The 72,089-nt window shown below is 44.2% G+C and overlaps 1 protein-coding gene across 1 annotated transcript; it reads left to right on the top strand.

The window, feature by feature from the left end:
• The first annotated feature begins 19,462 nt into the window (after positions 1-19,462).
• Positions 19,463-58,946, top strand: ZFP64 (ZFP64 zinc finger protein). Its single transcript, XM_069750895.1, has 6 exons — positions 19,463-19,649; positions 26,107-26,340; positions 46,497-46,646; positions 47,311-47,373; positions 49,800-50,051; positions 57,088-58,946. The coding sequence occupies exons 1-6, from the start codon at positions 19,607-19,609 to the stop codon at positions 58,323-58,325; spliced, it is 1,980 nt and encodes a 659-aa protein (XP_069606996.1). The 5' UTR covers positions 19,463-19,606; the 3' UTR covers positions 58,326-58,946.
• The last annotated feature ends 13,143 nt before the right edge of the window (positions 58,947-72,089 follow it).

Genomic DNA, 72,089 nt, shown 5'->3' with positions numbered 1-72,089 from the left:
TGCATGGCTGTGATATATAATACGTAGCTGTGCTATATACTACGTGCCTGTGCTATATACTACGTGGCTGTGCAATATACTACGTGGCTGTGCTATATACTATGTGGCTGTGTTATATACTGCGTGGGCTGTGCTATATACTATATGCCTGTGCTATATACTACGTGGCTGTGCATATACTACGTGGCTTCTATATACTATGTGGCTGCTATATACTACGTGGCTGTGCTATATACTATGTGGCTGTGCTATATGCTACGTGGGCTGTGTTATATGCTACGTGGGCTGTGAGACTCTTTCTCCCGGGTCCTCAAAAACCTGTAGCTGGCCCTGGCTTCACAAATTGGCACGGGATTTGAACCACGCTTCGCTAATTGGTCGCGCCCGGCCGGCCGAATCCTGTGTATTCATTGCATTATTCTCAAATCTTCATAAATAAACTACATACATATTCTAGAATACCCGATGCGTTAGAATCGGGCCATCATCTAGTAATTCCATATGATTGCATACATATTGCAATGTGAACAATAATAATGTGAAGAAAATAGAATCATTTTCCTTTCAAAATCCATGCTTCCTTATTTCAATGGAGGAAAAAGGGGGACACTTCCAACATAAAGTTGGCCCAACCAGATCTTTCTCAAATCCATGCATCATGATGTTCATGTAGTACTTTGTCAAATAAAAAAACTAAAGAATAATATATAATAAAATAAAAGTTAGTATAAATGAGGACAAACAAAGACACACAAAAAAACACTAAAATAAAAATTAATAATTAAGTCCGGACACATCTTACAAAAAAGAACTGAATCTTAAGTGGAGATTTTCCAAGAGTGGGCGGTGGGACTGTGGAGCGTTTGAGAGGCGTAGTCGGAGCTGGGGTGAAGCATGGGTAGAGTCTCAAGGAAGCCTGAAAATGTTGCCAGTAAGGTGACCTGAAATTCCCGGTGGCAGCCTTAACCCCTTCAAGACCTTGCTCTTTTCCGTTTTTGCGTTCTCGTTTTTCGCTCCCCTCCTTCCCAGAGCCATAACTTTTTTATTTTTCTGTCAATATGGCCATGTGAGGGCTTGTTTTTTGCGGGACAAGTTGCACTTTTGAACGACATCATTGGTTTTAGCATGTCATGTTCTAGAAAACGGGAAAAAAATTCCAAGTGCCGTGAAATTGCAAAAAAAGTGCAATCCCACACGTTTTTTGTTTGGCTTTTTTGTTTGGTTCACTAAATGCTAAAACTGACCTGCCATTATGATTCTCCAGGTCATTACAAGTTCATAGATACCAAACATGTCTAGGTTACGTTTTATGTAAGTGGTAAAAAAAAATCCAAACTTTGCTAAAAAAAAAACAAAAATTGCGCATTTTTCCAATACCCGTAGGGTCTCCATTTTTCGTGATCTCGGATTGGGTGAGGGCTTATTTTTTGCGTACCGAGCTGATGTTTTTAATTATAGCACTGGTGCAGATATGTTCTTTTGATCGCCCATTTTTGGATTTTTATGCAATGTCGCGGCGACCAAAAAAACGTAATTCTGGCGTTTCAATTTTTTTTCTCACTACGCTGTTTAGCGATCAGGTTAATGCGTTTATTTATTGATAGATCGGGCGATTCTGAACGTGGCGATACCAAATATGTGCAGGCTTGATTTTTTTTTTATTGTTTTATTTTGAATGGGGCTAAAGGGGGGTGATTTAAACTGTTATATTTTTTTTATTTTTTTCATATTTTTTTAAACTTTTTTTTTTTAACTTTTGCCATGCTTCAATAGCCTCCATGGGTGGCTAGAAGCTGGCATAGCCTGATTGGCTCTGCTACATAGCAGATCGCTCCTATGTAGCTGAATTGCAGGCTTGCTATGAGCGCCGACCACAGGGTGGCGCTCACAGCAAGCTGGCCTCAGCAACCATAGAGATCTCAAGGAGACCTCTGGTTACTATGCCGACGCATCGCTGACCCCCGATCATGTGACGGGATCGGCGATGCAAGCATTTCCAGCCCGATGGCTGGAAGCGCTGGTTAAATGCCACTGTCAGCATTTGACAGCGGCATTTAACTAGATAACAGCGGCAGGTGAATCGCGATTTCGCCCGCACAAAACAGCTGACATGTCTCGGATTTGATGCTGGCTCACCCAGGAGCCCACATCAAAGCAGGGGATCCGACCTCCGCAGTAATAGTACGGCGGAGGTCGGTAAGGGGTTAAGCATGAATATTGTAGTGCTTGCCCAAGTGCTGTGACTCATTCTAACAGCACATGATGAGTATAAGATGGAGTAAAGAAATATTAGATCATTTTCACTCATCCAATATTCTCATAGTGTTCTATCTATGTATATAATCGTCTAAGGGGTACCTCCGTCTGTTTGTCTGCCTGTCTTTCTGTCAGTTTGTCTGTAACGGAAATCCCGTGTCGCTGACAAATCTGTGTCAGGCTTAGTCCGGCTGCAAATTGGCCCCTCCCTACTCTCCTCAAGTCAGTGCCCCCTCCCTACTCCCCTCCAGTCAGTGCCAGTGTGTCGCCCCATCCCGGACCAACATTTTACTATTGATGCTGCCTATGCAGCATCAATAGTAAAAAGATATAATGTTAAAAATAATTTAAAAAAATAAAAAATTGTGCTATTCTCACCTTTCGAAGTCCACCGATGCGCGCGATGCTGCTGCCAGCTTCCGTTCCCAGTGATGCATTGCGAAATTACCCAGATGACTTAGCGGTCTCGTGGGCAGTGTTATATACTGCATGGGCTGTGTTATATACTACGTGGGCTGTGTTATATACTACGTGGGCTGTGCTATATATTACGTGGGCTGTGTTATATACTGCCTGGCTGCTATATACTACGTGGTGAGACAGCTGCAGCTTAGGATAACCAAGCTGTTGCACAACTCTTAGGGCAAGTAATAGATCACAGCTGGAAGAGTTTAACCCAGTAAAATAAAACGTAACTTTTACTGATAATATTAAAACATGGACAAAACAATACAAAACAGAAAACAGTGTTCACGCCGAAAACTGTGCTCTAATAAAAAATTGGTTTGATCTCACCAATTATGGACGCAGGGTACCCATGCCAGTGATGAGGGGTCCCAGGGAGATATGGGGAATACTTCTATTGCAGGTACGTGTCACCATTGGGCGCCCTGGGCTTAGCGTTCCACAGTTGGAGCGCATTATACTGCCGGCGCACCGGAGGTGACACATTCAATATGGCGCTGGCACTTCCTGTGTCGCCGCCACGAGCGGTCAGCAGCCCGGGGAGATGGGGAGAATCTGGCATGCGTTCCACTGGAACGCAGCATGGACCCGACCCGGCCAATCCCGGTATTACAGGTTGGTGGGGGTGGGCATGAGTGTCTTCGGGGGGAGTGGTTCCTCCTTTATAAGGGGGTAGCAGGCGCCATATCGAGCCGACTCACCTTCCGTGGCAGACGTCACACAGGACTGCCTATGCTGGGGATTCTATACAGCCACTGCGTATTTCCCCAATCTATGGACAATTTATGAACATTTGAGTGGACCTCATTTATGGACTTTTGAGCTTATATTTGGGCCTTCCAGCCATTGAAAACTCCCCTGATGAATCTCCGCGATTGGAGAAGAAACGCGTAGGGAGGCGCTTACTACATTACATACGGTGGGGGGTGTCCATAGTAGGGCTCATTTGGGCCTGTCCTTGTGAGGACAGGAGTCATTGCTGGGGCACGACAGGGGTTTAGAATAAAGGTCCCCCGTCCCCTCTGTCTTACCCTACAACTATTGGACCCTCCCTGGGACCCCTCATCACTGGCATGGGTACCCTGCGTCCATAATTGGTGAGATCAAACCAATTTTTTATTAGAGCACAGTTTTCGGCGTGAACACTATTTTCTGTTTTGTATTGTTTTGTCGATGTTTTAATATTATCAGTAAAAGTTACGTTTTATTTTACTGGCCTATACTCTTCCAGCTGTGATCTATATACTACATGGGCAGTGTTATATACTGCGTGAGCTGTGTTATACACTGTGTGACCTGTGTTATATACTACGTGGGCTGTGTTATATACTACGTGGGCTATGCTATATATTACGTGGGCTGTGTTATATACTGCCTGGCTGCTATATACTATGTGGGCAGTGTTATATGCTGCGTGGGCTGTGTTATATACTACGTGGCATGTGTTATATACTGTGTGGGCTGTCCTATATATTACGTGGGCTGTGTTATATACTACGTGGCTGCTACATACTACGTGGCTGCTATATACTATGTGGCTGTCTGTGTTACGTGAGCTGTGCTATGTGCTATGTGGCTGCTATATACTATGTGGCTGCTATACACTACGTGGCTATCCTATATACTATGTGGCTGTGCTATATACTACGTGGCTGTGCTATATACTATGTGGCTGTCTGTGTTATATACTACGTGGCTGTGTTATATACTATGTGGCTGTGCTATTATACTATGTGGCTGTGCTATATACTATGTGGCTGTCTGTGCTACATGGCTGTCTGTGTTATATACTACGTGGCTGTGTTATATACTACGTGGCTGTGTTATATACTGCGTGGCTGGCTGTGCTATATACTACGTGGCTGTCTGTGTTATATACTACGTGGCTGTGCTATATACTACGTGGCTGTGCTAAGCGTGACGTATATACATACATACATACATATTCTAGAATACCCGATGCGTTAGAATCGGGCCACCATCTAGTATATATATAATTGTCTAAGGTCCACTTCCGTCTGTTTGTCTGTCTGTTTCTCTGTCATGGAAATCGCACGTCGCTGATTGGTCGTGGACGACTGAGCGCGACCAATCAACGACAGGCACAGTCCGGCCGTGAATTGGCCCCTTCTTACTCCCCTCCAGTCAGTGCCCCCTCCATACTCCCCTCCAGTCAGCGCCCACAGAGTGTTTTAGCAGTCCGTTAAACGGACTGCGTTACACCTCAGTATAATGTGGTGTAATGCAGTCCATTAACGCTGCCATTACCCCTGTAAGTGTGACCAACTTTTTACTATTGATGTCGCTGTGCTATATACTACATGGGCTGTGCTATATACTACGAGGCTGTGCAATATACTACGCAGCTGTGCAATATACTACGTGGCTGTGCTATATACTACGTGGCTGTGTTGTATACCATGCAGCTGTGCTTTATACTACGTGGCTGTGCTATATACTACGTGGCTGTGCTATATACTATGTGGGCTGTGTTATTGTTATTATTATTATTTATTGTTATAGCGCCATTTATTCCATGGCGCTTTACATGTGAGGAGGGGTATACATAATAAAAACAAGTACAATAATCTTAAACAATACAAGTCATAACTGGTACAGGAGGAATGAGGACCCTGTCCGCGAAGGCTCACAATCTACAAGGGATGGGTGAGAATACAGTAGGTGAGTGTTATATGCTACGTGGGCTGAGACTCTTTCGCCCGGGGCCTTCAAAAACCTGGAGCCGACCATGGCTTCACTGAATGATCGTGCCCGGCCGGCCGCAAACAATCAGCGACAGACACAGTCCGCCCGCGAATTGGCGCTGGATTTGAACCACGCTTTGCTAATTGGTTGTGCTCAGCCGGCCAAATCCTGTGTATTCATTGCATTATTCTGAAATCTTCATAAATAAACTACATACATATTCTAGAATACCTGATGCATTAGAATCGGACCACCATCTAGTCCATTATAAACAGGTACTCATTATAGTCTATGGGCATGCTCACATGTCCAGCTTTTTTATAGATAAATTGATGCTGTCCATGTGGCATCATAATGCTGTCCACTTTTCACTGTCAAATAGGTAGAAGTTGGAAAATGTTGATCTTTTTTAATCCTTTCAAACAAAAAACACACTTATGGTAAAAATGTACATCGTGACCAAAAAATGACAAAAATCGTTTAAAAATCATTGACCAAAATGTATCCATATAAGGTGATAGATATGATTTCTCATTGCAGTTCTTGAAGAGAAACACATCTTTTGAGCCCAGATTCCTACATGAACCAGACACCTAAATAAACTCTAGAAGAAAAGCTATAATATCTGGCGGCATCACAAAATGTGTCAACTGAAGGAAACTAAATTTTAAAACACATTCCTCTTAATATATTGCAATCATCATATTATACGGCACTGCATACTTACAATTGCTAATTTTTCCCTTTTGCCTTTCATTTTTCCCTTCTTCCTAGTTAATTATTTTCTTTTCTATTAGGTCTATGACATCAAGTGAGTAAAAACAGACTAGCTGAATCCTTCTAAGCTCTATGTAGAAAAAGGAAGCCTCACTTCCCTGCATGAGTCATCATTAGAACTACAATTCTACATCAAATGATATAGAGCTAAAGGAAAAGAGAATAATTAGCTGGGTAGAAAAGCAAAATGAGCAATTGTAAGTACACAGTGATATACAATATGATGATTGCAATATACTGTATTAAGAGGAAACAAACTTTCAACAAGGTTTCCTGAATAAATGAAATTCCGTGCTGTCAACGTAGCATTTTTCGGTGCCATCAGGACACTATGTAGGTCTGTTACTGTTTTACAAATTGCATTTCTTGCATCAATGAAGTAACTCTGGATGGGTGCTATATGTACCTGATTTAAATTCATGGAGTAATTCAATTCCCCTGTGTTACACCCTTCCCAATTTGCTGTCTAGGAAGGAGGCGCTAATGCCTCTTGCCAACAACCTGCAGTAGCACAGACACAACAGTCAGCAACCACGTCCAGCCAGCGTTCAATTGTCCCTTGTCAGCATATATGTCTGTTCACAAATTGTTAGATAGGGCATATACAGTATATTGGTTAGCACTTTACATTGTCCGATGCAGGACAAAGACCATTGCTGGCTTTTAGAGGCTCCTGAAGGAGACTTGTGTCTCTTTATTAAACTGTCACTTCCCTTACACTTTCTAAATTTTGGTCGAAAGTTTCTGTACATTTTAAGCAGCTCTAAGTCTGGGTTAGCCACTAGAGGGGGGCATTATACCACACTGAGATAGGAACAGTAACAAGTAACTTAGGAGGGGGAACTGTCGGTAAGATAGGAGGATTTCCTGGTTTTGGGCCAGTCAGGCTAGGGAGCCCAGGCAGGTCAGCTGGGCCTGGGGTCCCCCAGCTAAGCAGTGGGCCACGTAACGTTAAGTGCGAAGCCCAGTCATCCAGGACAGCAGAAGTGAGAGCAGCAGGACAGCAGAAGTGAGAGCAGCAGAAACAGCAGAAGTGAGAGTAAAGGTGATAGCAAAAGTCACCACAGAACAGAAACGCAGGTCACTCCAAAATGTAGCAGCTTTCTACTTGGGCAGATGCCCTTATGTCTGGGGTAAAACAGACAAGGGAACACCTGAACATATCAAAGCTGGACAGGAAGGACGCTGCAGTACTGGTCGAGACGGGACAAACCAGGTACAACCTAAAGGACATAGGGAAGAGCACAGGGAAAGAGAAGGATGTGAACTGTGCAGAACTCTATGTTGATGCTGTAACTGATGTGGACGTGCTGTGATTGGAAACAAGCAAAGTTCTACTTTTTAAGTTGGAATTGGTCTTTGTCTCTTTATGTGAAGAAGTGTCCCTGCATCTAAGGGAGGCCTCTGAGAACCAGGCAATTGAGACAGTGGGACTGTATATATGTGATGCATGTGGTCAGGGCACACTAAAGCAGACACCTATATGAGCCATGACTACGGCCCTGGCTGCTGCTCACAATACAGCGCTTATTCATATCCGTGGATTGTCAGTAACTGCACGGTATAACAGCCGTCCGGAGGCAAGAGCAAGAGATATAACAACACTGACCATGAGGATCACAGGCAAAGGACACCCCTTTATTCCTTAGTATTCTTCAAGATACCATATCAAAATGCTTTGTTTTGTTGTTTTTTTTGCATTTTTTTTCTTAGCTGGACAATCTCATAATTTAGACCACAAATTCTCTCCCATTGGCAGCAGACTTGTCTCTCATCTCCTGTTTCACAATCAGTGAAATTACCCTCTAAGGTAAGACTACGTTTCTACGATGAGTATTTGATTTTGACTCTGTAGATTTCCTGCAGAATTTCATTCTTCAACTTGCCAGACTAGGTTATTTGTGTTTCTTCGTTGCCTTTTGAGTGTTTTTTACATGTTTTTATTGCATTGTTTCAGTTTCGCTCTTGCTTCTTTTTCCATATAATTTTTTAATTAAAATTACTTTGTTTTGTAAACTTCCTGTTTGCTGAGAGCTTTGATAATGCTTTATTGATAATGTTATGTGTGCATGTGGATTACATCCAATTTTTTGCTGCTGAAATGTCATAAAAACCAATATGCATTTTTTATGCGCGAATATTCAGCATCTCATTAAAGTGTATGGGGAAATCCAGCAAATAAAACACATATAATTCGCAAGATTTCAAAAATTCAACACACCTCAATTTTTGTAGTATTAAAAAAGTAAAGAACGGTAAAGGATCCAGCTTTCAGAATATACGGTAATTTTTTAATTTAATCCATTAAAAAAGTGAAAAAATATACAAATTTGCAAAAGGTTGAAGTGAACATTTTCTAAAAGAACCAACACATTTTAACTACGTACTTAATCCTGGTTCGAAATGCATCATTTTTTATCAAGGGTATTCAGAAAGTGAAATCTCTGTTCCTCTGTTCTTTACACACTCTCCCCTGCACCAGGGCTGAATCTCTGGTGCCACCCATGATGTAGGGTTTGTGGAACTCCTAAAATGAACCCGGGGGACCACGACAACGAACCTCCCAAGGGTGAGCTGGCCTGGTAAACCACCCCCTATTCAGGGAGCGTCGGGGCAGGCCCAAAGGAGATTATTGCCGCGGACGCTGAACCCCGGGGACAGGACGTAGGAGAAGCACGAGAGGCAGGCCAGGAAAACAAGAAGCGGAGGCAGGAGATAACAGGAGGGACTGATACGGAACAGACAGAGGAAGACCGATGGAGGACACTCAGGAGAGACTGGAAAACGGGACAGACAAGGAGAAGACAGGGACAGACGGAAGGCACAAAGAGAGCACTCTGAGAGGTAACAAGGCAGGGGAGCACAGGATAAGAGACAGCGCAAAATACTGAACTGACTGGCAGAAAAACAGGAAAGCTCAGAGAAGTGAGGGACCTGAATCTAGCGTGAAGCACAATAGACAATCAGGCAAAGAACAGGGGGAGAGGCTACCTGATAAAGGAAGAGTACTTCAGAACATCCGGGTCAGGAAAGATCATGAAAAGGAGGAACGGAGTGAATAAAAACCAACATGTGGGAGTGCGCGTGCGCCACTGGAGCCGGAAAGTGGAGTGCGCACGCACCGCTGCCGAGAATCAGGAGCCAGCGAGGAGACAGGAAGTGAGGAGGTCAGGTGGCATGCAAACACACCAGGAGCGCGCAGGGTCGGACAAGCACATCGGGAGCCGGAGGAAGCCTCAGCAGAAATGGCAGCACTGGCAGAAGCATGCCGGGATAGGTAAGTATGTCGAGAGCCAAGGGGAGGTGTGACACATGGAATCTGTTATTGTCTGCAGCGCTGACTTCACATTGACAGTGCTGCAGATTATAATTGAGCTCAGCAGCTTATGATGTCAACTCAAGCAGAGTCACTGAGCTAAGTTACTGACTGCAGCGCTGTCATCGATGTAATGATGAAGTCAGTAAGGATTTACAGCACTTTTACATGGCGATATTTTGCATCAGTATTTATTAACAGACTCCAGGTGTGGATCCAAAACACAGAAGAGGTGAAAGTGACTCAGTTATTTTTCTCAGTGTTTGCTCCTGTCTGTTTTTTTAGCTGACAAATACTGATGTAAAATACTGGCCAAAATACTCACTGTGTGAATGAAGCGAGAAAGCTGCTTGTAATCCTGCTGTAATATACCGTATATACTCGAGTATAAGCCGAGATTTTTAGCCCATTTTTTTGGGCTGAAAGTCCCCCTCTCGGCTTATACTCGAGTCATATACCGGGAGGTCAGCAGGGGAGGGGGAGCGGGGGCTGTGTAGTTATACTTACCTGCTGCGACACGGTCCCTGCAGTCCCTGGCTTCCCCGGCGCTGCAGATTCTTCCTGTACTGAGTGGTCACATGGCACCGCTCATTACAGAAATGAATAGGCGGCTCCACCTCCCATAGAGGAGGAGCCGCATATTCATTGCTGTAAATGATCGGTAACTGTGACCGCTCAATTACAGGAAGAAGCTGCAGCGCCAGGGAAGCCAGGGACTGCAGGGACCGCGCTGGGAGCAGGTAAGTATACGGGGAGCGCAGCGCTGCGCTATATTTACCTGCTCCTCGCTCCGGTGCGGCTCCGTCTCCAGCGTCCTCTAGCAGTGACGCTCAGGTTAGAGGGCGCTGTGACGTAGTCAGTGCGCGCCCTCTGCTGAGGGTCAGTGCTGGAGACGGAGCCGCACGAGGAGCAGGTAAATATTGAAAACGCTGGCATCCTGAGCAAGAGAGGTGAGTATGTGATTTTTTTTTTTTTATTGCAGCACCAGCAGCATTCTATATGGCACAGCTTGATAAGGAGCATCTATGGGGCCATAATCAACGGTGCAGAGCATATATATATATATATATATGGGGCACAGCTTTATAAGGAGCATCTATGGGGCCATAATCAAAGGTGCAGAGCATATATATATATATGGGGCACAGCTTTATAAGGAGCATCTATGGGGCCATAATCAAAGGTGCAGAGCATATATATATGGGGCACAGCTTGATAAGGAGCACCTATGGGGCCATAATCAACGGTGCAGAGCATATATATATATGGGGCACAGCTTTATAAGGAGCATCTATGGGGCCATAATCAACGGTGCAGAGCAATATATATGGGGCACAGCTTTATAAGGCTCCGCCTACTGCAAAGGATTCTGGGTAAACCTGCTATTCTTTGTATTATGCTGCTTGCAAGTACTTTTCGTTTCAGGAAAGCATCCACTAAGCTTTATAAGGAGCATCTATGGGGCCATAATCAAAGGTGCAGAGCATATATGGCACGGCTTTATAAGGAGAATCTATGGGGCCATAATGAACGGTGCAGAGCAATATATATATGGCACAGCTTTCTATGGAGCATCTATGGGGCCATAATGAACGGTGCAGAGCATTCCATATGGCACAGCTTTATGTGGAGCATCTATGGGGCCATAATGAACGGTGCAGAGTATTGTATATAGCACAGTTGTATATGGAGCATCTATGGGGCAATAATGAACGGTATGGAGCATCTATTTTTATTTTTGAAATTTACCAGTAGCTGCTGCATTTCCTACCCTAGGCTTATACTCGAGTCAATAAGTTTTCCCAGTTTTTTGTGGCAAAATTAGGGGGGTCGGCTTATACTCGGGTCGGCTTATACTCGAGTATATACGGTAAGTCCTTATTCCAATGATGAGTGCACACTTGCTTGTCTTCTCTGATCCATGATATTCAGCAGAGCAGGAGCAACACCTGGGGCAAAACTGTGGCCGGCAGATGTCTGGCCCTCTGGCACAGTGGCATGTGATGGACCCCGACTCCCAAACAAAATGAATCACACAGGCGCGCACAAAATGAATACACTAAACATTGCAATTAGGTGTCAATTTTATTTACATTCACATGACACCAAAAATGGCACAACCCCCAACTCACGAAGTGTCACCCTCCAGCACTCAGGAGAAGAAAAAACCCCTGTGGTGGAAACCTCTAGGAAAACCATGGCTGGAGGATCGCCCTTCCCTTGGGCTTAGAGAGTTAGTGCCGATATATAACAGATGTAATGAGTTTTAACATTTGTACATTTTACCAGATTTACAGAGAACGACATAACAAATATAGACTATAAATGTGATAACAGGATGTGGGAGAGATCTGGCTGCGATATCGGTCACCACATTGGTTGTTAGACCCAATTTAGTTGATCTGATTGCCCAGATGGATGAACCATTTCTTCCTTACTGATCCAGGTCCACCTCTCATAAATTTAGACTTTTGGATACAGGGATTGTTCATAATGGATAACCCCTAATGGGAGAAATATCCCCTCCCCCTTCTCCCATCCCAATTTCTCACCCATTAAAAGAAGGTAACCTTCGGCACTCAGCATGGGGGCTTCGCTTACCTTATGGCTTGTAGTTCTTACTGGATTACTTTGGTTTTTCTACAGCTATTATTCTTTCCTCAGTTTAGTTTACATACAGCACGCTGAACTTTTACAGGTACTACGTTATTTTTTTAGTGCTTTATTATGACGGGTCTCTCATTTTTTGTAAATATGGGCAGATATTTACAGACAGTATTTTCTATACACATGTTTTCACCTGTATATATCTTTATAGTCCACGTCTTGTTTCTGGTGTTTTACTTACATATACTTCGGTCCTGACTGCATTTGGTTGTTTATTCATATCTGGTTCTTCCTTTTAGTATTCTGTTCTCATTCATTTTGTTTTTCTTTCTTGAAGATCTTTTAAACCTTTTTTTCCCCACACATCCCCTTTGTTTGGTCCGTTGGGCATCTATCCTTCTTATTGCTCAATAAAAAGATTATTGTCTTTTATTACTACATAGTGTTTTCTGTTCACATGGTGTTTCCAGTCTCTTCTTTCTTATTTAATATCTTTTTCTTTGTCATTTTTTTCCTCTGCTGTGATTTATTCAGCCTTATATCGTGACATACGGTTTCTTATTTGTATTTATTTCAGTAATAAGAATGTATTTTTCTTTTGTCCTATTATCATAGACTACCTTGATAAAGGCATTTTATGCCGAAACGTTGGAGTTTTGATGTCTGTCTTCTTGTTGGCTGGTTATGAATAAATCATCTTTTCTACTGAGAGTAAAATATTTGTGGACTTGTTGAGTGCCGAAGGTTACCTTCTCTACATATTATTATTTTCCTTTGAGCACCGCATCATTTGAAGAGTGCACCACTTTTGACCTCATTATCACCCATTAAAGTCATAGGTGCTTCCATGGACTCCCAAAGGAGAGCAGCTCTTTGTAGAGGGTAACAGAAAGGGATCCTGTCCTGGGGACCCCCCTTGGTTACCTTCCCATGCCTTAGGGGTGTCTAAAGCAGACAAACCCTTTCCCTGCTAGAACCTCCAAATTTCACCATGGTCGGCACATTACGTGGGGTGGTCAAGCTCAACGTCCTCAGGCGCATCAGTAATGGCACTGATCGTGGCATCGCGGCCTTCTATTATGGAATCTTCTTTATCACACTTGTTTATGACCTCATAACAGTTGTCATGGTTACTGCAGGGGCTATTACTGATGCAGGACCCAAGTATAAACCCTTTCATCATTGGTAATTCACTTCATTATAGAGGCAAATAACTGCACTTGTTACCAAGCAGGCGCCTATCATTATGGCTTCCCTTAGGCACCATAAGAAATACAGATTAAACGTGCAAGTGTTTCAGGAAGGTTTGGCACTTTTTAAATACAGAGATTGGATTTATAGCTAGCACTTTACACAGAAAAAATAAGGGGAAATTACTTGTAAAATAGTATTCTAGGGAATTACATTTCAAACATTTTACTAATGTACAGTTCACATAATTACATAGGTTGAAAAAAGACCTAGGACCATCAAGTTCAACCGATCTTCAAAGTTATGTATTTTCTATTGCTAGATTATTTATAACTCACAATGTCATGTTTTGTTAAAAAAGCATCCAGACCTTTTTTAACCCCTTTACCCCCAAGGTTGGTTTGCACGTCAATGACCAGGCCAATTTTTACAATTCTGACCACTGTCCCTTTATGAGGTTATAACTCTGTAACGCTTCAACGGATCCCAGTAATTCTGACATTTTTTTCTCATGACATACTCTACTTCATGATAGTGGTAAAATTTCTTTAATATTACCAGCGTTTATTTGTGAAAAAAAAAACGGAAATTTGGTGAAAATTTTGAAAATTTCGCAATTTTCCAACTTTGAATTTTTATGCAATTAAATCACAGAGATATGTCACACAAAATACTTAATAAATAACATTTCCCACATGTCTACTTTACATCAGCACAATTTTGGAACCAAATTTTTTTTTTGTTAGGGAGTTATAAGGGTTAAAAGTTGACCATCAATTTTTCATTTTTACAACACCATTTTTTTTAGGGACCACATCTCATTTGAAGTCATTTTGAGGGGTCTATATGATAGAAAATACCCAAGTGTGACACCATTCTAAAAACTGCACCCCTCAAGGTGCTCAAAACCACATTCAAGAAGTTTATTAACCCTTCAGGTGTTTCACAGGAATTTTTGGAATGTTTAAATAAAAATGAACATTTAACTTTTTTTCACAAAAATTTTTTACTTCAGCTCCAATTTGTTTTATTTTACCTAGGGTAACAGGAGAAAATGGACCACAAAAATTGTTGTACAATTTGTCCTGAGTACGCCGATACCCCATATGTGGGGGTAAACCACTGTTTTGGCAAATGACAGAGCTCGGAAGTGAAGGAGGGCAATTTGACTTTTCAATGCAAAATTGACAGGAATTGAGATGGGACACCATGTTGCGTTTGGAGAGCCCCTGATGTGCCTAAACATTGAAACCCCCCACAAGTGACACCATTTTGGAAAGTAGACCCCCTAAGGAACTTATCTAGAGGTGTGGTGAACACTTTGACCCACCAAGTGCTTCACTCACAGAAGTTTATAATGCAGAACCGTAAAAATAAAAAATCATATTTTTTCACAAAAATTATCTTTTCGCCCCCAATTTTTTATTTTCCCAAGGCTAAGAGAAGAAATTGGACCCCAAAAGTTGTTGTACAATTTGTCCTGAGTAAGCTGATACCCCATATGTGGGGGTAAACCACTGTTTGGGCGCATAGGAGAGCTCGGAAGGGATGGAGCGCCGTTTGACTTTTCAATGCAAAATTTATAGGAATTGAGATGGGACGCCATGTTGCGTTTGGAGAGCCACTGATGTGCCTAAACATTGAAACCCCCCACAAGTGACACCATTTTGGAAAGTAAACCCCTAAGGAACTTATTTGCATGTGTGGTGAGCACTTTGACCCACCAAGGGCTTCACAGAAGTTTATAATGCAGAGTCGTAAAAATGAAACAAAAATTTTTCCCCACATAAATTATTTTTTAGCCCCCAGTTTTGTATTTCCCTGAGGGTAACAGGAAAAATTGGACCCCAAAAGTTGTTGTCCAATTTGTCCTGAGTACGCTGATACCCCATATTTGGGGGGGAACCACCGTTTGGGCGCATGGGAGGGCTCAGAAGGGAAGGAGCGCCATTTGGAATGCAGACTTAGCTGGAATGGTCTGCAGGCATCACATTGCATTTGCAGAGCCCCTAATGTACCTAAACAGTAGAAACCCCCCACAAGTGACACCAATTTGGAAAGTAGACCCCCTAAGAAACTTATCTGGATGTGTGGTGAGCATTTTGACCCACCAAGGGCTTCACAGAAGTTTATAATGCAGAGCCGTAAAAATAAAACAAACATTTTTTCCCACAAAAAATATTTTTTAGCCCCCAGTTTTGTATTTTCCCGAGGGTAACAGGAGAAATTGGACCACAAAAGTTGTTGACCAGTTTATCCTGAGTACGCTGATACCCCATATGTGGGGGGGAACCACCGTTTGGGCGCATGGGAGGGCTTGGAAGGGAAGGAGCGCCATTTGGAATGCAGACTTAGATGGAATGGTCTGAAGGCGTCACATTGCGTTTGCAGAGCCCCTAATGTACCTGAACAGTAGAAACCCCCAAGTGACACCATTTTGGAAAGTAGACCCCTAAGGAACTCATCTAGATGTGTTGTGAGAGCTTTGAACCCCCAAGTGTTTCACTACAGTTTATAACGCAGAGCCGTGCAAATAAAAAATATTTTTTTTCCACAAAAATTATTTTTTAGCCCCCAGTTTTGTATTTTTCCAAGGGTAAAAGGTGAAATTGGACCCTAAATATTGTTGTCCAATTTGTCCTGAGTACGCTGATACCCGATATGTGGGGGGGAACCACCGTTTGAGCGCATGGCAGAGCTCGGAAGGGAAGGAGCATCATTTGGAATGCAGACTTAGATAGATTGGTCTGCAGGCGTCACATTGCGTTTGCAAAGCCCCTAATGTACCTAAACAGTAGAAACCCCCCACAAGTGACCCCATATTGGAAACTAGACCCCCCAAGGAACTTATCTAGATGTGTTGTGAGAACTTTGAACCCCCAAGAGTTTCACTACAGTTTATAACGCAGAACCGTGAAAATAAAAAATCTTTTTTTTCCTACAAAAATTATTTTTTAGCCCCCAGTTTTGTATTTTCCCAAGGGTAACAGGAGAAATTGGACCCCAAAAGTTGTTGTCCAATTTGTCCTGAGTACGCTGATACCCCATATGTTGGGGTAAACCCCTGATTGGCCACAAGGGAGAGCTCGGAAGGGAAGACGCACTGGTTTACTTTTTCAACGCACAATTGGCTGGAATTGAGATCGGACGCCATTCGCGTTTGGAGAGCCCCTGATGTGCCTAAACAGTGGAAACCCCCAATTATAACTGAATCCCTAATCCAAACACATCCCTAACCCTAATCCCAACTGTAACCCTAACCACACCCCTAACCCTGACACACCCCTAGCCCTAATCCCAACCCTATTCCCAAACGTAAATGTGATCCAAACCCTAACTTTAGCCCCAACCCTAACTGTAGCCTTAACCCTAGCCCTAACCCTAGCCTTAACCCTAGCCCACACCCTAGCCCTAACCCTAGTCCTAACCCTAACCCTAATTGGAAAATGGAAATAAATACATTTTTTTAATTTTTCCCTAACTAAGGGGGTGATGAAGGGGGGTTTGATTTACTTTGATAGCGGGTTATTTAGCGGATTTTTATGATTGGCAGCTGTCACACACTGAAAGACGCTTTTTATTGCAAAAAATATTTTTCACGTTACCACATTTTGAGAGCTATAATTTTTCCATATTTGAGTCCACAGAGTCATGTGAGGTCTTGTTTTTTGCAGGATGAGTTGTCGTTTTTATTGGTAACATGTTCGGGCATGTGACACTTTTTTGATCGCTTTTTATTCCGATTTTTGTGAGGCAGAATGACCAAAAACAAGCTATTCATGAATTTCTTTTGGGGGAGGCGATTATACCGTTCCGCGTTTGGTAAAATTGATAAAGCAGTTTTATTCTTCGGGTCAGTACGATTACAGCGACACCTCATTTATATCTTTTTTTATGTTTTGGCGCTTTTATATGATAAAAACTATTTTATAGAAAAAATAATTATTTTTGCATCACTTTATTCTGAGGACTATAACTTTTTTATTTTTTCGCTGATGATGCTGTATGGCGGCTCGTTTTTTGCGGGACAAGATTACATTTTCAGCGGTACCATGGTTATTTATATCCATCTTTTTGATCGCATGTTATTCCACTTTTTGTTTGGCGGTATGAGAATAAAGCGTTGTTTTTTGCCTGTTTTTTTTTTTTTTTTTACGGTGTTCACTGAAGGGGTTAACTAGTGATATCGTTTTATAGGTGGGGTCGTTACGGACGCGACGATACTAAATATGTGTACTTCTATTGTTTTTTTTATTATTTAGATAAAGAAATGTATTTATGGGAATATTTTTTTTTCTTTATTCAGGAATTTTTTTATTTTTTTTACACATGTGGAAATTTTTTTTTTACTTTTTTACTTTGTCCCGGGGGGGGGGGACATCACAGATCGCTGATCTGACAGTTTGCACAGCACTCTGACTTACAGCACTGCAGGCTTACCAAGCGCCTGCTCTGAGCAGGCACTTGGTAAGCCACCTCCCTCCCTGCAGGACCTGGATGCCGTGGCCATTTTGGATCCGGGCCTGCTGCAGGGAGGAGAGGTAAGAGACCCTCGCAGCAACGCGATCAAATCTCGTTGCTGCGGGGGTCTCAGGGAAGCTCGCAGGGAGCCCCTTCCCTGCGCGATGCTTCCCTATACCGCCGGCACACCGCGATGTTTGCGGTCCGTGACCGCTCCTGGCACATAGTGCCGGATGTCAGCTGCGATAGGCAGCTGACACCCGGCCGCGATCGGCCTCGCTCCCCCTGTGAGCGCGGCCGATCACTATGACGTACTATCTCGTGGCTGGTCAGATAGGCCCAGGTCACCTCGACGGGATAGTACGTCAAAGGTCAGAAAGGGGTTAAATGTTGTAATAGTAACTGGCTCTTGTGGTCAGCATTCCAGTCTGATTGCTCTTACTGTAAATAACCCTTTCCTATTTAGCTGCCATAATTTTCTTTCCTCCACGTGTAACAAACAGGCTCGGACTGGCACACAGGGTAACAGGGGAATCCCCCTGGTGGGCCCCGTGTAGATCTGGGCCCCCAACAGGATTAGTAAATCTGCCATCTCTTGTAAGGGCACACAGCTCCGCCTCGTGCAGTCTCACATGCTGCTTTGCTACACATGGATTTCACTAGGACAAGTTTTTTTTAGTAGTTTTTGGTGAGTTCTCCAAAATCCTCAACAAGTCAAAACTCCTCATAAACTTGGAGCTTCTGCTCAGTGTCTACGTGCACTGCACATGGAGTTTTTCAAGGAGGTTTAGGAGCAGAATTCTGAGAGGAAACTCTTCAAATCCTCAACAAGTCAAAACTCCTCAACAAAGTTGGAGCTTCCCCTATGTCTATGTGCACACAGGGAGGTTTGGGGGTAGAAACTGAGAAGAAGCTCTTCAAATTCCCCTCAAAAATTGAAAAATCCTTAAAAAATTTGGAGGTTCCAGTGTTTATATGCACATGGAGTTTTCTGGGGAAGTTTTGGAGCAGAAAGAGTGGAAACTCTTCAAATTATCCTCAAAAATGCAAAACTCCTCAAAAACTTGCAGGTTAAACTCAAGTGTTCATATGCACATAGAATTTTTCTGGGAGACTTTGGAGCAGAAACTGAGAGGAACAGCTGCTAATCCTCCTGAAAAATGAAAAACTCCTGAAAAACCTTGGTGGTTCCTTCCACAGTGGAGTTTTTAGGGGGACGTTTCGAAGCAGAAACCGAAACGCTTGAAATCCTCCTCAAAAGTGCAAAACTCGCCTTAATCTTGGTGCTCTATGCACATGGAAGTTTCTAGGAGGTTTAGGAGTGGGAACTGGGAAGAAACTCTTCAAATCATCCTCAAAAATGCAAAATGCCTCAAAAGCTTGGAGCTTCCCATCAGTGTCTATGTGCAGGGAGGTTTTGGAGCAAAAACTGAGAGGAAACTTCAAATTCTCCTCAAAAATGCAAAACGCTTCAGAAACCTGAAGGTTCCTCTCAGTGTCTATGTGCACACTGAGATTTTTGGAGTAGGAATTGAAAGGAAACGCTTGAAATCCGCTATGAAAAGGCTCGGTGTGAACACAGCTGGTTCCTGCTCCAAAAACTCAGCATTACCAGACTGACACCTCACAAACACATGTATCAGCAGCTGCTGCCCCGGAGCCCTCCCACCCATGTGACGGATCACATGAGCCTGACATCACTGCAGGTCCTTCACGCTGCTCGGATCTAGCATCTAGCATTAATAACAGCTATGTGTGGCCTTCCAGTCCCCTGACACTCTCCTATAACGCCCCACAGTACACAGCAGCGAGTCCAGGGGTGCAGCCATGAACCCCGGTGCAGCCGCAGAGGGATTTCCCACTGTTCAGTGTGAGTATTGGGTGAGCGTGCAGGTTCCAGGGCGCCGCTCTGGGCACAAAGTGTTAAGTGGTTAACCCTGGAACATGGCTGCTGTTATAAGGGAGAACTGCTCCAGACTGATAAAATGTAACAAGGCAGCTCCCAGGGTGCTGTGTGGGGCGTCTGTGCAGCAGGGCGGGTAATGGGGGGATACAAAGTATCTGTGTGTTACTGAAGTGTACACATCGAATTCTTAATGTAAAAAAGTCAGGGTCTTATTATTTCTTTTTTTTATTTTTTTTTGTCTTGTATTGGCTGGTTTTGCACCAAATTTTTCAAAACAGGGCATGTGGTTCACAAAATTTGTCAGTCATAAAATGCCCCTTATTTACCTTTTTTGATACTTTTTTTACGTTTCGCAAAATGGTGCAAAAATTACACCAAAATGAATGGGGGGGGGAGGGGGGGATTTACCTCAAAATTTAGCAACTTCTCGAAAAGTCAGAATTGATGAATCAGCAGAAAATATCCGGATACCCAAACGTTTATCTACAGTAACGGATATACAAAAGGACAGGCGAACATAAACCGGATGTAAAAATGGAGTAAATGAAAAGCTGAATAAGGCGGAGATGCGGTAATTGCACCCTTTGTGTTTTTACCTTTATTGCACTTCTTTAGAGCAAAACTGGTGCATCAGCCTATAAAATATTCTTGCTTTAAAAATAAAGTTCCATTCGGAGTCGATGCAACTTTGCTTTCGCACCTTTTAGGGTATGTGCACACGCTGCGGATTTTGCAGCGGATCCGCAGCAGTTTTCCCTAAGTTTACAGTACCATGTAAACCTATGGGGGGAAAAAAAACGCTGTGCACATGTTGTGGAAAAATCCGCGTGGAAAACGCTGCGGATTATTTTCCGCAGCATGTTTATTCTTTGTGCGGATTCCGCAGCGGTTTTACAACTGCACCAATAGGAAACTGCAGTTGAAAATCCGCAGAAGAAACCGCAATAAAATCCGCAGTGAAAACCGCAGTGGTTTTGCACTGCGGATTTTCAAAATCCGCAGCAAAATACGCAGCCTGGGCACATACCCTTATTGTCTTGATATGTGCCTCTTTTTATGTGTTGTTCACCTGTTTTGTTTTTCTTTTGACATGCAAATGTTTTCGCCTGGTTCACTTGTGATGTCCCAGGATAGGACAATGTAAAAAAGTAAGAAAAATAAAAAATAAAAATCCCCAAAATAAAGAAAAAAATAAGACACAATTATTTATCCAATAAATACATTTATTTATGTAAATAGAAAAATAAACAATAAAAGTACACATATTTCGTATTGCCGCATCTCTGCCCACTCTATAAAACTGTAACACTAGTTAACCCCTTCAGTGAACATCGTTAAAAAAGGCAAAAAAACAATGCTTTATTATCATACCAATAAAATGCGATCAAAAAGACAAATGTAAATAAAAATGGTGCCGCTGAACAAGTAATCTGGTCCCACAATAAACAAGCTGCCAAACAGCTCCATCGATGGAAAAATAAAAAAAAAGTTAGCTCTCAGAATAAAGCGGTGCAAAAATAATTGTTTTTTATAGAACAGTTTCTATTGTGCAAAAGCGCCAAGACATAAAAAAAACTATATAAATTTTGTATTGCTGTAATCGTACTGAACCAAAGAATAAAGTTGTCTTACCAATGTTATCACACGCGGAAAAAAATAAAAAAAGCAGTTTCTGAATTGCTATTTATTGTTCATTCTTACGCCTAAAAATCAGAATAGAAAGCGATAAAAAATGGTAGCCAAAAATGGTAGCAATAAAATTGTAAACTTGTCCCTCAAAAAACAAGCTGTCACATGACTCTGCCACCCGAAATATGGAAAAATGGTAGCTCTCAACAAAATATGGTGATGCAAAAACTATTTTTTGCAATAAAAAGTATCTTTTAGTGTGTGACAGCAGCCAAATATAGAAAACTGATAAAATCTGGTATCGCTGTAATCGCACCGACCCGAAGAATAAAGTCGCCTAATCACTTATACTGCACAATGAATGGCGTAAAAAATAAATAAAGCCAATTCTTCACTTGCTGTTTGATGTTTTTCATTCTGCCTCCCAAAGATCGCAGGCTCACATTTATCCAGCGCTCTGCTTTGAGCGCTTACACCGGGGTTTCCGTGTAAATCTCTGAGATACGTGATTCAGACAGAACCTCTCGCAGAAGATTCCCTATAATGAGGCAGATGGAAGCACTGTGGACGCCGTCTGACCTGTGATCATGTGGTGTCCGTCTTTTTAGGATTGCATAAAAGTACAGTCGGCCACAGTTTTGTGCACTTCTGAAAAGGACACAGCTGAACAGAGGTCAGACGGAGCCCAGAGTAACTCTGCTGCCTCATTATAGTGAATGGATCCCTCGGGGGTTTCATCTGAATCACGTCACTCAGAGATTTAGATGGAAACGCCAAAGTAAGTGCTCAGCGTAGAGCTCCGGATAAATGTGATCCAAAACGTTACGTAAAATGTTTGCAATAAAAGCTTCAAGTCAATCCACAAAACAATACAAGCCCTCACTCAGGTCTGTCATCTGTTAACAGCAATACAGGGGGCTTCCAAGTTACCGGTAACACAAAGGCTCTGGAAAAGCGAAATGGCTCCTCACCCGCCAAAAGAAATTCAGCAAATTCTGTGCTCCCAAAGCCAAATGCCCCACTCCCTTCTGAGCCCCAGTGTGCCTAAACCGCATTTAGCATCCATGTGTTTGGCATTTCTGTAGTGATGACAGCCCGTCTAATTTACAGGTGCGTGTCTCCAGAAGCATGAGCTGGGCATAATGTACTGGTGACTGCAACGTACTGGTCACTACTGCGTACTGGTCACTACAATGGCGGTTTGCAATTTTTACTTAGCAACAATGACTACTGCCTGTTTCTGGAAAACACCCATGAAGTCAAAATTGTCACTACATCTGTAGATAAATTCCCAAAGGGGATTCTGCTTTTCTAGCACTTATGGGCTCTGTATATGGAGTCCGCAAACTACTCTAGGAAAATCTGTGCTCCAGGAGTTAAATAACGCTCCATTCCTCCCGAGTCTCTCCGTATGGCTTAGGCTTCTTTCACACTTCCGTCTTCCAAATCTGCACAGGATCCGTCAAGACGTTGAAATGACGGATCCTGTGCAGATTGTGGAAAACGTGTGCACTGGGCCCGTCTTTCTGACGGACCATCGAGCCTATGTGCACCTGTTGTGTATGCATCTTCGCAGCAGTTTTCCGCTGCGTAAACGCATACACAACACAAACCAGATTAAAAAAAATAAAAAATCGCAGTATTCTCACCTACCGGCGTTCCCGCGCAGCAATGCTCCCGGCAGCTAGCGTTCCTAGTAATACATTGCGAAATCTTGCAAGAAGTCGCAGTCTTGCTGCCGGGAACATCGGTGACGCTGCGCAGGAATACCAGTAGGTGAGAATATTGCGATTTTTTTTAAAATTATTTTTCACATTCCATCTTGTTACTATTGATGCTGCATAGACAGCATCAATAATAAAAAGGGAAAGCGAGCAAGAGAGAATTTCCCTGACGGGAAATTCTTCCACGCATGCTCTCTTTGAAAAGGCGGGACCTGTCTCTGGATTCCTGCTTTTCACAGTCAGCGACGCATCCTGCGCCCATAGGCTACTATTGTTGCCAGTGACGGGCAGCGCAGGATGCGTCGCTGACCGATTTTCAGACATGCAGAAAAAACGTTTTCTCTGTTTGACGGACCGTTTTTTTATGCAGGATCCAGTGAAAGATGGATGAAACAGATGGCCATCCGTCACAATCTGTCGCTAATACAAGTCTATGAGAAAATGCAGGATCCTGCAATTTTTTTTGCAGGATCCTGCATTCTCAAAAAACGACGGACTGTGACAGAAGCTGAAAGTCGGAAGTGTGAAAGAGGCCTAAGCAGTACTGTACAGCCACATGTGGAGTATATCTACATTCAGCAGAAATTGTGGGACAAATTGTGGTGCCATTTTTACTGTTTTCCCAGTATGAAAATGTAAACTTTCGGGCTAACACAATTGTTTGTGGTAAAAATTTAAATAATTTTTTTTCATGGTATAAAAGTCTGTGACACACCTGTGGTGTCAAGATGATCACTGCACCCCTAGATGAATTCATTGAGAGGTTTAATTGGTAAAATGGGGTCACTTAAGGGGGTTTCTACTGTTCTGGCACCTCAGGGGCTCTGCCAATGTGACATGACACCCTCAAACCAGTGCAGCAAAATCTGCACTTTAATATGGCGCTACTTCCCTTCTGAGCCTCAAAAGTAGTTTTCAACCACATATGGGGTATCGGTGAACTCAGGATAAAAAATTGCACAACAAACTTTGGGGTCCATTTTCTCCTATTACCCTTGTGAAAAATACAAAATTTGGAGCTAAAAAAGATTTTGGCGGGGAAAACGTGACATAGTATCCGCTAGTTATTTGTTGTGAATTCAGCTTTTGGGCTCCCTCCGGTGGTTGTAGAGGGTAATGCAGTTGTGCCTGGACTGCAGGATTGGACAGGTGTATCTACTAATTGCAAAACTGACTGGGGTATATAGCTTTGCAGGACTCTTTAGTCCCTGCCAGTTGTCCATTGTTTTTGGAGGATTCACTTCCCTGCTGGTCTCTCCAGTTTGCTGTGCTTTTCTACAAAGATAAGTCCTGGCTTTGTTTTTGCTGTTCACCTGCTGTGGACCTTATAGTTCTGTGCATATTCATGTTTTTGTCTTGTCCAGCTTTGTCTGTGAAGGATTTTTTTGCAGCCAAGCTGTGTCTCTGGAGATGCAGATATACCCCCCATGTCTTTAGTCAGATTTGGTGATTAGTATTTTCTGTGGTGGATACTAGTGTTTTAATACTGACCGCATAGTACTCTGTTCTATTCTTTCTTTTTAGCTAGTGTGGCCTCCTATGCTAAAATCTGATTTCATATCTGCGTATGTTATTTCCCTCTCCTCTCACCGTCAATATTTGTGGGGGGCTATCTATCCTTTGGGGATTTTCTCTGAGGCAAGATAGGTTTCCTGTTTCTGTCTTGAGGGGAAGTTAGTTCTGAGGCTGTGCCGAGGGGTCTAGGGAGTGTTAGGTACCCCCACGGCTACTTCTAGTTGCGCTGCTAGGTTCAGGGTTTGCGGTCAGTACAGGGACTACCTTCTCCAGAGTCCGTCTCATGCTGCTCCTAGGCCACCAGATCATAACAGTTATTCCAGTAAATTTTACATTAAAAAAAATCAAATGGCGCTCCTTCCCTTCGTCCTCTACGTTATAAACTTCTGTGAAGCACCTGTGGGTTTAAGGTGCTCAATACACTTCTAGATAAGTTCCCTGAGGGGTCTTGTTTCCAAAATGGTGTTACTTGTTGGGAGTTTCCACTGTTTAAGCACATCAGGGGCTCTCCAAACATGACATGGCATCCGCTAATTATGCCAGCAAATTTTACATTCAAACAGTGAAATGGCGCTCCTTCCCTTCCGAGCCCTGCTGTGCACCCAAACACTAGAATTCCCTAGATTTCCCCCACATATGGGGTACCGGCATGCTCAGGAGAAATTGTACAACAAATTATATGGTCTATTTTCTCTTTTTACCCTTGCAAAGGTAAAAAAAAGTAGGTCTAAGGGTATGTGCACACGTTCAGGTTTTTTCACGTTTTTTTCACGATAAAAACACCATAAAACCGCATTAGAAACTGCAGACATATGCATCCTATCATTTAGAATGCATTCTGCAATTTGTGTGCACATGATGCGTTTTTTCCGCGAAAAAATGCATCGCGGTAAAAAAAAAAAAGCAGCATGTTCATTAATTTTGCGTTTTTTTGCGTTTTTCCCGCTATTCTATGCATTTGGAAAAAACGTATCAAAAACACGCAAAAAACGCATCAAAAACGTGTAAAAAACACATGCGGATTTCTGGCAGAAATGTCACGTTTTTGTCAGGAAAATTTCTGCCAGAAATCCTTACGTGTGCACATAGCCTAAAGGAACATTTTTGTGAAAGTAAATGTTTATTTTTTCCTTCCACATTCCAAAATATTCCTGTGAAGCACCTAAAGGGTTAATAAACTTCTTGAATGTGGTTTTGATTACGGTACCTTAAGGGGTGCAGTTTTTAGAATGGTGTCATTTTTGGGTATCTTCTATCTTAAAAGCCCCTCAAAGTCACTTCAAATGTGAGGTGGACCCTAAAAAAATAGTTTTGCAAATTTTGTTGTAAAAATGAGAAATCAATTTTTAGCCCTTATAACACTTATAAACACTGCATTTTATTAGCGGAGAAAAATGCAGCAAAAATGCAACGTGTGAACAGGCACTTAATGAGTATATTGAGCTATAGTGGTAAAAGCAATAATGATAATTGGGATTCTAGATTTCACCATGTGCAGCAGTCAGGTCACGTCTGGTTAGGAGATGTACTAATTGCCTTTCTATCATATTTAGTTTCAGGAGGGGCCACAGTGCTGGTGGAGCTGACGGCTGACATACACATCTGTGGTCTCTGCAAGAACCAGTTCAATAACTTGGACGCTTTTGTGGCACATAAGCAGAGTGGCTGCCACCTGACCAGCACCACCACCGGAGGAGCGAGCTCCGTACAGTTTGTATCAGCGGAAACAGTGACTCCATCTCAGACATCGGCACGGACCATCACTTCAGAGACTCAGACCATCACCGGTGAGCAAATCCACCCAGGGAAGGGTTTCTCTGATAGTGGGGAGAGGGGAAAAGAAGTATGAGGTGCGGACATATCATTGGTGCAACCTGGGCAGCCGAACAGGCCCAAGAGGTAAGGGGACCACTACCACCTCCAAAGCAGGTGGAATTGTGCAGTATGATGACCTAGTGGACGGAAAAAAAAAACATATGCTGTTCTTGCACAGGGGCCCTATTCTGTCTGTGTCCACCAGGAATGTTGTAATCCACTTTGGTGTTTGCTGTCAGCAAATATAATTTTTTTTTTGTTCATACAGAACAGTCCAAAAGTTTGGACACGCCTTCTCATTTAAAGATTTTTCTGTATTTTCATGACTATGAAAATTGTGCATTCACACTGAAGGCATCAAAACTATGAATTAACACATGTGGAATTATATACTTAACAAAAAAGTGTGAAACAACTGAAAATATGTCTTATATTCTAGGTTCTTCAAAGTAGCCACCTTTTGCTTTGATGACTGCTTTGCACACTCTTGGCATTCTCTTGGTGAGCTTCAAGAGGTAGTCACCGGGAATGGTTTTCACTTCACAGGTGTGCCCTGTGAGGTTTAATAAGTGGGATTTCTTGCCTTATAAATGGGGTTGGGACCAGTTGTGTTGTGCAAAAGTCTGGTGGATACACAGCTGATAGTCCTTCTGAATAGACTTTGTATTTCGGCAAGAAAAAAGCAGCTAAGTAAAGAAAAACTAGTGGCCATCATTACTTTAAGAAATGAAGGTCAAGTAGTCCGAAAAATTGGGAAAACTTTGAAAGTGTCCCCAAGTGCAGTGGCAAAAACCATCAAGCGCTACAAAGAAACTGGCTCACATGAGGACCACCCCAGGAAAAGAAGACCAAGAGTCACCTCTGCTTCTGAGGATAAGTTTATCCAAGTCACCAGCTTCAGAAATTGCAGGTTAACAGCAGCTTAGATTAGAGAGCAGGTCACACAGAGTTCTAGCAGCAGACACATCTCTACAACAACTGTTAAGAGGAGACTTTGTGCAGCAGGCCTTCATGGTGAAATAGCTGCTAGGAAACCACTGCTAACGACAGGCAACAAGCAGAAGAGACTTGTTTGGGCTAAAGAACACAAGGAATGGACATTACAAAAGTGGAAATCTGTGCTTTGGTCTGATGGGTCCAAATTTGAGACCGTTGGTTCCAACCACCGTGTCTTTGTGCGACGCAGAAAAGGTGAACGGATGGACTCTACATGCCTGGTTTCCGCCGTGAAGCATGGAGGAGGAGGTGTGATGGTATGGGGGCGTTTTGCTGGTGACACTGTTGGGGATTTATTAAAAATTGAAGGCATACTGAACCAGCATGGCTACCACAGCATCTTGCAGCGGCATGCTATTCCATCTGGTTTGCGTTTAGTTGGACCATCATTTATTTTTCAACAGGACAATGACCCCAAACACACCTCCAGGCTGTGTAAGGGCTATTTGACCAAGAAGGAGAGTGATGGGGTGCTACACCAGATGACCTGGCCTCCACAGTCACCAGACCTGAACCCCATCGAGATGGTTTGGGGTGAGCTGGACCGTAGAGTGAAGGCAAAAGGGCCAATAAGTGCCAGCGATGTCTTCACTGGTAACCAGGGTAAACATCGAGTTACTAAGCGCAGCGCCGCGCTTAGTAACCCGATGTTTACCCTGGTTACCATCGTAAAAGTAAAAAAAACAAACACTACATACTTACCTTCCGCTGTCTGTCCCCGATGCTGTACTTCTCTGCACTGGCTGTGAGCGCCGGCCAGCCGGAAAGCACAGCGGTGACGTCACCGCTCTGGTTTCCGGCCGCTGTGCTCACAGTCAGTGCAGGAAAGCACAGCGCCGGGGACAGACAGCGGAAGGTAAGTATGTAGTGTTTGTTTTTTTTACTTTTACGATGGTAACCAGGGTAAACATCGGATTACTAAGCGCGGCCCTGCGCTTAGTTACCCGATGTTTACCCTGGTTACCGGCATCGTTGGTCGATGGAGAGCTGTCTGTGTGACAGCTCTCCAGCGACCAAACAGCGACGCTGCAGCGATCGGCATCATTGTCGGTATCGCTGCAGCATCTGTTGTGAATTCTGTTGTCAGGCTCCCTCCTGTGGTCATGAATGGTACTTCGGCTGGTTCTGTCCATGGATTTTCTCTGGTGCCTGTGGGTGTTTCTGAGTTTCCTTCCACAGGTGACGAGGCTAATTCGTTAGTGGGCTGCTCTATTTAACTCCTTAGATCTTTGCCCCAGGCCAGCTGTCAATGTTGTACTATGGCTCTAGTTCGCTCCTGGATCGTTCTGAGTTCCTGTTGCTCCAGCAGAAGCTAAGTTCCTCTGTGCTATTTTGCTTGTTTGCTATTTTTTCTGTCCAGCTTGCTTTTGTCAATATTGCCTTGCTTGCTGGAAGCTCTGGGATGCAGAGGGGCGCCTCCCGCACCGTGAGTCGGTGCGGAAGGTATTTTTCCCTGCACTCTCTGCGTGGTCTTTTGTAGGTTTTTGTGCTGACCGCAAAGTAACCTTTACTATCCTCGGTCTGTTCAGTAAGTCGGGCCTCACTTTGCTAAATCTATTTCATCTCTGTGTTTGTATTTTCATCTTTACTCACAGTCATTATATGTGGGGGGCTGCCTTTTCCTTTGGGGAATTTCTCTCAGGCAAGGTAGGCTTTATTTTTCTATCTTCAGGGCTAGCTAGTTTCTTAGGCTGTGCCGAGTTGCATAGGGAGCGTTAGGCGCAATCCACGGCTATTTCTAGTGTGTTTTGATAGGTTTAGGGATTGCGGTCAGCAGAGTTCCCACGTCCCAGAGCTCGTCCATTATTTGTCCCAGCCACCGGATCATAACAGTACAGCTGGCCAAAAGTATTGATGCATCTCAATAGAGGGATAAGTGAAGCTCTGAGACCATTTTTTTTTTTCTTTGCAGCGTGTTCTGTCTCACTTTTCCCCTTTACCTCTGGGTGGTTCAGAACACGGGTGTAGACATGGACATTCAAGGTCTGTCCTCTTGGATGGATAATCTCACTACAAGGGTACAAAACATTCAAGATTTTGTGGTTCAGAATCCGATGTCAGAGCCTAGGATTCCAATTCCTGATTTATTTTTTGGTGATAGATCTAAGTTCTTGAATTTCAAAAATAATTGTGAATTGTTTCTGGCTTTGAAACCTCGCTCCTCAGGTGATCCTGTTCAACAAGTAAGGATCATTATTTCCTTGTTACATGGCGACCCTCAAGACTGGGCATTTTCCCTTGCGCCAGGAGATCCGGCATTGCGTGATATAGATGCGTTTTTCCTGGCGCTCGGATTGCTTTATGACGAACCTAATTCAGTGGATCAGGCAGAGAAAATCTTGCTGGCTCTATGTCAGGGTCAGGATGAAGCAGAGATATATTGTCAGAAGTTTAGAAAGTGGTCTGTGCTCACTCAGTGGAATGAATGTGCCCTGGCAGCAATCTTCAGAAAGGGTCTCTCTGAAGCCCTTAAGGATGTCATGGTGGGATTTCCCATGCCTGCTGGTCTGAATGAGTCTATGTCTTTGGCCATTCAGATCGATCGGCGCTTGCGTGAGCGTAAAACTGTGCACCATTTGGCGGTACTATCTGAGCATGGGCCTGAGCCTATGCAGTGTGATAGGACTTTGACCAGAGCTGAACGGCAAGAACACAGACTTCGGAATGGGCTATGTTTTTACTGTGGTGACTCCACTCATGCTATCTCCGATTGTCCTAAGCGCACTAAGCGGTTCGCTAAGTCTGCCACCATTGGTACGGTACAGTCTAAATTTCTTTTGTCCGTTACTCTAATTTGCTCTTTGTCGTCCTATTCTATTATGGCATTTGTGGATTCAGGCGCTGCCCTGAATTTGATGGACTTGGAGTATGCTAGGCGCTGTGGTTTTTTCTTGGAGCCCTTGCAGCATCCTATTCCATTGAGAGGAATTGATGCTACGCCTTTGGCCAAGAATAAGCCTCAGTACTGGACCCAATTGGCCATGTGCATGGCTTCTGCACATCAGGAGGATATCCGTTTTTTGGTGTTACATAATCTGCATGATGTGGTCGTTTTAGGGTTACCATGGCTACAGGTCCATAATCCAATATTGGACTGGAAATCTATGTCTGTGTCCAGCTGGGGTTGCCAGGGGGTACATGGTGATGTTCCATTTTTGTCAATTTCGTCTTCTACTCCTTCTGAAGTTCCGGAGTTTTTGTCGGATTATCAGGATGTATTTGATGAGCCCAAAGCCAGTGCCCTACCTCCTCATAGGGATTGCAATTGTGCAATTACCGTATATACTCGAGTATAAGCCGACCCCCCTAATTTTGCCACAAAAAACTGGGAAAACTTATTGACTCGAGTATAAGCCTAGGGTAGAAAATGCAGCAGCTACCGGTGAATTTCAAAAATAAAAATAGATTATTATTATTATTATTATTTATTATTATAGCGCCATTTATTCCATGGCGCTTTACATGTGAGGAGGGGTATACATAATAAAACAAGTACAATAATCTTGAAAAATACAAGTCACAACTGGTACAGGAGGAGAGAGGACCCTGCCCGCGAGGGCTCACAATCTACAAGGGATGGGTGAGGATACAGTAGGTGAGGGTAGAGCTGGCCATGCAGCGGTTTGGTCAATCGGTGGTTACTGCAGGTTGTAGGCTTGTCGGAAGAGGTGGGTCTTCAGGTTCTTTTTGAAGGTTTCGATGGTAGGCGAGAGTCTGATATGTTGTGGTAGAGCATTCCAGAGTAGGGGGGATGCACAAGAGAAATCTTGTATGCGATTGTGGGAAGAGGAGATAATAGGGGAGTAGAGAAGGAGATCTTGTGAGGATCGGAGGTTGCGTGCAGGAAAGTACCGGGAGACGAGGTCACAGATGTATGGAAGAGACAGGTTGTGGATGGCTTTATATGTCATGGTTAGGCTTTTGTACTGGAGTCTCTGGGTGATGGGGAGCCAGTGCAGGGATTGACAGAGGGGAGAGGCCGGGGAATAGCGGGGGGACAGGTGGATTAGTCGGGCAGCAGAGTTTAGAATAGATTGGAGGGGTGCAAGAGTGTTAGAGGGGAGGCCACAGAGCAGGAGGTTACAGTAGTCAAGGCGGGAGATGATGAGGGCATGGACTAGGGTTTTTGCAGATTCTTGGTTTAGGAATGTGCGGATCCGTGAAATATTTTTGAGTTGGAGGCGGCAGGAAGTGGAAAGGGTTTGGATATGTGGTTTAAAGGAGAGATCAGTGTCAAGGATTACCCCAAGACAGCGGGCTTGTGGGACTGGGGAGAGTGGGCAGCCGTTTACTGTAATGGATAGGTTCGTTGGGGAGATCGCGTGAGATGGGGGAAAGATGATGAATTCTGTTTTGTCCATGTTAAGTTTTAGAAATCTAGTGGAGAAGAAGGATGAAATAGCAGACAGACATTGAGGGATTCTGGTTAGTAGGGAGGTGATATCTGGTCCAGAGATGTAGATCTGTGTGTCGTCAGCATAGAGATGATACTGAAAGCCGTGAGATTCTATGAGCTGTCCCAGGCCAAAGGTGTAGATGGAGAAGAGCAGGGGTCCTAGAACTGAACCTTGCGGGACTCCGACAGATAGGGGGCGAGGTGAGGAGGTGGTGTGTGAGTGGGAGACGCTGAATGTACGGTCAGTTAGGTATGATGAGATCCAGGATAGGGCCAATTCTGTGATGCTAAGGGATGAGAGGGTCTGCAGCAGCAGGGAATGGTCCACTGTGTCAAAGGCAGAGGACAGGTCCAGGAGGAGGAGGACAGAGTAGTGTCGCTTGCTCTTGGCGGTTAATAGGTCATTGGTGACCTTAGTTAGGGCAGTTTCAGTGGAGTGGTGTGACCGGAAGCCTGATTGAAAGCGGTCAAAGAAGGAGCAGGAAGATAGATGGGAGGACAGTTCAATATGGACATGTTGTTCCAGTAGTTTTGAGGCAAAGGGGAGAAGTGATATAGGGCGATAGCTAGATACAGAGGATGGGTCAAGAGAGGGCTTTTTGAGGATAGGTGTGATTGTGGCATGTTTAAAGCTTGAGGGGAAAATGCCAGTTGTTAGTGATAGGTTAAAGAGATGGGTTAGGGTTGGGATGAAGACTGTGGTGAGGTTTGGGATGAAGTGGAATGGGAGTGGGTCAAGTGCACAGGTGGTGAGATGCGATCTTGAGAGTAGAGTGGAGAGTCCGTCTTCTGTAATGGTGGAGAAGTTGGTTTTGGAGGTGGAGGGCTGGGTAGTTGGGAGGAAGGGTTCTGGGGGTTGTTTACTAAAATTGTCTCTGATGTTCTCAATTTTCTGCTTGAAAAATGAGGCGAAGTCTTCAGCTGAGATGAGTGGGGAGGGAGGAGGTGCTGGGGGACGGAGGAGAGAGTTGAAGGTGTTGAATAACTGTTTGGGGTTGTGAGACAGGGAGGATATGAGAGATGAGAAGTAGGTTTGTTTTGCTGTGGCGAGCATGGTTTTGAAAGCAGTGAGGGACTGTTTGAATGCGATGAAGTGCTCGATGGAGTGGGATCTTTTCCATCTGCGCTCAGCAGCTCTGGAAGCTCGCCTCAGTTCTTTTGTCATGCTGGTGTGCCAGGGTTGTCTGTTGATTTTGCGAGCTTTGGTATGTGTGAGAGGGGCAAGAGATTCCAAAGCTGCAGCTATTGTGGTGTTATATAGAGCGGCAGCATCATCCGCATTGTGTAGGGAGCTTATGTCTGTGAGAGGGAGGAGGGATTCAGAGAGTGAGTGAAGATCAAGGTGTTTAAGATTTCTGCGAGGGTGTGAGAGTTTGTGGGGTGGGGGTTGTAGACAAGGAGTGGAAAGGGAAGAGAATGTAAGTAGGTTGTGGTCAGAAAGAGGAAGAGGTGAGTTTGAGAGGTTAGATAGGGAGCAGAGGCGGGTGAGAATGAGGTCCAGTGTGTGACCATCTTTGTGGGTGGCTGTAGAAGACCATTGAGTGAGGCCAAAGGAGGAAGTGAGAGATAGAAGTTTAGTGGCAGCTGAGAGGGAAGTGTCAATGGGGATGTTGAAGTCGCCCATGATGATAGTGGGGATGTCAGCGGCGAGGAAGTGGAGTAGCCAGGTGGTGAAGTGGTCGAAGAAGGTGGTGGCTGGCCCTGGGGGACGGTAGATGACAGCCAGTTGGAGGTTGGAGGGGGAGTAGATGCGCACAGAGTGCACCTCAAAGGAAGGGAGGGTAACAGAGGGTGGCAGTGGGATTGGGGTGAAGGAGCAGTTATCTGACAGGAGAAAACCAACTCCTCCGCCATGCTTGCTGCTGGGGCGGGGTGTGTGAGAAAGGTGGAAGCCACCGTAAGAGAGTGCCGCAGGGGAGGCTGTGTCAGAAGGGGTGAGCCAGGTTTCAGTGATGCCGAGGAAGGAGAGTTTGTTATTGATAAAGAGGTCATGGATAAATGGAAGTTTATTGCAGACAGAGCGTGCGTTCCATAGTGCTCCAGATAGGGAAATTGGGGGAGTGGGGGCAGGATGAATGGGTATGAGGTTACTGTGGTTGCGAGGACGTGTAGAGGATCGTGGCAGGGGATTAGAAATGAATGTGGGGATGTGATGAGGAGGGCCAGGATTTGGGGATATGTCGCCAGCAATGAGGAGCAGCAGACAGAGCGTTAGAAGGTGTGAGCTGGATAGGTCGTGATGTGGCCGTGTGTGCCTGGCGAGAAAGGATTGTATGTGGAGGAATAGTTCTGTGGAGGAGGTGAGATGACTGGGGAGGATGGAGGGAGAAATGACTAGTTCTTTACTGGGTGGAGGGACTACAGGAGATAGGAAGAAATAGAGTAGTATGGGGGTGAATGTGAAAAGAAACCGAAACATTATAGTGGTTTTCTATTCCTTTACCTTCCAGTCAATTCCAGTCCAATTCTAGTCTAATTCATAGCAATTTAAAAATGCAATTTCTAAGATGGTCAGACACGTCTGGTCAGACTCATGGCTATGAATTTATGGGCACCTAAGGGCTCACAGCTGAGAGGGAGGATGTGGGCGTGTGTGTCTAGAGCACATGTTCACAGTTAAGCCAGGTGATAAAGAGGGGGTGGGGTAGATGGCCACTCAGGTATGCAAGCAAGAAGCAAGGGAAGTGAAATACAAATGGATAGAAAACAATGGGTAAGCAAAGCATACCAGGTGGGAATTATATGCAGTTCACATAAACACACATTGCAGGAAAGGCAGAGTAGATGGACAGCAGCATACCAGGTGGGAATTATATGCAGTTCACATAAACACACATTGGGGGGACAGGTGGATTAGTCGGGCAGCAGAGTTTAGAATAGATTGGAGGGGTGCAAGAGTGTTAGAGGGGAGGCCACAGAGCAGGAGGTTACAGTAGTCAAGGTGGGTGATGATGAGGGCATGGACTAGGGTTTTTGCAGATTCTTGGTTATAGATGCTCCATACTGTTCATTATTGCCCCATAGATTCTCCATATACAACTGTGCTATATAGAATGCTCTGCACCGTTCATTATTGCCCCATAGATGCTCCTTATAAAGCTGTGCCATATATGCTCTGCACCTTTGATTATGGCCCCATAGGTGCTCCTTATAATGCTGTGCCATATATTGCTCTGCACCTTTGATTATGGCCCCATAGATGCCCCTTATAATGCTGTGCCATATATTGCTCTGCACCTTTGATTATGGCCCCATAGGTGCTCCTTATAATGCTGTGCCATATATGCTCTGCACCTTTGATTATGGCCCCATAAATGCTCCTTAAAATGCTGTGCCATATATGCTCTGCACCTTTGATTATGGCCCCATAGATGCCCCTTATAATGCTGTGCCATATATGCTCTGCACCTTTGATTATGGCCCCATAGGTGCTCCTTATAATGCTGTGCCATATATTGCTCTGCACCTTTGATTATGGCCCCATAGATGCCCCTTATAATGCTGTGCCATATATTGCTCTGCACCTTTGATTATGGCCCCATAGGTGCTCCTTATAATGCTGTGCCATATATGCTCTGCACCTTTGATTATGGCCCCATAGGTGCTCCTTATAATGCTGTGCCATATATGCTCTGCACCTTTGATTATGGCCCCATAAATGCTCCTTATAATGCTGTGCCATACATGCTCTGCACCTTTGATTATGGCCCCATAGGTGCTCCTTATAATGCTGTGCCATATATGCTCTGCACCTTTGATTATGGCCCCATAGGTGCTCCTTATAATGCTGTGCCATATATTGCTCTGCACCTTTGATTATGGCCCCATAGATGCTCCTTATAATGTTGTGCCATATATGCTCTGCACCTTTGATTATGGCCCCATAGGTGCTCCTTATAATGCTGTGCCATATATGCTCTGCACCTTTGATTATGGCCCCATAGGTGCTCCTTATAATGCTGTGCCATATATGCTCTGCACCTTTATGGCCCCATAGGTGCTCCTTATAATGATGTGCCATATATGCTCTGCACCTTTGATTATGGCCCCATAAATGCTCCTTATAATGCTGTGCCATATATGCTCTGCACCTTTGATTATGGCCCCATAAATGCTCCTTATAATGCTGTGCCATATATGCTCTGCACCTTTGATTATGGCCCCATAGGTGCTCCTTATAATGCTGTGACATATATGCTCTGCACCTTTGATTATGGCCCCATAGGTGCCCCTTATAATGCTGTGCCATATATGCTCTGCACCTTTGATTATGGCCCCATAGGTGCTCCTTATAATGCTGTGCCATATATGCTCTGCACCTTTGATTATGGCCCCATAGATGCTCCTTATAATGCTGTGCCATATATGCTCTGCACCTTTGATTATGGCCCCATAAATTCTCCTTATAATGCTGTGCCATATATGCTCTGCACCTTTGATTATGGCCCCATAAATGCTCCTTAAAATGCTGTGCCATATATGCTCTGCACCTTTGATTATGGCCCCATAGATGCCCCTTATAATGCTGTGCCATATATGCTCTGCACCTTTGATTATGGCCCCATAGGTGCTCCTTATAATGCTGTGCCATATAGAATGCGGCTGCAATAAAAAAAAAAATCACATACTCACCTCTCTTCTCAGGACGCCGGCGCTTTCAATAATTACCTGCTCCTCTGCGGCTCCGTCTCCAGCACTGACGCTCAGCAGAGGGCGCGCACTGACTACGTCACAGCGCCCTCTAACCTGAGCGTCACTGCTAGAGGACGCTGGAGACGGAGCCGCACAGGAGCGAGGAGCAGGTAATTATAGCGCTGCGCACCCCTTACCTGCTGCGGCGCGGTCCCTGCAGTCCCTGGCTTCTCCGGCGCTGCGGCTTCTTCCTGTAATTGAGCGGTCACATGGCACCGATCATTTACAGCAATGAATATGCGGCTCCTCCCCTATGGGGGTGGAGCCGCCTATTCATTTCTGTAATGAGCGGTGCCATGTGACCACTCAGTACAGGAAGAATCTGCAGCGCCGGGGAAGCCAGGGACTGCAGGGACCGCGCCGCAGCAGGTAAGTATAACTACACAGCCCTCGCTCCCCCTCCCCTGCCGACACCCGGGTATATGACTCGAGTATAAGCCGAGAGGGGGACTTTCAGCCCAAAAAAGTGGGCTGAAAATCTCGGCTTATACTCGAGTATATACGGTAATTTGATTCCTGGTAGTAAGTTTCCTAAGGGCCGATTGTTCAATTTATCTGTGCCAGAACACGCCGCTATGCGGAGTTATATAAAGGAATCCTTGGAGAAAGGCCATATTTGCCCATCGTCATCACCGTTGGGAGCAGGGTTCTTTTTTGTGGCCAAGAAGGACGGTTCTTTGAGACCTTGTATTGATTACCGCCTTCTTAATAAAATTACAGTCAAATTTCAGTATCCTTTGCCGTTGCTGTCCGACTTGTTTGCTCGTATTAAAGGGGCTAGTTGGCTTACCAAGATAGACCTTCGAGGGGCGTATAATCTTGTGCGTATTAAACGGGGCGATGAATGGAAAACAGCATTTAATACGCCCGAGGGCCATTTTGAGTACCTGGTGATGCCATTCGGGCTTTCCAATGCTCCATCAGTGTTTCAGTCTTTTATGCATGACATCTTCCGAGAGTACCTGGATAAATTCCTGATTGTGTATTTGGATGATATTTTGGTCTTTTCGGATGATTGGGAGTCTCATGTGAAGCAGGTCAGAATGGTGTTCCAGGTCCTTCGTGCTAATTCCTTGTTTGTGAAGGGGTCAAAGTGTCTCTTTGGAGTTCAGAAGGTTTCATTTTTGGGGTTCATTTTTTCCCCTTCTACTGTCGAGATGGACCCTGTTAAAGTCCAGGCCATTCATGATTGGACTCAGCCGACATCTGTGAAGAGCCTGCAAAAGTTCCTGGGCTTTGCTAATTTTTATTGTCGCTTCATCGCTAATTTTTCTAGTGTTGCTAAACCGTTGACTGATTTGACCAAGAAGGGTGCTGATGTGGTCACTTGGTCTTCTGCGGCCGTGGATGCTTTTCAGGAATTGAAGCGTCGTTTTTCTTCTGCCCCTGTGTTGTGCCAGCCAGATGTTTCGCTCCCGTTTCAGGTTGAGGTTGATGCCTCTGAGATTGGGGCAGGGGCTGTTTTGTCGCAAAAAAGTTCTGATGGCTCGGGAATGAAGCCATGTGCTTTCTTTTCTAGAAAGTTTTCGCCTGCTGAGCGCAATTATGATGTTGGTAATCGTGAATTGTTGGCCATGAAGTGGGCATCCGAGGAGTGGCGTCATTGGCTTGAAGGAGCCAAGCATCGCGTGGTGGTCTTGACAGATCACAAAAATTTGACTTATCTTGAGTCTGCCAAACGGTTGAATCCGAGACAGGCTCGATGGGTGTTATTTTTCTCCCGTTTTGATTTTGTGGTTTCGTACCTTCCGGGCTCTAAGAATGTGAAGGCTGATGCCCTGTCAAGGAGTTTTGTGCCTGACTCTCCGGGTGTTTCTGAGCCGGCAGGTATTCTCAAAGAGGGGATAATTTTGTCTGCCATCTCCCCTGATTTGCGGCGGGTGCTGCAAAAATTTCAGGCTGATAAACCTGACCGTTGCCCAGTAGAGAAACTGTTTGTCCCTGATAAATGGACTAGCAGAGTTATCTCTGAGCTTCATTGTTCGGTGTTGGCTGGGCATCCTGGAATCTTTGGTACCAGAGATTTGGTGGCTAGATCCTTTTGGTGGCCGTCTTTGTCACGGGATGTGCGTTCTTTTGTGCAGTCCTGTGGGACTTGTGCTCGGGCTAAGCCCTGCTGTTCTCGTGCTAGTGGGTTGCTTTTGCCCTTGCCGGTCCCGAAGAGGCCCTGGACGCATATTTCTATGGATTTTATTTCGGATCTCCAAACCGAACGTACTAATCAGACGTTGGAAACATATCTGAGATGCTTTGTTTCTGCTGATCAGGATGATTGGGTGTCCTTTTTGCCGTTGGCTGAGTTTGCCCTTAATAATCGGGCCAGCTTGGCTACTTTGGTTTCGCCGTTTTTCTGCAATTCTGGTTTCCATCCGCGTTTCTCTTCAGGGCAGGTTGAGTCTTCGGACTGTCCTGGTGTAGATACTGTGGTGGATAGTTTGCAGCAGATTTGGACTCATGTGGTGGACAATTTGACATTGTCCCAGGAGAAGGCTCAACGTTTCGCTAACCGACGGCGCTGTGTGGGTCCCCGACTTCGTGTTGGAGATTTAGTTTGGTTGTCGTCTCGTTATGTTCCTATGAAGGTTTCCTCTCCTAAGTTTAAGCCTCGTTTCATTGGTCCGTATAAAATTTCCGAGGTTATCAATCCTGTGTCATTTCGTTTGGCCCTTCCGGATTCTTTTGCCATCCATAATGTGTTCCATAGGTCGTTGTTGCGGAGATACATGGCGCCTGTGGTTCCATCCGTTGACCCTCCTGCTCCGGTGTTGGTTGAGGGGGAGTTGGCGTATGTGGTGGAGAAGATTTTGGATTCTCGTATTTCGAGACGGAAACTCCAGTACTTGGTCAAGTGGAAGGGTTATGGTCAGGAGGATAATTCCTGGGTTTTTGCCTCTGATGTTCATGCGGCCGATCTGGTTCGTGCCTTTCATTTGGCTCATCCTGGTCGGCCTGGGGGCTCTCGTGAGGGTTCGGTGACCCCTCCTCAAGGGCGGGGTACTGTTGTGAATTCTGTTGTCAGGCTCCCTCCTGTGGTCATGAATGGTACTTCGGCTGGTTCTGTCCATGGATTTTCTCTGGTGCCTGTGGGTGTTTCTGAGTTTCCTTCCACAGGTGACGAGGCTAATTCGTTAGTGGGCTGCTCTATTTAACTCCTTAGATCTTTGCCCCAGGCCAGCTGTCAATGTTGTACTATGGCTCTAGTTCGCTCCTGGATCGTTCTGAGTTCCTGTTGCTCCAGCAGAAGCTAAGTTCCTCTGTGCTATTTTGCTTGTTTGCTATTTTTTCTGTCCAGCTTGCTTTTGCCAATATTGCCTTGCTTGCTGGAAGCTCTGGGACGCAGAGGGGCGCCTCCCGCACCGTGAGTCGGTGCAGAAGGTATTTTTCCCTGCACTCTCTGCGTGGTCTTTTGTAGGTTTTTGTGCTGACCGCAAAGTAACCTTTACTATCCTCGGTCTGTTCAGTAAGTCGGGCCTCACTTTGCTAAATCTATTTCATCTCTGTGTTTGTATTTTCGTCTTTACTCACAGTCATTATATGTGGGGGGCTGCCTTTTCCTTTGGGGAATTTCTCTGAGGCAAGGTAGGCTTTATTTTTCTATCTTCAGGGCTAGCTAGTTTCTTAGGCTGTGCCGAGTTGCATAGGGAGCGTTAGGCGCAATCCACGGCTATTTCTAGTGTGTTTTGATAGGTTTAGGGATTGCGGTCAGCAGAGTTCCCACGTCCCAGAGCTCGTCCATTATTTGTCCTAACCACCGGATCATAACAAGCGTCGCTGAGTGTGAAGGTACCTTAAGCATCTCTGGGAACTCCTTCAAGATTGTTGGAAGACCATTCCCGGTGACTACCTCTTGAAGCTCATCAAGAGAATGCCAAGAGTGTGCAAAGCAGTCATCAAAGCAAAAGGTGGCTACTTTGAAGAACCTAGAATATAAGACATAATTTCAGTTGTTTCACACTTTTTTGTTAAGTATATAATTCCACATGTGTTCATTCATAGTTTTGATGCCTTCAGTGTGAATGTACAATTTTCATAGTCATGAAAATACAGAAAAATCTTTAACCCCTTCCCGACCCATGACGCCACGTAGGCGTCATGAAAGTCGGTGCCAATCCGACCCATGACGCCTATGTGGCGTCATGGAAAGATCGCGTCCCTGCAGATCGGGTGAAAGGGTTAACTCCCAATTCACCCGATCTGCAGGGACAGGGGGAGTGGTAGTTTAGCCCAGGGGGGGTGGCTTCACCCCCTCGTGGCTACGATCGCTCTGATTGGCTGTTGAAAGTGAAACTGCCAATCAGAGCGATTTGTAATATTTCACCTATTATAACGGGTGAAATATTACAATCCAGCCATGGCCGATGCTGAAATATCATCGGCCATGGCTGGAAATACTAGTGTGCCCCCACCCCACCCCACCGATCGCCCCCCCAGCCCTCCGATCTGGCCGGTACACTGCTCCGGCTCCCCTCCGTCCAGTGCTCCGCTCCCCCCCGTGCTCTTGTCCGCTCCCCCCGTGCTCCAATCACCCCCCCGTGCTCCAATCACCCCCCCTGCACTCCGATCCACCCCCCCGGTGCTCCGTTCCACCCCCCCGTGCTCCATTCCAGCCCCCCCGTGCTCCGTTCCACGCCCCCCGTGCTCCGTTCCACCCCTCCCGCACTCCGATTCCCCCCCCCCCCGTGGTCCCCCCCCACCCCATCATACTTACCGATCCAGCCGGGGTCCCGTCCGTCTTCTCCCTGGGCGCCGCCATCTTCCAAAATGGCGGGCGCATGCGCAGTGCGCCCGCCGAATCTGCCGGCCGGCAGATTCGTTCCAAAGTGCATTTTGATCACTGAGATAGATTATATCTCAGTGATCAAAATAAAAAAAATAATAAATGACCCCCCCCCCTTTGTCACCCCCATAGGTAGGGACAATAAAAAAATAAAGAAATTTTTTTTTTTCCACTAATGTTAGAATAGGGTTAGGGTTAGGGCTAGGGGTAGGGTTAGGGCTAGGGTTAGGGCTAGGGGTAGGGGTAGGGTTAGGGTTAGGGCTAGGGGTAGGGTTAGGGCTAGGGTTAGGGTTTCGGTATGTGCACACGTATTCTGGTCCTCTGCGGATTTTTCCACTGCGGATTTGATAAATCCGCAGTGCTAAACCGCTGCGGATTTATGGCGGATTTACCGCGGTTTTTCTGCGCATTTCACTGCGGTTTTACAACTGCGATTTTCTATTTGAGCAGTTGTAAAACCGCTGCGGAATCCACACAAAGAAGTGACATGCTGCGGAATGTAAACCGCTGCGTTTCCGTGCAGTTTTTCCGCAGCATGGGCACAGCGATTTTTGTTTCCCGTAGGTTTACATTGAACTGTAAACTCATGGGAAACTGCTGCGGATCCGCAGCGTTTTCCGCAGCGTGTGCACATACCTTTAGAATTAGGCTATGTGCACACGGTGCGGATTTGGCTGCGGATCCCCAGCAGTGTTCAATCAGGTTTACAGTACCATGTAAACATATGAAAAACCAAATCCGCTGTGCCCATGGTGCGGAAAATACCGCGCGGAAACGCTGCGTTGTATTTTCCGCAGCATGTCAATTCTTTGAGCGGATTCCGCAGCGAATTACACCTGTTCCTCAATAGGAATCCGCAGGTGAAATCCGCACAAAAAACACTGGAAATCCGCGGAAAATCCGCAGGTAAAACGCAGTGCCTTTTACCCGCGGATTTTTCAAAAATGGTGCGAAAATATCTCACACGAATCCGCAACGTGGGCACATAGCCTTGGGGTTAGGGTTGGAATTAGGGTTGTGGTTATGGTTAGGGGTGTGTTGGGGTTAGGGTTGTGGTTAGGGTTAGGGTTGGAATTAGGGTTGCGGTTAGGGTTGTGTTTAGGGTTATGGCTACAGTTGGGATTAGGGTTAGGGGTGTGTTGGGGTTAGTGTTGGAGGTAGAATTGAGGGGTTACCACTGTTTAGGCACATCAGGGGTCTCCAAACGCAACATGGCGCCACCATTGATTCCAGCCAATCTCGTATTCAAAAAGTCAAATGGTGCTCCCTCACTTCCGAGCCCTGACATGTGCCCAAACAGTGGTTTACCCCCACATATGGGGTACCAGCATACTCAGGACAAACTGCGCAACAATTACTGGGGTCCAATTTCTCCTGTTACCCTTGTGAATCAAAAAAAATGCTTGCTAAAACATAATTTTTGAGGAAAGAAAAATGATTTTTTATTTTCACGGCTCTGCGTTGTAAACGTCTGTGAAGCACTTGGGGGTTCAAAGTGCTCACCACATATCTAGATAAGTTCCTTGGGGGGTCTAATTTCTAAAATGGGGTCACTTGTGGGGGGTTTCTACTGTTTAGGCACACCAGGGGCTCTGCAAACGCAACGTGACACCCGCAGACCATTCCATCAAAGTCTGCATTTCAAAAGTCACTACTTCCCTTCTGAGCCCCGACGTGTGCCCAAACAGTGGTTTACCCCCACTCATGGGGTATCAGCGTACTCAGGAGAAACTGGACAACAACTTTTGGGGTCCAATTTCTCCTGTAACCCTTGGGAAAATAAAAAATTCTGGGCTAAATAATTATTTTTGAGGAAAGAAAACGTATTTATTATTTTCACGGCTCTGCATTATAAACTTCTATGAAGCACTTGGGGGTTCAAAGTGCTCACCACACATCTAGATAAGTTCCTTTCGGGGTCTAGTTTCCAAAATGGGGTCACTTGTGGGGGGTTTCTACTGTTTAGGCACATCAGGGGCTTTGCAAACGCAACGTGACGCCCGCAGAGCATTCCATCAAAGTCTGCATTTCAAAACGTCACTACTTCAATTCCAAGCCCCGGCATGTGCCCAAACAGTAGTTTACCCCCACATATGGGGTATCACCGTACTCAGGAGAAACTGGACAACAAATATTGGGGTCAAATTTCTCCTGTTACCCTTGGGAAAATTAAAAAATTCTGGGCTAAATAATTATTTTTGAGGAAAGAAAACGTATTTATTATTTTCACGGCTCTGCATTATAAACTTCTATGAAGCGCTTAGGGGTTCAAAGTGCTCACCACACATCTAGATAAGTTCCTTTCGGGGTCTAGTTTCCAAAATGCGGTCACTTGTGGGGGGTTTCTACTGTTAAGCCACATCAGGGGCTCTGCAAACGCAACGTGACGCCCATAGAGCATTCCATCAAAGTCTGCATTTCAAAACGTCACTACTTCACTTCCGAGCCCCGGCATGTGCCCAAACAGTGATTTACCCCCCCATATGGGGTATCATCGTACTCAGGAGAAACTGGACAACAACTTTTGGGGTCAAATTTCTCCTGTTACCCTTGGGAAAATAAAAAATTGCAGGCTAAAAGATCATTTTTGAGAAAATAATTTTTTTTTTTTTTTCATGGCTCTGCGTTATAAACTTCTGTGAAGCACTTGGGGGTTCAAAGTCCTCACCACACATCTAGATTAGTTCCTTTGGGGGTCTAGTTTCCAAAATGGTGTCATTTCTGGGGGATCTCCAATGTTTAGGCACACAGGGGCTCTCCAAACGTGACATGGTGTCCGCTAATGATTGGAGCTAATTTTCCATTTAAAAAGCCAAATGGCGTGCCATCCCTTCCGAGCCCTGCCGTGCGCCCAAACAGTGGTTTACCCCCACATATGGGGTATCTGCGTACTCAGGACAAACAGGACAACAATATTTGGGGTCCAATTTCTCCCATTATCCTTGGCAAAATAGGAAATTCCAGGCTAAAAAAATCATTTTTGAGGAAAGAAAAATTATTTTTTATTTTCATGGCTTTGCGTTATAAACTTCTGTGAAGCACCTGGGGGTTTAAAGTGCTCAATATGCATCTAGATAAGTTCCTTGGGGGGTCTAGTTTCCAAAATGGGGTCACTTGTGGGGGAGCTCCAATGTTTAGGCACACAGGGGCTCTCCAAACGCGACATGGTGTCCGCTAACAATTGGAGCTAATTTTCCATTCAAAAAGTCAAATGGCGCGCCTTCCCTTCCGAGCCCTGCCGAGTGCCCAAACAGTGGTTTACCCCCACATATGAGGTATCGACGTACTCGGGAGAAATTGCCCAACAAATTTTATGATCCATTTTACCCTACTGCCCATGTGAAAATGAAAAAATTGAGGCGAAAAGAATTTTTTTGTGAAAAAAAAGTACTTTTTCATTTTTACAGATCAATTTGTGAAGCACCTGAGGGTTTAAAGTGCTCACTAGGCATCTAAATAAGTTCCTTGGGGGGTCTAGTTTCCAAAATGGGGTCACTTGTGGGGGAGCGCCAATGTTTAGGCACACAGGAGCTCTCCAAACGCGACATGGTGTCCACTAACGATGGAAATAATTTTTCATTCAAAAAGTCAAATGGCGCTCCTTCCCTTCCGAGCCTTACCATGTGCCCAAACAGTGGTTTACCCCCACATGTGAGGTATTGGTGTACTCAGGAGAAATTGCCCAACACATTTTAGGATCCATTTTATCCTGTTGCCCATGTGAAAATGAAAAAATTGAGGCTAAAAGAATTTTTTTGTGAAAAAAAAGTACTTTTTCATTTTTACGGATTAATTTGTGAAGCACCTGGGGGTTCAAAGTGCTCACTATGCATCTAGATAAGTTCCTTGGGGCGTCTAGTTTCCAAAATGGGGTCACTTGTGGGGGAGCTCCAATTTTTAGGCACACGGGGGCTCTCCAAACGTGACATGGTGTCCGCTAAAGAGTGGAGCCAATTTTTGATTCAAAAAGTCAAATGGCGCTCCTTCCCTTCCAAGCCCTGCCGTGCGCCCAAACAGTGGTTTACCCCCACATATGAGGTATCAGCGTACTCAGGACAAATTTGACAACAACTTTCGTGGTTCAGTTTCTCCTTTTACCATTGGGAAAATAAAAAAATTGTTGCTAAAAGATAATTTTTGTGACTAAAAAGTTAAACGTTCATTTTTTCCTTCCATGTTGCTTCTGCTGCTGTGAAGCACCTGAAGGGTTAATAAACTTCTTGAATGTGGTTTTGAGTACCTTGAGGGGTGTAGTTTTTAGAATGGTGTCACTTTTGGGTATTTTCAGCCATATAGACCCCTCAAACTGACTTCAAATGTGAGGTGGTCCCTAAAAAAAATGGTTTTGTAAATTTCGTTGTAAAAATGACAAATCGCTGGTCAAATTTTAACCCCTATAACTTCCTAACAAAATAAAATTTTGTTTCCAAAATTGTGCTGATGTAAAGTAAACATGTGGGAAATGTTATTTATTAACTATTTTGTGTCACATATCTCTCTGGTTTAACAGAATAAAAATTCAAAATGTGAAAATTGCGAAATTTTCAAAATTTTCGCCAAATTTCCGTTTTTATCACAAATAAACGCAGAATTTATTGACCTAAATTTACCACTAACATGAAGCCCAATATGTCACGAAAAAACAATTTCAGAACCGCTAGGATCCGTTGAAGCGTTCCTGATTTATTACCTCATAAAGGGACACTGGTCAGAATTGCAAAAAACGGCAAGGTCTTTAAGGTCAAAATAGGCTGGGTCATGAAGGGGTTAAATGAGGTGTGTCCAAACTTTTGGTCTGTACTGTAATTCCTGGCCTAGTCCTGCTCACACACACCTGCTGCCATTGTAGCAGTGAAACCGCATCGTCTATTCGTTACTACCAGTGATTCGTTTTTGTGAGAATGTAACAAACACTCAGCCACGTGAGACTTATTAGAGCTCAATACATTTTCAGCTTCTGGGTGTAAAGAACAGTGCTCCCATTCACTGGCAGTAAGCAGAGGTCTCGAAAATGTTACGGAATTTAAACACCATTTCTTCCTTACATTATTCACTGATTATTAATAGGGAATTTTTTTGTTTGTTTTCATGATGTTTTTGTGGAACTCTGTTTTTAAGCATCATATAAAAAAAGGAAAGTTTCAGGGGTGACGGACCCACATATTGGATGGTGAGGAGGTGCAGGGTTGGACGGGATCGTCTGTGGGAGCACAGATGGATTGGAGGTTTGCCAACATTTGCAGAAAATCTTGTCACTTATTTTTCAGTTTCCGCTCCAGAATTTGTCTTTGAACATGGATATCAGACATTTTTGCCGAGTGAAGGTCCGATGTCCCAAAGCATCTCCATAGCCACAAAGTGTCGCTCCAGAAAAGTGTCTGCATCGTCCCAGAAGAAGCAGAGCTGCCACTACCCAGGTGATGGGGGCTGATATTCAGAGGCCTGGGCTATATAGTCTTTACAGGCGCAAATGCATTATATTAATCCCATACAGGGCTCTGTGAGTCCCCTCATGCAGGTGCTCAGAGTAATCAGTTTTTTGGAGTGGTCCTTGGGGGTCTCAAGACCTGGACAATAGCCCACCTGCTGCACAAGTTGAACAAAAAAAACAATGGCTAGGTACTAGATTTGTCACATGTTAATTACTACTGGGGAGTTTCAGAGCAGATTTTAGCCTGCATGGAGTAAAATCCATGGCAAATCCACATCTACAGATCCACGTAAAAAACATGCACAAAGGGTAACCATTCAGTGATCATGAGCTGATCACTGCATGATCCTGATGGTGGGGTCCACAGCAGTCACTTGTTAAAGCCCAAGGAATGAGTGCAAAGTACTCACTGCTGGGTTACACAGGGCCCTTTATTATCAATGCCAATCGTAGCTTCCTGCTTGGATACACCCCTTTTTGCCCATAATAAATATATAATAATATAATTTTATTTCAATTAAAAAAAGGGGTGCACGCATACCTGAGCAGGAAGCCGCTTCAAACAACCTATATAGGTTGTATATAGACTTATAAGAAATGGTCAGTAAATTAATGTGCACATTTTCTTCCATTAACATCTCTAAATCTAGGCTGTCCGTTCAAGACCGCCTATGGAATGAAAGACATGGAGCGTCACTTGAGGACCCATACAGGTATTAGTGGAGAATGAGGTCAGACAAACCTTCATTTATCTTTTATTCTAACACTGGACACGTTTAGCCATAGGCTGTCTTCACATGTTGCGGTTGTTTATCACATTTTTGCACCTTACTATATAAAACCTTTGTGTTTCACTGCTATTTTGTGAAGATGGTGTCAAAAAATAATATATAACCACATCGTGTAAAAGTAGTCTCAGGACGCCTTCACTATTGTGCGTGAAAAAAAATGATATTTTTGCACCGGTAATCATATATTTTTATTCACAACTACCCTTTGATAAATGCGCATTTGCCTTTTTTTTTCAATGTGTGGCTCTAGAATTGCCGCTTTTAGGCCATAGAAGTCAATGAGTCAATCATTTGTCAAAAACAAAATACTGATCAAACAGAAAACTAGTTGGAACTGAAAAAGAAAACAAAACAGAACGAAGTGTTAGAAAATATCCATTATTATGGATCCGTAATACAGAAGTGTGAAAGGGGTTTTCCGGTTTCAGAAAACCATTCTCCTCAGGTGCAGATTATGTGAAAAAAGAACAAAAAAACAGAACAAACTGTGCTTTACTCACCCTGCCCAGGCTCAGCACTTTATCGCTACCTCTGCTCCTGGTGTCTGGCTGCAGCTCTGTAGACAATAACAGCGACTGTGCCAGATTTGAAGGCACGCATGAACCGCCATGCTTACTGATTGACTGCAGACAATATCAGACTCCGGGAGCAGTGATGGAGACTCAGTTCTGGACTGGGGGAGGGTGATTAAAGCAGAGTTTGTTTGTTTTTTTTTAAATTGCCATCGGGGAACAAGTGTTTAACCAGAAAATCCCTTTAATGTAGCATTTTTGTAAAATTGCAACCAAAATATTTTATTACTAGTAGTGATGAGCGAACGTGCTCAAATTAGGAGTTATGAGCATGCCCGAGTGTCTTCAGTGTGCCCGAATAATATGTTCGAGTTCCCGTGGCTGCATGTCTCACAGCTGTTTGACAGCCCCAACACATGCAGGGATTGTCTATCTAACAGGATATCCCTGGATGTGTTGTGCTGTTGAACAGCCGTGAGACATGCAGGTGCGGGGACTCGAACATATTATTCGAGCACACCGAAGACACTCTGTTAGCACCCGAGCATGCTCGGATAACACCTTAATAGAGGACAGTGGCTCATCAATAATTACTGGTAATCAAACACTCAAGTCATGTTTGGCACTTTTAGAAGATCATATGGAATTTTTCTATATATGGTGTAAGCGATTTAGATATAGTAATATGTATCGTTGTTGTTTTGGAACACACCCCCTCCTTCCACGCACCAAAAAGCCATTACTGACATGTAGAAGAGCCATCTGGCTACTATCTCTAGACACAAAATGTAAGTTCCCCTCTATACTGGGTCCACAAATCAACCCGATGGCTGCCAGCTATGGGACACTAAACGCCCCCATACAAATTAGACAAATTTTGTGATATCTCTGAGTTTGGTCGACTGTTTAACGTGTATGGGGCCACCGGCCAACAGATCACTGGGAGAGATGTTGGATCGGACATGTCCAATTTCGGACTGCTGTTCGCACTGTTCTTCCTGAGATAAGTCACCGGGCGAGTGTCAGTTGGTGGCTTTTTCATAGAGAATACAGAAGCACTCAGCTAAACGAGTGCTCCTGTGTATGAGACAGTTGGCCGAGAAGCATCGTTCAGCCGACAGGCACCTAATGTGTATGGCTGGCTTAACTCACCTACATTATATATGTATTATATGTGTATTATCAGTTTCCTTCCTTGTATAAGTAGGAGAAATCCATCCACACAGCAGAGAAGCACCAGGAAATTCCATCCTCAGATCCTGGCCATTTTCTGGTAGACGGTGCGCCTGATTCATTATTGCATTTGTGCTTACTTTTTGTCTAATTTTTGTTGTTTTTTCCACCTATTTTTCATTTGCTTCTCCACTTTATACTGTTCACCTCCAGATGTTCAGTTGATTCATCAATTGCCTCTTTTTAAACAGTTATAAAATTTGTCACAAATGTGCTATAATCACACACCCCTCCCCCCCCCCGGAGAGATTTTATATGCACTAGTTATTTTGTTGCAAATTTTGTGCTATTTTATGAAGCATGTGACTTTTTGCACTTTAAAATTACCAACTGGTCAAAGGGAAAAAAAAGTCCATTAGTTTTGTTTTCTGCAAAATTCATGAACCTCACGCACCATTTTGAAGAATATGGTGCAAAAAAAAATGCCAATGAGTGCCACACGACAAGAAATGAAGACTTGGCTACATGCGGGTAGAGAATGCGATGTCCTCACTGCTGCCTGCTCAGGGATTAGAAACCTCCTGCTAAGGCAAATAAAGTATTACATATACAGAAGAATTGCTGTAAATCTCTCATTCCAACGTTCTTCTCATTTGTCCTCAGGAGCCAAACCACACAAGTGTGAGACATGCGGGAAGGGCTTCAGCCGGAAGGATAAGCTTAAGACACACATGCGATCGCACACCGGAGAGAAGCCGTATAAATGTAAGGAATGCGACTACAGTGCAGCAGACAGTAGCAGTCTCTGCAAACACCAGCGTATTCACACAGACGAGCGCCCCTTCAAGTGCCAGATCTGCCCTTACGCCAGCCGCAACTCTAGCCAGCTGACTGTACATTTGCGCTCGCACACTGGTAAGAACCTCTATGTAACCTGAAGATTCAACTCTTACTAAATAGTCAACACTAGCTTAAAGAGTAACCGTCATTGGATTTTTTTTCTATAAATTAAGAGTGCGTGTGAAAAGAAATTTTGTAATATATCTTATTAAAGAATTCCGATTCTTTCTCTTCCTGAACAGATCATTCATTCTCAAAATTCTCAAATCACAGATAAAATCTGTCTTTTATGATTTTCCCTTTACTGAGAGAGCAGATGGCAGTTGGTGCTCATAAAGGTCTATGGAGGGGGAGGAGCTTGAGGCAGACACAGACATGCTGCTGCAGGTTCTCCTCAGGGCAGCCTGAGAGATGGGCGAGTCTGGTTGCCCACATACCCTACCTCTGGGTGTGGTTCATATGATAAAATGGAGTCTGCTTGTTTGACACATGGTCTATATCTGGGGGGTGAGAAGACCTTCTGTGTGATGTCTCCAGACTGAGCCAGTATATTGGATGCTATCTGGCCTAGGTGTCCTGGACTGTCTCTCAAGTGACTTTGTTTAGAACTGTTTCGTTTGTTTTGCCAGCATTGAAAGGCCCTTTATTTTTCTTTGTTTCTGGCATGTTTTATGAAGCACCAACAAACCAGCCTGGACATTTTCGTTTAAACAGTGTGGTACTTCACCATGCTCCCAAGTGAGCAGCATTCCCACAATGTCTATGGGATTGCTGGAAAGAAAGCATGCTGTCCTCGGCTACCTCCATCAGTCCTATGTAAAATATATTTGCCATATTGCTCCCGCTGTTGGCATTAGAGAATCCTAACGGTACACGCAATGCACTGTGCTCTGTGAGGATTCACAAGTCTGCAGTCATGTAGAGTGACTGCAGATTTGTACTCCAAACCTGGACCACCTCTTTAAAGCAATGACCTTCCTAGCAAGGTAGATCAATGTAAAACATTTTTTTTACACTTGTCACCTCTCAGAATGCTGTAAAATAATAAAATAAGTAATACTCTTTTTCACGAACCCCCACCACTCCTGTTCTGGTGCTTCAGGGTTACCTGCTAGTCTCTGAATTTCCTGCTTGGTCTGAATGGAGATGTGACTTTGAGGTTGTGACAAGTAATCGACTACAATGGTCACATATGGATATTATTTAAACATATTGCAATGTACAGTATAAAAAGTGTATAATTGCTAACAGAGATGTACATAGAAATCAGTGTGCCCCAGAGCAAAAGTCCTAATTGGGACTAGTATCTCCTCCAAAACAAAAAAATACTGGCAGAATATGTGGGGTCACGGCTTATAGGCTCAATCACAGAAGGTCAAATCTCCCAAGTTTTATACTCAAGAGAAATGGACTATATACAGCAATTGTACCCCTACTGAGGCCTTTGGTGTTCTCACCCACTGCGATGTCCCTTTCATGGCCCTCACAGAGTATGATGTCCTCTACACACAATATGCTGGTCCCACAATTAATTTCCCCCCCTCAACAGTATGAATATCCCACAGTGCCCCAATATGGTATGATGACTCCACAATTCTCCCACACACATCATAAGACTCCCACAGTGTCCTGCAACACACCAACACACTTTAATGTCCTAACAGTTCCCTCGCACAATATGATGGCCCCAGATACTCTACAATGTGATGTCCTATGTGACTATTTCACACAGTATGGTGCCCCCTGCTCCCCTCCTAAACACACATATTTAAGGCTCCCCAAATATGTGACTGATGTCAGAGGCTCCTCTTTTAAAGGGAACCTGTCACCCCGAAAATCGCGGGTGAGGTAATCCCACCGGCATCAGGGGCTTATCTGCAGCATTCTGTAATGCTGTAAATAAGCCCCCGATGTTACCTGAAAAAGGAAAAAAAGACGTTAGATTATACTCACCCAGGGGCGGTCCCGCTGCTGGTCAGGTCGGATGGGCGTCTCCGGTCCGCTCCGGCGCCTCCTATCTTCTTTCCATGACGTCCTCTTCTGATCTTCAGCCACGGCTCCGGCGCAGGCGTACTTTGCTCTGCCCTGTTGAGGGCAGACAAAGTACTGCAGTGCGCAGGCGCCGGGCCTCTGACCTTTCCGGCGCCTGCGCACTGCAGTACTATCCTCTGCCCTCAACAGGGCAGAGCAAAGTACGCCTGCGCCGGAGCCGTGGCTGAAGATCAGAAGAGGACGTCATGGAAAGAAGATAGGAGGCGCCGGAGCGGACCGGAGACGCCCATCCGACCTGACCAGCAGTGGGACCGCCCCTGGGTGAGTATAATCTAACGTCTTTTTCTCCTTTTTCAGGTAACATCGGGGGCTTATCTACAGCATTACAGAATGCTGCAGATAAGCCCCTGATGCCGGTGGGATTACCTCACCCGCGATTTTCGGGGTGACAGGTTCCCTTTAACACTGCTTCCCTGTTATTAGCTAAACACTTTAGGATGACTGCTCCTTTTTAAGCTCCTGTAATTCTGCCCCTCGACTGGGACAATCTGGCCCCTTATTTGCATGTCATCATGATTGTATATAATCCTGATTGCTTAGCTCCTTCACATTGGGTCAGTCCTTCTGTATTATGGAGCGCTGCAGTTTCATATGGCAATATGCCACATTTATAGGATCTTGTCTGCTCTTACATTTGTCACCACTAAAAATGATGAAAAAAACAAGAAAAAAAAACAGAATGGGCATATTCCCTATAGAAAGTAAATAGAAATAGTACATATAAATGACATAAGGTACCCATTTCGCTCAAAAAAAGCGCTTACGATATCCCACCACGACAAGGTGTACCCAACAGTACACCTTGTCTGTACTATCCTGTCTCTACTATTAAAAACTTACCTTAAGTCATCCGACCTCAATGTGAATAAGGGCTGAGCAGGAGCCCCCCAAAAATATAAAATATCTGAAGTATATCCCCATTTTTCCATTGATGTCGCTACCGTGGACATAAGGTCCATTGATGGCTGTAGTAGGTCATCTCTCATCATGATTAACATTTCTGTAAATGCCCAATACCACATAATCCAGTTTTTCTGAACTGAAACGTATATACTTGTTCTTGGAAATTCTATTTTTATCTTTTGCAAACTCCTTAATATAAAAAGCTGAAGCCTGGAAAGAGTTAAACTGTTAGAAGAAATTGGATTTAACATTGCCGAAACTGTTCATCCAAATTTTTTTTTTTTTTAGGGGAAGGAAACCACTTAGATGGCACATATATACATTTCTATCTACCCCCCCGGATCTGAGGAGGAAAATAATCTAAATGCATATTGATGTGTGCCTGATCTGCATAGCGAAGCTTTTAGTGCGATTAAGTGTGAAATTCAGAATACAGCGAGCGCACTGTTTACAGGGCTGAGATATTCTTCATTATTAGATGAATACATTTCAGGGATAAAAACAAAAAGAAAAAAAAAGTTAAAACATAAAGGAAAACAGCAAATTGGTCTCCTACTGATATCTTAATTAAATGCACTTTGAATGTATATAGAGGAAAGCGTAGGATGAAAAGATTCATCAGTTATATAGCAGCAGAGCCTGTGGGGAGGTTAAGAGTTTACTCTGCCAAAATTAACAAAACCCAACTTATATCAGATTCCTCAAACCTCTCACCAAGTTCATTGAATCTGAGAAGGTCGTCTTCCCGAGAACGGCCCCCTATAAATTAATATCTTAGTGTGGTGTCACATTGCGTTTTGGCACCAGTTTAGTGGTCCCATCTGAACTTCTTTCTGAGCTCCCCACGAAACGGAATTCGGATGTATGTGCTGACGGGGCTATAGACTATAATGGTGGTGATAGAGTGAATGTACGTTCTTCCGTGTATCATTTTTGGTTGTATACACCTACTGGAGGCGGACATTCAGACGTAGTAGACTGCTTCTTGGTGGTTGCCACCAGTAGGCCTATACTACCGAAAATGATGCACATCAGAGCTCACGTTCGCTCTGTCGGGACCGTTATAGTCTGTGGCCCCTTTGTTGCATACGTCCAAAGCTCATTTTGCTAGGGGTTCGGATGCAAGACCCAACGGGGCCATTGAACAGGTGCCAAAACGCAATGTGAAAGCACCCTCACTGGGCAGGTAGGCTAATAGATGGTTTTCTCCATGTCAACAAAGACTGAGGAGGCCACAGCTATGATTTCTTGGCTCTTTATACAGAGAGTGGAATGAGCCACTGTCCGACCCATCTGGCATCGGCTTATCAGCCTGTAGAACAAAAAATCAAGGCGATTAAATAAACACTGCCCAATCATTATCTCTAGAACCGGCGCCAATCAATTCACATAACCTTGTGCATTGGCGACATCAGTAATCTGTGGCTGCTGGACGGGAGAACCACTGCCTTACCTGACGGCATGAGCAGTTCTTCTTTGATAAGCTGGCCTGGCGTGACGTCATCATTACGGCATGACACACATTCAACAGTCACACCAGGTTGGTTAATCAAAAGAAGAATGGTGGATGCTGTCAGGCAAGGGGAGATTCTCACATTTCTCACAGTTCCCATCCTGATGACTGTTGTGGATGATGGACCAGTTTCGGGAGAGATTCTGGAGACTCCCATACCCATTATTCAAAGTTCATCCGATGTGTTTGGATTAACCATTAAAATGGTCAACTTTATCTTTTGTAGCAGACCTATAACCCATTATATTATATTCTCTGTTTTGACAGCCATATTAAGTAATAACTGCTTACAAGCCTCACACAAAAAACATAAATGATGTACTTGCGCTTGTAAGAACGTGAGCATCAATCCACTGGACTGCTGCAGGACTGCAAACATTGGGGGCCTAGATGGGGATTCCTCTTACAGGAAGCTCTTCTCTGATTTTGTACCTCATTGCCAGATTTTTTTCATTGATTGTTTTCATTGGAACCTATCGGCTATGTTCACACGCTGTTTTTTTTTTTTTGTTTTTTTTTCTGTAGCCAAAATCTACTCTGCTGCATTTTTTTGTGCAGTTAAAGTTAGTTTTATTCACCAAAAACATCTCTAGGTTTTTCCAGTGTTTTTTTTCATATTCTTATTGCTTTCTATGGGTGAAAAAAAAAAAAACGCTGCAAAAACGCTGAAAGAATTGACATGCTGCAGATAAAAAAAAATGCAATTCTCAAATTCGGCCAAGAAAATAAAAAAAAAAGTGTGTCCACGAGATTCCTGGCCCCATCAGATGCTCTATAGAAACATTTGCCCCATGTAATGCTGCACAAAGGTTGATTATGGCCCCATAAGATGCTCCATAGAAACATTTGTCCCATATGCTGCTGAGATTTAAAAAAAAAAAAATACATACTCACTTCTTGTCCTGAGCAGGCGGGGACACCGTCACTTGCGATATTCACCTGTCCCGTTCCACCGCTGTGCGCCGCTCCGTCTTCCGGCTCTCTGCAGTGACTGTTCAGGCAGAGGGTGCGCACTAAACACGTCATTGACCGGAACGTCACAGCCAGAGGACACGGAAGACGGAGCCCGGCGGTGGAACGGGGACAGGTGAATATCACAATGCTCACCCTCCCCCGTCATACTTGCCCTCCTCGCGGTCCCTGCTTCTCTGATGCAATGGTCTCTCCGGGCGCCGGCAGCTTGTTCCTGTGTTTAGCTGTCACTGGTACCGCTCAGTAAAGTAATGAATATGCGCTATGGGAGTGGAGTCGCGTCCATATTCATTACTTTAATGAGCGGTACCACGTGACCGCTGAACACAGGAAGAGCTGCCGGCGCCCGGAGACCATCGGAGAAGCAGGGACTGTGCCGGGAGCAGGTGAGTATGATGTGACAGAGAGACGGACCGGGGGAGAGGGGAGACAGATCGGTGGGGATGATTCGAGTATAAGCCGAGAGGGGCACATTCAGCCTAAAAAAATGGGTTGAAAATCTATATTAGCATTTTCTAATATATTTCAATTTAAAAAAAATCCCTACTTTCTCTTTCTGCTCAAATTTCCTAATTTTATTTGCATTTCATTTGAGTCTTCCAGCATGCACTGGGGATTCTCTCAAGCAAGTCATCAAATTTGTCATCGGTGGACGGGGCTGCCATCACTGTCACAGCTGCTGTCCCCACCCTGATACGGATCGTCATCAGGGATGATCCTTTCAGGGGCTGGGCTAGTCTCTACTATATTGAGCATGCGTTGGTTGTAAAGTCCGTGGCATGATCAGTATGCTGTCCCTGCTCAATGCTGTGTTACAACTGCTCACTGGCAGTGAACTCCCTCCCTGACTCCCTGAGAAGTGACGAACTGGCAAGAGAGCACTATCTAACTTGCTTGTCACTGACAGTGCACTTCTATGCTGGGTATAAAGAGAAGTCACATGCTTGCAGCTCATCACTTCTCTTTAGAGCCAGCAAAGGAGTGCACTGTCAGTGACAAGCCAGCAATATAGCTGTCTTTTGAAAGTTGATCGCTTCTCTTTAGAGCTGGCAAAGGAGCGCACTATTACTGCACAATTCAAGTAACGCTGTTGTGAGCAAAGACCGCATACTGAGCGTGCTTTAGTATTTACAACCAGCACATGCTCAGTACAGTAGAGAATAGCTCAGTCAATGATGGTTTTCATTGATGATGGTTCGATTCTGGGTCGGGGCAGCAGCGGTGAAAGTGATTTCTCACTTGAAAATCCCCAATGCATGCTGAGAGGCTCAAGCGAAACGTCATTAGTTGTAAGAAAAAAAACACTGGTGGAGTAAGAGTAGAGAAGGAATGGGAAGGATTTTTTTAATCAAAATATATTAGAAAAGTGTTTGTTTTTTTACATTAAATGGATAGAAATGGGGAAATCCTATTAAATTCAATTAGGTTTCAGACAACCCCTTTAATAGTGTGATTTGTGCAAATGACACCACTGGTCTAGTGAGTGCAATCTTTATCAGGACAGAGTGCCTCTTGTTTTCAGCGGAAAACCTGTGAGTTGCACCCTTATAAATCACACAATGGGTAGTCTAGAAATATAACACCAATGTAAAATATATTCCAATATTCCCTTTATAATTTTGGAATTTAAATGTTTTGCACATCTCTCCCTTCTGTTCTCTTGTATTTTAGGAGATGCACCTTTCCACTGTATCCTCTGTAACTCCAAGTTTAAGATAAACTCTGACTTGAAGAGACACATGCGAGTCCACACAGGGGAGAAGCCATACCGCTGCGAGTTCTGTGATTTCTATTGTGCGATGAAGGGGAATTTGAAGTCACACATACGGATGAAGCACAACAACGAGAGTACGTTTAAGTGTGATCAGTGTGAGTTCCATTGTGGCAACAAAGCCGATCTACGCCAACATTTACGATCCCACTTACCGGATCAGCCAGTTAAATGCCTTGAGTGCAGCTATTCATGCGCCAGCAGAGCCGCTTTAAAGGTCCACGAACGGATTCACTCCAATGATCGACCATTTAAATGCCACTTTTGCAAATTTGATACAAAGCAGCGCAGTAATCTGACTACCCACGTTAAAAAAGTGCATGGAGACCAAATCAAAGAAAAGTCTGACCCACAAAAATCAGAAGGCAATTTTCAGAGGCACTCCACAGCACGGAAAAACAACAAAGTGGAAGCCAAGAAAACCTTTAAGTGTGACCTCTGTGATGCTTCATTTGTCAGAGAGGACTCTTTGCGCAGTCACAAGAAACAACACGACGAATACATCATACAGAAGAACCAATCCTTGTCTGTGCTGCAGCTTTCAATCGATCCATCAAGAGAGAGTGTCGATCAGACGGCGGAGGGCCTTTCAAAGGTCAATCCAGAAATTGCGATCATAACAGGGAAAGTGAATCTAGGGAAAAGGCTTCAAGACAAAGACCATACAGAGACTTGTTTGGAAAATGCCACAAATACAGATAGGAAAGTGACCAACAACCAGCTCCAGATGTTGAGTCGGGTCAATTTAATGGCATCTCCTCCCATGATCGCCTCTCAAAGTAATGACGTAGAAATGGCCATACATATTTCACCAGTCCAGGCCGATAGTGACCCGATAAATAAGGAACTAATAGGGAATGATGCAGACCACAGTCAGGGATCACCAGCTAACCCGACTTTTATCAATGCTGCAGGCATGACCTGCTCAGACCTGGAGGGACTCAATGTCTTAATTCAAGAGCAGTCAGTTGACGTGACTGTGGTTAGTGTGGGAAATGGAGACTCTGGTGTACCCAACACTACGTCCTCCCCTTGTTATCCATCACCTCCAGCAGTCTCGCCTAAGGAAAAGTACATAATCATCCAGGACGATGAAAGGCCTGATATCCTGTGCCCTGCGGATGCCATACCTGACTGACTGGATGTCCCTTGAAAGATGGTGACTGTTACGTAAAAACTATGCACTGGCATGTAACGTTCTACATACAAGGTCACCAGCATGTGTGGATCACAGACTCTTTAAGTTGTGATGGATAAAGAGGAAAGCTGATTTTCTGAGCAGCCAATGTACTGGGAAAACTGGAATGACCACACAAATACCACTGCCTCCCGCCAGCTTACACCAACATACAAGCCTCTCCTGAGGAGATCGCTTCTTATTTACATCTACAACCTACTAACGAACTGGAAAGAGAAGAGCGGCACCAGTTCCATACAGCAGGTCCAGCCTTACATCTGTGTGATCTGTTACACTAAGCATAATAAATGGTCAGGTTTGTTCTAGGTCTTTGTCTGGGAACAGTTATTAATGAAGAAACAGTTGAGAAGATTTATTGACTCTGTTTCAAATTGTGCCTAAAGCATAGTAGGCAGTATACACCAAATTTGAGACGCTTTTTCCACCTACTTAGTTTTGCACATTGGCACCAGTTTTATAATAGATGGGCACCATTCCTTGGCACAATATTGGTACCAATGTATGCCAGTCATGAGGTGGCATAGTGAAGATTAAAGTCTAACATTTATGTTGGGTTGTGCCAAATTTCTGTCACGTATATGTTTGGGATATATTTAGTGCAATATGGTACCATCTTCACTTGTTAAGGTTCTGAAGTCTGTTAAGGTCCCTATCCAAAGTAGATAGTTGTGGGCCAAACAATCATTTGGCTTACAGCCTTCTCTACAGGCTCCTTATTATATAGGAACACTCAACTAGGTGTTCGTGTGCACTCTGTAAGAGAGCCACTGCCAGACTCCTCCGGCTGCAGCTTATCTTCAAGGAGAATGAAAGGATCAGTTCAACAGGCCAGATTATTAATCGTTCATCATCTGTCCGAGGAGGGTTATGAGATCCCCATATGCTTTATGCTGTCAGCTAATCTGGAGTAAAAGAGCGCTACAGCACTCAGCTGACAGCTTTAGCAAGGCTGGTTATCAAGAATAGAGGGGTCCCCGCGCTATTTTTTTTTTATTATTTAAATAAAAACAGCATGGGGTCCCCCCATTTTTGACAACCAGCCAAGCTGAAGCAGACAGCTGGGGGCTGGTATTCTCAGTGACTTCTTTCCCAGCCGGGCTCTGAACTGCGGTGATCTCGGTAAGATCATTGCTAGCACAGTAAGAAAAAGACTGTTGTTGGTGGCAGCAGGCGCAGGCTGATAAGAGTAGCAATTCCATCAGCTGACGCCAATCACCTTACTGCTGACCAGAAAGTCAGTGTTCGGGGTCTGTGCCAGAACAGTAGGTGTTCGGTACGGACCCCGAACTTTAGTGTTCGGGTTCGCCCATCTTTATTCCTGGCTCCTGGCTTTCCCATCCACAGACTGCAAGAACCCCAGCAGTGAAGGCTGCTGCCTGAGTTCAGGCCTTGGAGGTTCTAGGAAAGCATCCAGTTCCAGACTACAGGCTCCTGCCACCTCTGCTGTCGTTCCACTGTGGTCTGGCTCCAATATTCCTTTGGTCACTCCTTCAAGAGTCTCTCGTGATTCTGCCATCTTTGTTTCCCATTCAGCATGTTACACTGCATGGATGACTAATTGAATTCAGAAAAAAAATTACAGCTCTTTTATTAGCGTTATTTACCAGCAAAATGTACCACAGAGCATGTAATATTGTATGGATGAGTAATTGAATCCAGAAAAACATGTCAACTTTTTTTGGAGCATTATACAACACAGAAATCTACCACAAAACACGTAATACTGTATGGATGAGTAATTGAATACAGAAAGCTTTTTCAATGCTTTTTTGGGGTGTTATATAACACAGAAATTTATCACAAAGCACCTAATACTGTATGGATGAAAATATAGTTAATATTTTCACCCCTCCCTCCAAAAAAATGTGCAGTAGATATATATTTAGCAACGGACTGCAAACCCTAAGCCCTGCCTAGAAACTGTATTCTGCCACTCTCCCTGCTCCTGCAACTGTCCCTCCTTAGGCTAAATGCAGAATGTATCTGATAAAAACAGCAAAGCACAGATTTTGCCCCTACATGGGCTGTTAGTATGATGGTTCAGAATCGTTCAACTGTACACACAAAGGCCTGGACAAGCAGTATCTCCCTCCAATAAGAACAGAGCTGTGCAATGGTCTCAGTGCTGAGCGCAGTGCCACCTGTTCTTTTATAACCTCTGATGTCATACAGCCAGTCAATTACAGTAATGCCACTACCAAGATGGCTACGGCATTACTGTGACTTGCAGGCAATCCTTGCTTGCTTATTTGCTGTGTAACAGATGCCAAACATGTGGGACGGGTATTCGAGTTTGAAATGAGCACCAGCTAATTTCAATGCCCAGATACTCAAAGTATCACTGAAAACGTTTGCTCATCCCTAAATATAAATATTCTGAAGCTCGAACCTTGATAATTGTATACTTCAATGCTTCACCGGGTAGAAATGAAAATTCACATCCCCTCTCCAGGCACTGCACGACTGTACTGTGCTAAAAGGGAGGCGAGGTGCAAACAACCAAAGTAGGTGCAAAAAGCTGTACTGGCCCAAACAGCAGATAATAAGTATCATATATCTTCTGCTTTAAGTGTTTTAAGTTTTTGTAGTTTCAATCTGGGGAGATTTTTGGCAGCACCACAGAAAAAATCCAACTCGAAATTAGATGGCTATTAATTGTCTACCAATAAATGATAGTAGAATTATATATTTTTTTCAGATCTGCTGCACAGCTGCAGCACATCCAAGGCAGAAATCCGACTGTCACTCAGATTTCTGCTAGGTATCTTGTAACAAAACACATGTTGGATTTGCAACAGGCTAATCTGAATGTGCCTATGATGGAGCTTAGTAGAAATCCTTGCTCAGTGTCCGTAGCCTAGTCTGATTCTGACTGACCACATCCACCACCAGTAGAGGGCGCAAGATGCACACGTTCAATACAAATTCTACCCATCTGGTAGTTTTCTTGGTTGTAAATTATTATAACGCTTAAGGCTACTTTCACACTAGCATCGTACGACGCAATGCATCGTTTTGCAGAAAAAACGCATCCTGCAAAGTTGTGGCAGACAGTCGGCACCATAGAAACGTTGCATGTAACGTATTTTGGTGCGTTGTGTCCGCCATTTCCGACCGCGCATGTGCGGCCGGAACTCCGCCCCCTCCTCCCCGGAGCTCACAATGGGGCCCCCGTTGTGCTGCGCTTTCACAGCATGCGTCGGTACGTCGCCACGACACATTGCGTTGTGCGTCGTACGACGCTAGTGTGAAAGTAGCCTAACAGATATCATCGCTGTCCCCATTGGAGCTCACAGTCTATATTCCCTATCAGTATGTCTTTGGAGTGTGAGAGGAAACTGGAGAACCTGGGAGAAACTCACACAAACATGGGGAGAACATACAAACTCCTTGCAGATGTTGTCCTTGGTGATTTGAACCCACATGACAATTTCTCTTTGTATACTTCACTTAAGTTAAGCCTTTAGAGCTTATTCACACACCCGTTTTTGGAGTACGAATGCTATCCGTGGTTCTCTTGGATAGCACCCATACCTACAATAGGGAATGTAGCTGTACACGTCTGTGATTTTTTTTTTTTTTTTTTTTGTTGACTGAGCAGTCTTTGCAAAATCACAGAGACAAGTTGTATCAAAATTGTCAATGCAAATATATGGATCCGTGAACAATTGGACCGCTCATGGATGACATCTGAGTGCAGTCTGATTTTCATGGACTGTTAGATAGGGGAAGCTAGAAAAAAAATTTTTTTCCACATACCAGAAAAACCGATGAACTCTGAAAGTTCTTCTTGTACATGAAAAAGGAATGTGAGTGCGCCCTTAATGCTATATGACGTATGTGTTAGTAAGGCCGGGATCACACATATGCGAGATACAGCTGAGTCTTGCAGGTGAAAACCCAGCTCTGGCGCCGACACGTAGGAGCGGAGCGTGCGGCTCCATGTATTGCTGTGCGGCTGCACGCTCCGCTCCGGAGTGCCGTCGCCACCTGCGAGACTCAGCTGTATCTCGCGTATGTGTGATCCCGGCCTTAGTGCAATGGTTCCCATCGGTGGAGGGTTTTCAGGAGCTGAGCTCCCTCCACGCGTGGCTGTCACTGGCTATATTAAATAGCCGGTATCTGAACCTAAGGGCTCTTACTCACTTGCGCAAGACTCGGATGAGTCTCCCACGACAATACCCCGACACTGCACCTGGCACAGACATGCGGCTGCATGTATTCCTATGCGGCCACACGCTCCGATCTGAGTGCCAGCAGCAGTGCCGGGTATTAACATGCGAGACTTATCCGAGTTGCTCGCAAGTGAGTAGGAGCCCTAACAGTTGCAGTCGGAGCTAATCTCCGGCCTCGACTGATAACACCACTGTGAATCTCTGATAGCAGAGTTTAAATGTAATGCTTTCTGGTGTTTGCGCTTCCATCCGCACCATGTGATGTGATGTTGGAGTGCCAATATGTTACCATGAGAGGTGAGGGCTTGCTGGAGGCCCTTGTCACTGCCATCGCAATTTCAAGACCCCTAAAAAAGTAAAAAATAAGGTAAAAAAAATAAATAAATAAATAAAACTATTCAACATTTCCCCATTAAAAATGAAGAAATAAAAAAAACTATTTGTTATCTCCATATTTAAAAAAAAAGTCTAAATCATGACAAGAAAAAAATCAAACCACCCAAACTTTTTTTTTTTCAGTCACCACTCCTCCCTAAAAAGAAAAAAAATGCAATAAAAATTCATCAAAACATTGTATCCGTTCCAATTTGGTATTAATAAAACCGTCAGCTAATTACACAAAAAACAAGTCCTCACCCAGCTAAATCCTTGGAAAAGTAAAACTTTTGAAACTTTTTTTCTACACTTAAATAAAAAAAGAAATTTATACAAGTTTCATGTCGCTGTAATCGTAGTCACCTGGAGAATCTTCATTCTGTAAAATGTAAATTTAAAAAAAAAAAAGTGGATTTGTATTTCTTTTTTTAACTATACTTGGATTTTTTTTCCATTTTTCAGTACAATGAACAGTACGGTTTCATTAAAAAGTACAACTTGTCCCATATAGAGGCATATGTTCACCCCTACAAACATATGAAAGCAGAGATATATTCTTCAATAGATGTTTCTCTAATATTGGAAATCGCTGTGTGATGAGTGAAAAACTTCAGTGAAGACTGCGAACAGTGCAGAAATAAATTGTACAAGACTGCAGTTAACAGAGTGGCAGGCAGGTGGCGAAAGACACAAAGATTAAAAATGTATTTCGATGAGGGTGAATAATTTTTAAGACAGGAGGTACAAGTGGAGGCAGGCGCACGGAAGGGCAGAAGTGGGGGCCACCGTCACACATATCATAGAAAAAAGTTTGATACTGCTTTGTGGTTTTTTGTTTGTTTTTTTAATAAAAGAAGCAGTTCTACGTTTACCATTTTCATTTTTTATTGTCATTTTATTATTATTTATTATTATGTTTATTATTATTTTTTTTTACATGTTGTTAAATCTTAGTGCAAAACGTGTTCATCTCCTTCTCTCCTGGTTCGGCCCTTACTGGACTCCTCCGATCAGTCTATTTACAGCCTTCTTTTCATTTTTTTATTTTTTTTTTAACTTATAATTTTTCCTTTTTATTATGGAAATCGGCAAATATTGTTATGGAAATCGGAAATACGGCAACACCTGCTACCAGTGTTTTTATGACATATAAATTGAGAATTTTAGTATGCATATGACATTAGTATAAGCCTAAATATTAGTGATATTATTTTTGCACGTTAATCTTGGAGCGTGAGTCATTTACTTTTATATGGCCACTGAACCACCAGATTCCAATAGAACTACTACTATCAGCCATCATACTACTTTGCAGTAACCTTTGCCACTATTTATCTGATTGTTTAGTTTTTATGGGATTTTGGCATATACAGTGGGGCAAAAAAGTATTTAGTCAGTCAGCAATAGTGCAAGTTCCACCACTTAAAAAGATGAGAGGCGTCTGTAATTTACATCATAGGTAGACCTCAACTATGGGAGACAAACTGAGAAAAAAAAATCCAGAAAATCACATTGTCTGTTTTTTTATCATTTTTTTTGTATATTATGGTGGAAAATAAGTATTTGGTCAGAAACAAACAATCAAGATTTCTGGCTCTCACAGACCTGTAACTTCTTCTTTAAGAGTCTCCTCTTTCCTCCACTCATTACCTGTAGTAATGGCACCTGTTTAAACTTGTTATCAGTATAAAAAGACACCTGTGCACACCCTCAAACAGTCTGACTCCAAACTCCACTATGGTGAAGACCAAAGAGCTGTCAAAGGACACCAGAAACAAAATTGTAGCCCTGCACCAGGCTGGGAAGACTGAATCTGCAATAGCCAACCAGCTTGGAGTGAAGAAATCAACAGTGGGAGCAATAATTAGAAAATGGAAGACATACAAGACCACTGATAATCTCCCTCGATCTGGGGATCCACGCAAAATCCCACCCCGTGGGGTCAGAATGATCACAAGAATGGTGAGCAAAAATCCCAGAACCATGCGGGGGGACCTAGTGAATGAACTGCAGAGACCTGGGACCAATGTAACAAGGCCTACCATAAGTAACACACTACGCCACCATGGACTCAGATCCTGCAGTGCCAGACGTGTCCCACTGCTTAAGCCAGTACATGTCCGGGCCCGTCTGAAGTTTTCTAGAGAGCATTTGGATGATCCAGAGGAGTTTTGGGAGAATGTCCTATGGTCTGATGAAACCAAACTGGAACTGTTTGGTAGAAACACAACTTGTCGTGTTTGGAGGAAAAAGAATACTGAGTTGCATCCATCAAACACCATACCTACTGTAAAGCATGGTGGTGGAAACATCATGCTTTGGGGCTGTTTCTCTGCAAAGGGGCCAGGACGACTGATCCGGGTACATGAAAGAATGAATGGGGCCATGTATCGTGAGATTTTGAGTGCAAACCTCCTTCCATCAGCAAGGGCATTGAAGATGAAACGTGGATGGGTCTTTCAACATGACAATGATCCAAAGCACACCGCCAGGGCAACGAAGAAGTGGCTTCGTAAGAAGCATTTCAAGGTCCTGGAGTGGCCTAGCCAGTCTCCAGATCTCAACCCTATAGAAAACCTTTGGAGGGAGTTGAAAGTCCGTGTTGCCAAGCGAAAAGCCAAAAACATCACTGCTCTAGAGGAGATCTGCATGGAGGAATGGGCCAACATACCAACAACAGTGTGTGGCAACCTTGTGAAGACTTACAGAAAACGTTTGACCTCTGTCATTGCCAACAAAGGATATATTATAAAGTATTGAGATGAAATTTTGTTTCTGACCAAATACTTATTTTCCACCATAATATGCAAATAAAATGTTAAAAAAACAGACAATGTGATTTTCTGGATTTTTTTTTCTCAGTTTGTCTCCCATAGTTGAGGTCTACCTATGATGTAAATTACAGACACCTCTCATCTTTTTAAGTGGTGGAACTTGCACTATTGCTGACTGACTAAATACTTTTTTGCCCCACTGTATGTGACGTGTCCTGATCATATGCTGGGAAACCTTAGTGACCTAATATATCTCCACTTTTTATATGTTTTTGAAATAATCTTTTTATTTGGGGATTTTTACAATATAGGGGAAATGAAAAATAAAATGTTATATACTATTACATCAACCTCCAGAAAACAAACTCGTAACTTAGAAAAAACATAGAAGAAAGCAAGGAAAAAAAATCGGAGGTGAAGGAGGAAAGAAAAAGGAGAAAAGGGGAAAGGAAAAGATGGACTTAAAGGAAGGGGTAGGGATAAAGGGAAATAAAAGAAAGATCATCCATATTCTAATCATAGTTATAACTTATGTATTGAAATAAAGTAATATCTATATATTTTCTGGCTAAAAATAATATTTATGTAAAGAGGTTATTCCGGCTTGGGGAATAATATTTATTCCAGGAAGAGTTGTTTCCTAAAACCAAAGAATATTCAAAAGAATTGAATTACGAGCGGACATTTTTTTCTATAATATCTGAAGTAGTAGGAATATCAATAGACTTCCATTCAGATGCAATAAGTGGTTTCTTTATAGTAAATATGCGAATTGAAATATATTTTATCTTCTCGGGGAACAAGTTTGAATAGAGAGAAAGGAGAAATAGTTGACTGAGTTATTGATTTTATTTAACAATTTAGAGATTTTTTTTTCCATATTGTTAGAATTTTTGGACATGTTCAAAAGATATGTAGAAGATTTGCTTTCTATCCACAATGTCTCCAGCGAGAGTGGGAATGTTCCGAGAAAGCTTTAAGTCTAAGGCTACGTTCACATTAGCGTTGCACGCCGGTGCGTCGGCGACGCAACGGCGACGCAACGCACGACGCACAATAAAACGGGCGCAAACGCACGCAAAAACGCTGCGTTTTGCGACACGTGCGTCGTTTTTTGACGAAAATCGGACGCACGAAAAATGCAACTTGTTGCATTTTCTTGCGTCCGACGCTAGCGTCGGAAACGACGCACGTGTCGGAAAACGCAACAAAAAAAACGCACGCGTAACACCAAGTTAAACATAGGGGCGCGTCGCCGCTGCGTCGCCGACGCAACAGCGACGCACATTAGCGGAACGCTAATGTGAACGTAGCCTATCTGGCGTGAAAAACCGGCATGATAGCATTTGAAAGTAATTTTCATGAAGCATTGATGTTGAACATGTATGTTACGTCACTTTTTATATGCTTTTAGTTTTTATTATTATTTAGTCAAAATTATTTGCATTTTACTGCCGGGTGTTGGATTTCTCTTTTTCTTGTAGATGTTTCCAAAAATGCCTAAAGTTGCAATAATGTCACCCAACTTCAGGTTGCACAAAACGTTTTGTGACTTTTCAAGCATGAATTGCTTGATAAATCGGAACCAGTGAGCTCGTACATATATTGTGTCCCCAGTTTTGCATAAGAATAAGGCTACATTCACACAAGCACTTTTAGTTTTGAAGCTAACAAAAAATGGCCCTTTTCTCCCATTTGTCATCATTTTTGTCTTCGTGTTGCATCTATTATTTTCTGTTGGAACTTTTTTTTATCAATTCACTATTAGCAATGGATTTGTTAAAAAAAAAATGGATGAAACGCTGACATATAAAGGATGTCTTTTGTTTTTTATCCATAAGGGCAGCATGGTGGCTCAGTGGTTAGGAGTCCTGAGTTCAAATCCCACCAAGGACAACATCTTCTAGGAGTTTATATGTTCTCCCCGTGTTTGTGTGGGTTTCCTCCTGGTACTCCGGTTTCCTCCCACACTCTAAAGAAAATACTGATAGGGAATCTAGATTGTGAGCCCCAATGGGGACAGTGATGATAATGTATGTAAAGCACTGCGGAATTAATGGTGCTATATAAGTGAGTAAGATAAAGATACATTTTTAATGGATCACCGTAGACTTTATTGTCTGAGTTGGATCCGCTTGAGCATATGACATGATCTGAGGCACAGATTTTGTTTTTCTCACTGTGCTGTCCGTTTCTTAATCCTTCATTGTAAATCATCCATACTTGCCACTGCAGCCAGACATCAAAAGCTGTGAAATTAAGGCCTCCATACACATTTGGTTAACGTCAGACAAATCCACTGATATCATTGAGCTCGGCCGACAGTCTGTTGTGTATGGAGAGATGAGCATCCCGCATGTCCTCTTTTTGCTTGATGATACTTTTGTTCTCGGTGAGATAAGTCACCTCCAGAGTCTTTGATCGGTTCAATTGTAGAGAATACGATTGCTTGGTTGAGCAGGCACTCGTGTATGGGAGACTTGGCAGAACTATGGTTTGGCCAATCATTTGGCTGGAATCTGTAAGGGACCCCTAAGGCTAGTTCACATTAAAAAGGGGCGTCTTTCAGGACATTTTGAGGTTTGACTAAAACTTGCCTTCCATCATTTGAAATTTAAATGTTAGCAAGTATCATAGTCCCATCGTACTCAATGCTGTGGGAACATCATAGCGAACATTGGGCCTTGCACAGACGCACTTTCTATTGCATAGTTCGGCTGGTTGTATGTGACACGTCTGGAAATGAGAAAATTAGTTTAGTATCTTGTGTATAGCATATGCATATGGCTTTAAGGAGTTGTCCACTCTTTGATATTCATGACCCGTGCCCGGGATAGATCATGAATATCAGATCGGTGGAGGTGCAACACTCATCACTCCTATGTTATCAGTTGTGGAGCCTAAAGGTACAGTCACATTAAGCGACGCTGCAGCGATATAGGCAACGATGCCAATCGCTGCAGCGTCGCTGTTTCGTTGTTGTGTGGTCGCTGGAGAGCTGTCACACAGACAGCTCTCCAGCGACCAACGATGCCGAAGTCCCTGGGTAACCAGGGTAAACATCGGGTTACTAAGCGCAGGGCCGCGCTTAGTAACCCGATGTTTACCCTGGTTACCATTGTAAATGTAAAAAAAAACAAACACTACATACTTACATTCCGGTGTCTGTCCCCCGGCCTCAGCTTCCCTGCACTGTGTCAGCGCCGGCCATAAAGCAGAGCGCTGTGCTTTACGGCCGGCTGGCGCTCACAGTCAGTGCTGGAAGCTGACGGCGAGGGGACAGACACCGGAATGTAAGTATGTAGTCTTTGTTTTTTTTCTCATTTACAATGGTAACCAGGGTAAACATCGGGTTACTAAGCGCGGCCCTGCGTTTAGTAACCCGATGTTTACCCTTGTTACAAGTGAAGACATCGCTGAATCGGCGTCACACACGCCGATTCAGCGATGTCAGCGGGTGATCCAGCGACGAAATAAAGTTCTGGCCTTCTAGCTCCGACCAGCGATCTCACAGCAGGATCCTGATCGCTGCTGCGTGTCAAACACAACGATATCGCTATCCAGGACGCTGCAACTTCACGGATTGCTATCGTTATCGTTCTAAAGTCGCTCAGTGTGAAGGTACCTTAACGGCACAGCTCCGTCAACTTCATTGTTGCTGCTGTAGGGTACTGTAAAGTTGCTGAATTCCTGGGTAGATGTGAATACCTCTCTTCCAAGTCTGATTTTATGGCTAGGTAGGGTACTGCAGAAGGGTCCTACCTACCCATAAAATCAGACTTCAGTCTTATAGAGGTACTAGATGGTGGCCCGATTCTAACGCATCGGGTATTCTAGAATATGCATGTCCACGTAGTATATCGCACAGCCCACGTAGTGTATTGCCCAGCCACGTAGTATATTGCCCAGCGACGTAGTGTATTGCCCAGCTACGTAGTATATTGCCCAGCCACGTAGTGTATTGCCCAGCCACGTAGTATATTGCCCAGTCACATAGTATATTGGCCAACCACGTAGTATATTGCCCAGCTACGTAGTATATTGCCCAGCCACGTAGTATATTGTACAGTTACGTAGTATATTGCCCAGCCACGTAGTATATTGCCCAGCCACGTAGTATATTGCCCAGTTACGTAGTATATTGCCCAGTGATGTAATATATTGGCCAGCCACATAGTATATTGTCCAGTGACGTAGTATATTGCCCAGTTACATAGTATATTGCCGAGCTATGTAGTATATTGCACAGCCCACGTAGTATATTGCCCAGTGACGTAATATATTGCCCAGTTACGTAGTATATTGCCCAGTGATGTAGTATATTGCCCAGTTACGTAGTATAATGCGCAGCCACGTAGTATATTGCCCAGTGACGTAGTATATTGCCCAGTGACGTAGTACACAGCACAGAGCCACATAGTATATTGCCCAGTGATGTAGTATGTTGCCCAGCCACGTAGTATATTGCACAGCGAAGTAGTATACAGCACAGAGCCACGTAGTATATTGGCCAGTCACGTAGTATATTGCCCAGCTACGTAGTATATTGCCCAGCCAGGTTTGTCACAGGTGAAAAATTAAAAAATAAACATATACTCACCTTTCCGAGGGAGCCCTTGTAGTCCACGGCAGGATCCGGTCCCAGGGTTGGTATTAGCGCAGGACCTTTGATGACGTCGCGGTCACATGACCGTGACGTCATGGCAGATCTTTGTAGCGCAGGGCCTGTGATGACATCGCGGTCACATGACCGTGACGTCATGGCAGGTCCTTGTCGCGCAAGGCCTGTGATGACGTCGCGGTCACATGACCGTGACGTAATGGCAGGTCCTTCTGCCACCGGAACCTGCAATGGAAGATGACGGCCGGCGCAAGCTGCAACAGAGTTTTTTTTTTTTATTATTATTTTTAACATTACATTTTTTACTATTGATGCCGTATAGGCAGCGTCGATAGTAAAAAGTTGGGGACACACAGGGTTAATAGAGGCGGTAACGGAGTGCGTTACCCGTGGCATAACACGGTCCGTTACCGCCGGCATTAACCCTGTGTTAGTGGTGACCGGAGGGGAGTATGCGGGCGACAGGCACTGACTGCGGGGAGTAAGGAGCGGCCATTTTCTTCCGGACTGTGCCCGTCGCTGATTGGTCACGGCAGCCATGACAGGCAGCTGGCGAGACCAATCAGCGAATGAATAACCGTGACAGACAGACAGACAGACGGAAGTGACCCTTAGGGTACCGTCACACTTAGCAATGCTGCAGCGATACCGACAACGATGTCGATTGCTGCAGCGTCGCTGTTTGGTCGCTGGAGAGCTGTCACACAGACAGCTCTCCAGCGACCAACGATGTCGGTAACCAGGGTAAACATCGGGTTACTAAGCGCAGAGCCGCGCTTAGTAACCCGATGTTTACCCTGGTTACCATCGTAAAAGTAAAAAAAACAAACACTACATACTTACCTTTCGCTGTCTGTCCCCGGCGCTGTGCTTTCCTGCACTGGCTGTGAGCACAGCGGCCGGAAAGCAGAGCGATGACGTCACCGCTGTGCTTTCCGGCTGGCCGGCGCTCACAGCCAGTGCAGAGAAGCACAGCGGGGGACAGACAGCGGAAGGTAAGTATGTAGTGTTTGGTTTTTTTACTTTTACGCTGGTAACCAGGGTAAAAGTCGGGTTACTAAGCGCGGCCCTGCGCTTAGTAACCCGATGTTTACCCTGGTTACCAGTGAAGACATAGCTGAATCGGCGTCACACACGCCGATTCAGCGATGTCTGCAGGAGGTCCAGCGACGAAATAAAGTGCTGGACTTTCTGCAGTGACCAACGACATTACAGCAGGATCCTGATCGCTGCTGCATGTCAAACTGAACGATATCGCTAGCCAGGACGCTGCAACGTCACAGATCGCTAGCGATATCGTTCAGTGTGACGGTACCTTTAGACAATTATATAGTAGATTCACATTTGACATGTTAGGACCCATCAGTTTTCAGACTTGCTGTTGGTTGATGGACATGCATGAATTGGCCAAATTATGTGCTAAGCGTCTCATTTTTTCCTAGCATCCAGAAGCCGTATTGCTATTCATATTTCATATATTTCACATTGACATGCTTTAGCACTACAGAGTGCAACTTTTTTGTTTATTGTATATGGAGGTAGCTGCTCCTAGTTGGCACCTGTAGAAATTGGCTTGGAAGTGCCAGCCAGTCTTTGTTATTGTATATTAGCTGTCTGACCGAGCACTCCGGCCTTTAGCATGTGGTCGGCTTAAAGGGAACGTGTCACCCCCAAAATCGAGGGTGAGCTACGCCCACCAGCATCAGGGGCTTATCTACAGCATTCTGGAATGCTGTAGATAATCCCCCGATTTAGCCTG

This window comes from Ranitomeya imitator, chromosome 2 (assembly GCF_032444005.1).
Source record: "Ranitomeya imitator isolate aRanImi1 chromosome 2, aRanImi1.pri, whole genome shotgun sequence".
Lineage (NCBI taxonomy): Eukaryota > Metazoa > Chordata > Amphibia > Anura > Dendrobatidae > Ranitomeya > Ranitomeya imitator.
This window is presented reverse-complemented; position numbering and strand designations above follow the sequence as displayed.

Coding starts and splice junctions, on each gene's coding strand:
- ZFP64 (XM_069750895.1), top strand. CDS start 19,607: ATGAACCCCGGTGCAGCCGCAGAGGGATTTCCCACTGTTCAGT. Junction 19,650..26,106: donor GGGATTTCCCACTGTTCAGT/GTGAGTATTGGG, acceptor TATCATATTTAG/TTTCAGGAGGGGCCACAGTG. Junction 46,647..47,310: donor GCAGAGCTGCCACTACCCAG/GTGATGGGGGCT, acceptor CTCTAAATCTAG/GCTGTCCGTTCAAGACCGCC.